We start from the raw sequence: 61,038 nt of genomic DNA on the forward strand, positions 1-61,038 counted from the left end.
GTGGCATGTGCAAAAGAGACAAATATGTCATGCAGACATCTTCCTCAGCGGCCGTCTTATCTATTTGGCACATATTTGATCAATTCCCTGCAGATGGATATGTTTCGTCTATTCAGTGCTGTTACTATGTTGCTATAAATTCTTGAAGTTTGAATTATGAACAAACTCACCACAGAAGACCATCGATTTGGAACCATAAGTCCTGACATTTAACATAGTGGAAAAAAAATGTAATATATCATCCATAGTATATAAATAAACAAAGGTTCAATGTGGAGGAAAAAGGTGCTCAGGTGGATGAAATTCCAGTATTTTAATGTTCATACAACAGCATTTTTCCTGATATGACCAGCAGAAATGATGGCAATGAAAAAAAAGAGTCACTCTATGCTTCTGATTTTTGTAGTGTTGTGAAGTTCAGCATATAGCTTCACTATAGCCATGAAAAGAAGTTTCAACAAGCTTATACCACATTTGTCCCATATTCAGGTGTGTAATTATAGCTGTATAAATATTGCAACTTATATGCTTCACAACTCTGGGACTATTTGCTTTATTTTTACAGAGACAGTGGAGACTAAAATTAAAATCATTTTCTGTATGCATGACCTGGTCATCTTTGTTTGTATGGGTAGGCTTTGCTAGTTTTAAAGCCTTGTATTTAGAGCTATTACATTTTTGTCAAAAACACAGTCAAGCATAAAGTCTTTTCAAATATAGAGAAAAGCGACTATATCATGATACCAGTTTTTACTAATTAAGTTGTGTGTAAGCTCATCCTCTTAGTCACATTAAAGATTAATCAAGGACACAGCAGCCAAACTAGCATTTCCGCATGTCTGCAGACTTAATTGCAATGAAGTAAGATTTTAAAATTACTTTGACTCATAGAATATACTAATAACATATGAGCAGAGTGATAAATGAGACCAGTTGTGGCAAAGCTGCATTTTAATTAAGCTGCGATCTTAAGTGAGGAGGCGTCATTGTTAACGTCAACTCCATTGCAATTATGTTGCTCTATTCATGTGTAACATAATGGCTTGCTGACAGTTTTTTGTTGGCTTCCAGTAGAGTAATTGTGTCCTTTCACACATCAAGCTCGCACATCTCAACACCATATTTTGATTTAAGTAGCATCCATTCAGTAATAAGATAACATGTCTCACCTTTTATTTCATTACTACAAATTCCATCAGTTTATTACACTCTTGTGTCAGCAATCTTAACTAGTTGGTATGTTAAGACTTGTTTTTAACAATCAAGTTTTTTGTGAGTTTTCTGGATAACTAGACTCAAAACTAAAGGGAAAAAACATTCTTCTTAGAATATTTATAAATCCCTTAATGATGTAAATTGTGTTATAGGTCATCTATGTCCACTCTGAACAACCATCTTGAACAGCCAACTACAATGTAGGGGTTAACATTCCTTCTCTGGCGTATCAAGCTCCATTCACACCTTGCATCAGGTTACTTCAAATTCATATGATGGGTTCGGTCAAGATCTCAGTGGTTTCATTCTTAATCCCAGATTATGATAATGACAATGACTTGTGCTATTTTTTCACACCTTGGGTCATGTGATGACCCATATGGTCAATAGTGGATCACTGACCCTCAGGACCACTTCCAAAGAATAACCCCCACTAGGGGTTAAATATCTTGGACTATACAACATATTTTACAACAGAAGAAGCAGACCCTTGGATAAAAAAATGAAACATCTAGTACCAGGTACTAATATGTGACATCATCAGACTGCATGCCACCAATTGGTTGGTCAGTAGCATTAATCGATGAGTCATGAAAGAGTCTCATTCACGAAAATCAAAACCACCATTTTTGAACCCAGCAATGAGGGAAATGGCTACAAAAAAACAATGCTGTTGTCCCAGGGGCTGTCAAAAAGGCAGAGACTGAGCAGCAGGTATATTCTTGCCTCCACGTCCACCTTTTTTGTAGCATTCGTGTCACATTAATTATGTCACAGGGCACTCTGAAACGTTGCTATGACAATGACCACGCACATTAGGAGGTACTAAATTGCAATGGAAAACCAGTCGTTTCAAGTCGAGTCAATCCGAGTAGGTACTAATGGAAAAGGGGCTTAAATGATGCTGCAGGAATAGTGTTGATTTATTTACAATGTTTTTCTCTCTCGAGGCTGCTTGTACAGCTTTTCAGTTGCCTTGTTCCTGGCACTGTTCTCTCTTTCTCTGATTAGTCTCAGCTGTCCTGCCTGCCTATCTGGCACTGCCCACTAAATCCACTACACCCCGCCTCCCCTGCAGCAGAGCCGCAGACCACACCCCGCCACATACCTCCCTCTCAGTTTCTTGCCAATAAACACAACTGGGCAGTTGACCCTCCCATACCTGCTGGGCCAAAACAGCCCCGAGCATTCATCTGCAGAATGACAAGGAGGGAAAAGTTAAGGGCATGGACCAGGGGTTCCCCACAGAGAGCCTTTTTAAGTCCGATTAAACCATAAAATGGACCAGATCTGGAGCACCCTGTGCAGCTTCATGAAGCCGGACACAAACCAGTGGTAGTAGCCAGCCAGCCAGCCTCATAATCCACCTCACCTCCTGTTTGTTCCCAAGACACAGGCAGGCTGCAATGGCTGCTCTTTTCTCCAATTGTGGATGCAGCTACCTGCCTTTAAGTGGTACTACAAATACAGTATCTCCCTCCATCCAACCGCACACCTCTTCAGGTGCGACGTGACCCCAACCTGCCTCAGGAATTCCAGGACCATGGCCACCTACTGCACATGCTCCACCCAGGTGTCGCTATGGATGACAACATAATTCAAGTAAGCTGCCTACAGATATAGCACTCAGTCCATGAAGAGGTGGAAGGTGGCTGGGGCCCCAAATGAGCCAAATGGAAGTCTGACAAATTGGTAAAAACCTTACAGAGTAGAGACGGTCATTCTTTTTTCCTTTTTGGAAACAACAGACAACAGAATCTGCCAGTAACCCTTGATTAAATCCAGTGTTGTGAAAAAAACACGAGCAGTGCCTAACCAGTCCAGGACACGTGGATCCGGGATGAGATATGCATCAAAGTGCAAGACCTCATTCACCTTGTGATAGTTTGTAGAACCATATAGGCCCATCTGTTTTCACCACAAAAACTAACAGGTTATACCAAGCACATGTGAGTCTTGTATTACTTACATTTTTGACATCTAAACCAATTCCTTCTGAACAATTTGTATTATATACAGTATTTATGTAACCTGTAAGGCCCTGAACGCATGACATGAACAATGTGTCCTGGTTACTCACTATCTCTTTCCAGATGCCGATCTGAAACAGCACACGTGCCACAGTCTTTGGTGCACAGTAGCACTGCTTCAGGACATCATGTTGCATAATCCACCAATACAAACTGATATCACCCGTGCACTGCAGTAAAATAACCCGATGAGGACCATGCCAATGTCCCAGACGCAGGTGTCCCAGCCGTCCGAACCTCCAGCACTCCTGCCTCAGCTTTTGCGTGGCTTGCTCTCCACTGCTGGCAGGGGCCGCTCCGACAAGTGTCCCTTTTATTCAGGTGATTTGAGCTTAGTACATGAGTGAGGAAAATGCTAGAGGGATCTACAACTTTTGAGAAGAGGAGATATAAACACTACTTTTATTTATCTATTTGTTTTGCTGAGAGGCTTACATGCTAGGCTTATCTCTAGCATGTAACTGAAGGAGTTGTAAGTAGGGGTGGGTTTTGATTATCGATTTATCAATTAAAATCAATTCTGGCTTGGATAACATGATATTGATTCATTAAAATCCTGAATTGATTTTTAAATATAAATTTATTTTACCTGAAGCGCCAGAATCTCAGGTTAAACCTCACAAAATTTCTACAACCACCAAACAGCTAAAACAGTAAATGAGAGCAGGTACATGGATTCTGCACAAAGACGTAAACACAAAACGTGGACCCAACACATCCGAATCAGTGAGATGTCGCCTTTCTCAACCGACGGCACATGGATCCCTCCAAGACTGTTGGAACAACAAAAGTGATGGTTTGGTGTGGTATATTGGGTACAACGATAGTGGGTCCATTCTTCATCAATGGAAACCTCAAGGCCACTGGATATTTGAAATTGCTACATGATGATGTGTTTTCCTCTTTATGCACTGAAGCTGGCACGTTCCCTGAGTTTTTCCAGCAAGATGGTGCACCACCACATTTTGGCTGCCAGGTCCGAGCATTCCTAGATGAAAAGTTTCCTGGAAAGTGGATTGGTCGTCGTGGGCCAGTTGAATGGCCCCCAAGGTCTCCCAATCTGACCCCCTTACACTTTTATCTTTGGGGTCATCTGAAGGCAATTCTCTATGGTGTGAAGATACGAGATGTTCAGCACCTGAAACTACGGATACTGGATGCCTGTGCTGGCATTTCTCCTACGGTGTTGCTATCAGTGTGTGAAGAGTGGGAGAAGAGGGTTGCATTGACAATCCAACACAATTGGCAGCACATTGAACACATTTTATAAGTGGTCAGAAACTTGTGTCACATGGCCCTCTTCCTATTGAAAAAACAAAAGTTGTATCCAAGATGGCCGACTTCTAAATGGCCACCATGGTCACCACCCATCTTGAAGAGTTTGCCCCCTCACATATACTAATGTGCCACAAACAGGACTTTAATATCACCAACCATTCCCATTTTATTACGGTGTATCCATATAAATGGCCCACCCTGTATAGCTTCTTTTTTTTTTTGGTCAATGGGCCTATCCAGTAACCTGATCACAGCTTTTGCTGTTCACATTAATGCCTACACCATGGAGAGCATTATTGATTTTGGAGACTGTTCTCTTAGCAATACTATTAGACTGTAACCTTTGGCTTATCCACATGGCAAAATGCTCACTGTGAATGTAGCAGTTTATTTGGCATTGGTAAAGATCTCTACTTTGTGGAGTGTTTTTTTTTCTATCCTCTGTGCACTTAGTGTGAGAGACTAAAAAGAGCTCTTAGACCTCTACGGCTGAGAGCAATAAATGCAGACTGTCCAATTGTGGGAATTTGTGTGCCTGTGTGTATTTTTTCTTATTATATTCAATTTCATAGAATATCTCATTATTTTAGTTTAAATGGCCATATACAATATATTTATTTCTATTTTCTATGAAGAGTACTAAATGGTGAACTGTAAGTCAAAGCAACATGTGAGATGATGTAACAAAGGGTTTTGATCACAAACTGTGATCAAAAGAAAATGGGTAAAATATAAATAAAATAAAGCTATGTATTTTTAAGTTTAAGTTTTAAGCTGCTGTATTTAGGTCATTCCTGAAAGTCCATCACTTGCATCGCAATGCTGTCTGGATCTCTCTCACTGTGTGACCTTTCTGGTTGAATTTAATTTCTTGGAGATATGATGAAATCATAGGACATCCAATCAGGAGAGCAGGACAGGTTGAAAGTGAAAAAAGTCTTGGTACAGATTCCTGCTTTTTCATCTCTCTGTTATCAGTTGTCAGTTAAAAACATAAACCATGTTGCAAAAGGCAAAACTGCAGTGCTTTTTGCTTTATATTTTCCACCATTCTACCACCCGTTTTGATCACTTCCAGTTTTGATCACTGTGTGCCCACATAGTGACAGTGGTATGCAGCACAGTTCAGGTGGTTTCCACCAAATGTTGTCCATCTTCAAGGCTTCCTGTTCCCATCTACCATGTTTAAGTTTGTTTATCTGTAATTGAATCTGCTTTTTTTTTTCATAACAATAGGACAATCAGTGCACAATTCCTACAGTGATGTACCAGTGTTCCCGCTATGATTGTGGGCACAGAGTTTTAAGGTGCAGTTTGCAAGTGGACAGTCAGTACTGATTGGACACAAAGACGTTCTGCATTTTACACCACTATATCAAAAGAAGAGGTGATAATTGCATGTAGAGAAACTCTCAAAAAAGGTTGTTTGGAGAAAAGGGTATAAATCATGGTATTGTGCTGAAACTGTATTCACTGTTACCTTTCATGGTGCAAATGTGACTTTTTGTTTTAAAGAAATAAAGAACTTCTGAATAAAGAAATGAACCACTGAACTGCCCTTTATAGTAAATCAGTTCACTCTGAGTGGCTACATCTTTAAGTATGCATTTATGTAAGTTTTAATACAATTCCTCTGATGACTGGGAATTGCAGTTACTGGCATTTCAGCACTGGCTTCACTTTCAGCCCCTGAGGTTGCTGCTTGGTGCTGACCTCTTCTTAGATTTTTTTTTTCCCTCATGTTAGACCCACACCAAAGGAGAGCCTTTGGGATCCTCCCACAAAAGATCCCAGTCTTAACCCTTCACCCTCTCAAATCACAAGGGCTGAACATGCGTAACAGAGGAAAGGTCAGAAGACTGAAGGCCCGGTGGAAGAAATCAGGGGAATGTAAGGTTACTGGAGCAGGTTATTAGACCAGAACTTCTGCTACTGTTAATCTACAAGCTCTTTGTCTGCCAGAGATTTTTCATGAAGATGTTTACACTCAGAAAAAGATCAAGAGTGAAATTTAAATACAGTAAAATGCTAGGAAGACACTTTAAACATTCTAATTTGAATGAGTCTTTGGGGTTGTATTGTCAGCTTGAATTCAGTGCTGACTGAATACAGTTTTGCTAAATGGATTTGCATTACTGTAGCGTTACAAATGGCATTACTTAATTTTTTGATCACACAACCAAAGCTGCCTTTTAAAATAATTTCTCAGGGTTTCCATTTTTTCCCCACGTACAAATTTTCCTTGGTTGTGTGCCGTCACTGTTTCTGTTAAAGCAGCTTCATATGATTTTGTTCTAAAAGCGTTACACAAATAAATCAACATGATTCTGATCTCGAAACAAGACTGTTTTTCATGTCCTGTCCCCATGTGATTTAGCTGACATATCCCACTTTGAAAATCACAGGGAAGCACAAAAAAATGCTCATATTACAGTCACATGGAATAGAGAGAAGGTGCCTCATTGGCACAAAGCAATTACAAAACTCATGCATACACCAGCACACACACACACACACACACACACACACACACACACACACACACACACAGACAATGCCATAGTCCACAGGCAGCCAAAGAGAGACAAATTACCTCCCTGTCAGATAAAATCAAACTTGACATCATTTAATTAATTTCAGTGCATATTAGCATTTCTTATTGTGGTATTTTTCCCTTTTTTTCTTGCTTTGTCTCTCTGTCCTCCTCCCAGACTTGTCCTGAGGAAAACATCAGCTTGAAAAATGATAAGCCTTCTTTTCTGTCTGTTCTTTTAGGCATTTTCCTTCAATTCTCTCTCGTGTCTTTTAATCTGAACAGGGCAGTGGCATACCAGGTGTTGCCAAACTAAGGCTGTTTGTATCTAAGAAGAGATACTACGGTGGCCCCTAGAGACAAAGCACGTACAAACTCCAAAACACTTGCAAACTCCAAAACACTTGCAAACTCCAAAACACATGCAAACCCCAAAGCACATGCAAATTCCAAAACACAACGGAAGTGCTCCAGGATGCTAGGGGCAGTGTTGAGCTCGATTTGCAAAATAAACGGCAAGTTTGTCTGTATGGGACGGTCTAGTCTTTGTCGCGCTTCCCAGGTTGCCTAGCAACCATGATACTAACCACTGGAAACGTGTCATACAACTTAGTTTGACAGAAATGAAGGAAAACATATTTTGTTTGTTTGTTTCTACAAGAGCTTTGTGTGATTTGATAAGTATCTGAGGTTGAGACCACAGGACAGTAAAACATGATTTTTGGGCTTCATTTCTGTACTGAACAGTCATTTAAGATTAGTTAGTAAATAACAATTAGCTAATGTTGTTCATGAGACTAAAGTCATATCACTTTGGTAATGTAAATATAATATGGCCAATATTATAGTTATTATATTAATCATTATTAGCTATTACAGCAGTGAACATGAACTCTGTGTCAAATACTGAGCCTCAGTACAGATTCAAGTTGCAGTTATTTATAGGTCTTATCACCTTAAATCTTCACTCAAAGACAAGTATCTTTGACAGTGCATATATAGGTGTATCATATATAAGAGAGAAATGTTGTTCCTTCAGTATGTTGGCATTACTAAATTTGGCTCATTGCTTACATACGTGTGTAAAAAGAAATTATATGAGCTGTGATAACTGTTTCTGATAAAAATGAAGAGTAGACTGATATATTGAATATTCCTTTATTGGGTGAGAAAATCAGACCATGTCATAACTGCTTTAAGTCATACAGAATAGATATCAGAGCCTTAAACAGGCTGACTTCTGCTAAATGGGTCAAACTGGGCAGAAAGTATACAAACACATAGCATCATTATAGAATATGATGTAACACTATAGATCAACTTAGCTCAGAATATATAAAGCATATAAACAATTACAGCAATATGATGCAACAAACACAGCACTGCTACTAATCCAAAATACTCAAAGCTTCATAGAACTGAAACAAACATTTATTTTTAGGTCCATTCAGCTGCTGATACATACTTTAGGTTTCTGAATATTAAACTTGTTTCTTCCTTTCATAGTGTGTAACTTGAAGGCCCTGAGTACTTTCTCCCACACTGCAAACACTGGAATGATAAAATTATTTGAACATTACCTAATAAGACTGATTCAGGACAGACAATTAGTTATTTAAACTTTCCTAGCAGTCCTTCACAAACAGGGAACAGTCTGTCTATTCTCTCCATCTGTCAGCTGCTGCTGGCTCTTCCTCCTCCTCTTCCTCACACACTGCTGAGTCCTGGTGGATCATCAGGGGTGCAAAGCCTCACAGATGATGTGCAGCAGTGAGTCCCTCAGTCTGTCCTCACTCTGGACACTTGCAGTTGTCACACATGGAAATCAAATGCGTGATAAGCTGCAGGATTCAAACACAAGTGTAACTTATAAATACATGTTCATACTTTTATTACACAATCAGAGAGAGAGAAAAAGAGAGAGAGTGCAGGACAGACAGACAGGTGACAGTCTCAGGTGTATACACTGCTACAAAACAGCACAAAAGAAGGAGGACTGTGTTATTACGAAACAAGAAGAGTTCCCAGATGGTACAGTGGACACATGTGTGACTCCTGTGATTAAAGCATCTTTCTTTCAGCTTAACGAGTGAACCGTCAGCTCGTTCAAACACACGTTAAACTCCATTTGGCTCGACACCACCGAACAGAGGCAGCAATATAACATAGCTAACATTAACAGTGCAGTGAATCCTGCTTGTGCCGTGATATTCAGGACTGCAAACCGAGCATCATCACTGACTTTCAGCCTGTTGTGTTTGTGGATATATGACTGACTTTAATTATCCATAAAATCATCACATTCTCTGTAAGATTAAAGTCAACTATTGAACGGCATATATTTTGGAGTAAAGGCTTTAAAACCAAGTTAGTACAAACATCACTAATGTCACATAACTTTCCCGACATGTGGCCAACAGTAATGTTTTAATGTTCTTCATTATAAAAAACATTTGTGCATAAATAAGTGACATAATATTCAGTACTTACTTCTGAAAGTTTACTCTTCGGCGGCTCCGCTTCCGCCGTTTTTTTGGGCAAAATTATCCACACCACAGCCACGCTATGAAATCTGGGATATGTTGGGCCATGAAGGTGTTGAGAATAGATTCCTTAATGTAGATCAGAGTTAAAGAGAATATAGTTGTGATTGTTTGCAACATTATAATATTGTGGTAATGGGTGTAAGGATACAAAATAGAAAATAGGCCTGGGATGGGAACAAAGAACTGAGGTGCAGGGCAGAAGGACAATCAACCCCCACCCCCAGGGCATGAAACAAGAGTTACTGAGGGTGAGGGGCAGACAAAGGGCAAACGGACACTACCTTAAAAGGAGGTGGGGGTCAGGGTGTCAGCACCCTTGGCCACTGTACTAGTGTATTTCCATTGTGGGGGTGTTTACTGTAGGGGGAGGAGACCAGAGGTTATAACTGTAACTGTTGTGTGGAGTTCTTTAGATCAGCCTTTAGCATAGGACTGCATAGGAATGCAGTGTGCTGATCTCCAGATGCATCTGTAAGAATCATGGGTAATAAAAGGATTGTGTAAAACATGGAAACATCTCAGAGTGATCTCTACCAGGACCAAAAGAATCGCAGAGACCGGCGTTGTCTCGACAATTTGGTGCCGTGACCCGGATCTTGGTAGTTGATCTCCATTTGGACCTTGGCTGAAGTGGAATGGACACTGAGGGTATTGCCGGCAAAAAACAAGGTAAGCAGAACCTGTTTAATCGAATCTGCATATTGGAATTAAGCTAAATTTCACCCAAAAGTGTCCTGAACGCAGAAGCCCGTAAATTTTGATAAGAGATGTGTGTAGAACAGAGCTGGTTTCTCTAAAAGTGAGGGTTTGAGGCCCAGAAAGCAGGACTTTCTAAATTCTATTGTCCTTGGATGTGGCTGCCCCTCCTATGAGTTGACGAATTCATAAGCCCAGACGGCGTTTCTGGAGCTAGGTTTGAGGCCTGGGAAGTTCAGGACCCCCGAATTCTACTAAAACGGTTTGAAATTTATTATACATTGTTTGTTTCTGATATGTTTATTGATTAGCATTCAAATATCTCAGTGAAGACAGAACAAAGATTTACCACAAAGCAAGAAAGCATGAGACAAGGCTAATCAAAAGGTATTGGCTGAAGCATTTGCTTATTACGCCAACCCTTTTAACAAAAGATCTTTTAGCATGCAGCTCCTGTACACAGGGCTCGAAGCAAATAATAAAATTCAATTCAATTCAATTTCATTTATATAGCGCCAAATCACAACAAATGTCGCCTCAAGGCGCTTCATAGATACAGAGAGAAAAGCCCAACAATCATATGACCCCCTATGAGCAAGCACTTTGGCGACAGTGGGAAGGAAAAACTCCCTTTTAACAGGAAGAAACCTCCGGCAGAACCCGGCTCAGGGAGGGGCGGCCATCTGCTGCGACCGGTTGGGGTGAGAGAAGGCAAACAAAGCAAAAACAAAACAAACAAACAAACAAACAAGAAAAAACACCACCACCTTAGTAAGTAACTACATCAAAGCAAAAGAATCAAGAGGTTTTCTGTTTTTTGTTTTTGTTTTTTTTTTGCTCTTTTCATTCTTGATATATATATTTTTCTAATACTCTATTTTTAAACATATTTTTAAACAAGGAAAATGAACTACACCTTTTTAAATCACTGTCATAACTATTCCACAGGTTAACTCCTCTAACAGAAACACATCTCTGCTTTATATTTGTCCTTATCTTGTTTTTTTTAAAGAAATCTGTTCCCCTTAAGTCATATTGACTCTCTCTGACTTTGAACAGCTTCTGAGTACTGGGGCAAAGCAAGCTATTTTGTGCTTTATACATTATCTGTGCCATTTTATATTCAACTAAATCATAAAATTTCAGGGTATTCAGATTAATAAACAAAATGTTAGTTGGTTCTATATAGTTTGATTGGTTTATAATTCTTATAGCTCTTTTTTGCAACTTGAAAATAGGAAGAGTGTTCGTTTTATATGCATTACCCCATATCTCCAGACAGTAAGTCATATATGGAAGCAACAGAGTACAATAGAGTGTGTATAATGATTTTTTGTTCAGGACATGCTTTGTTTTATAGAGAATAGCAATGGTTTTTGACATTTTTGTTTTCACATGGTTTATATGAGACTTCCAACTCAGATTATCATCAATTATCACTCCAAGAAATTTATTTTCGTACACTCTTTCAATTTCAATTCCATTAACCCTGATTTTAGATACATTTTTCATTTGTCTAGTGCCAAAAATAATCAATTTTGTTTTCTTTATATTTAATGATAACTTATTTACATCAAACCAGTTTTTTAATATATTTAACTCCTTTTCCGCTGTAGTCAGAAGCTGTTCTAGGTTTTTACCTGAGCAATACAGAGTGGTATCATCAGCAAACAATACACATTTTAACAGTTTGGAAATGCTACATATGTCATTTATGTATAATATAAATAATTTAGGGCCCAGCACAGAGCCCTGAGGAACACCACAAGTTACCTTCAACTGCTTAGATTTTACATTATTGAATTCGACATATTGATATCTGTCATCCAGGTAACTTTTCATCCACTTGTATGCTAACCCTCTTATGCCATATCTCTCTAGTTTATTCATTAATATAGAATGATCAATCGTATCAAACGCCTTTTTTAAGTCTATAAAAACACCAACAGTATATTCCTTATTATCTATAGCATTAGATATCCCTTCTACAAGTTCCATCACTGCCATCGAAGTGGACCTTTTCACTCTAAAGCCATATTGGTTATCACTTAGGAGATTATGCTTCTCAATATATTTATCAAGTCTATTAACAAATAACTTTTCTAAAATTTTTGAGAACTGTGGGAGCAGTGATATTGGCCTATAATTGGTAAACTGACTTCTCTCTCCGTTTTTATGGATTGGAATAACTTTTGCTATTTTCATTTGTGAGGGAAATACACCAGTTTGAAAGGACAGATTACAAATGTAAGCGAAAGGTTGCACTATATATTCTATAATACTTTTAACTAATATCATGTCAATACCAAAACAGTCAGTGGACTTTTTATTTTTAAATGTCTTCACAATGTTAATTATTTCTCTATGAGTTACAGCACCAATAAACATGGAGGACACATTCTGAGTAATATGTTTATTTAGGTCGTTATTATTTCTTGTCTCTGGAATTTCTTTTGCTAAATTAAAGCCAACATTTACAAAGAAATCATTAAATTCATTTGCAATGTCTTTAGTTTTATCAAGCACAATATCTTTATCTTTTTTTAAATAATCTGGATAATTCTTATTTTTTGAGCCCTTTTTGATTATACTATTTAATATCCTCCATGTTTCTTGTGTGTTACTTCTACTTTGCTCCAATAATTTGTGGTAATATTCTTTCTTACTTGTTCTTATAATATTTACTAATCTATTTTTATATAACTTGTACTTTATTTCAGCATCTTTTGTCCTCTGTTTTATGAATCTCTTATATAGATTATTTTTCTTTTTACATGCATCTTCTATCCCCTTTGTGATCCATGGCTTATTTGATCTGTGATGCTTTCTAGTGATTTTCATTAAAGGACAATGTTTTTCATATAGTGAAATTACAGTTGATAAGAATGCATCATATGCACTATTTGAATCTTCATTTGCAAAAACCTCATTCCAATTGTGTTCCTTTAAGTCCACCTGGAGGGCAGCAATGGCTCTTGTTGTTCTAAGTCGTATCATATCAAATATTTGATTCTTTTGTTTAGTTTTAATCCCAAAATAATTTTGAAAAATTGCAAAAACAGGAAGATGATCGCTTATATCAGTTATAAGAAGTCCACCTACTATTTCATGGTCAATTTTATTTGTGAATATATTATCTATCAATGTAGCTGTATCAATTGTTATTCTACTTGGTTTTATAATTACAGGGAAAAGGGAGTTACTATACATTGTATTTATGAAATCTGTTGTTTTCTGATGTCCATTTGGGTTTAGCAAATCTATATTAAAATCACCACAAATTATTTGCACTTTTTTATCATTTAGGTTGCTAAACATAGCAGCAAGTTTTTCATTGAATGTCTCAAGGCATGAACCTGGTGTCCTATAGATGCAACTTATAATTATATTGTTAGCTTTTTCAACATGGATTTCAATAGTGACACATTCCAATACGTTATCTATGGTGCTTGACATACATTCAATCAGACTACATTTCAAAACTTTATCTACATATAAGGCAACACCGCCTCCTTTTTTATTCACCCTGTTCATTGTAAATAATTCGTATCCTTCCAGTCCCATTTCACTAATTTTCTCATTATCGAGCCATGTTTCTGATATTGCAATTATATTAAACTTTTTTAACTTACTTAAACATTCTGTAATTTTAGAAAAATTTTTATACAGGCTTCTACTATTGAAATGTATGACCGACAATGCATTTGCCATTTTAATATTCATATTGAATTGGTCATCCGTATAGTACTCACAAGTATTATTGGTGTTATTGTAGAAGTGGGTATCTGGGTCAATGTTACTTTCAGGGTCATGCATGTTGTGCTCTGCATAGTTAAACGTTTTGAAGTTCGTTTTCTCAGCGTGTGTGGCAAAATAACCACCTTGACAGTCCTTTTCATAATCAAATTCTTCCTCTTCAATATCTCTGAATGGAAACCTATAATCTGTGTCCAAACTTGTCATTTATGTGTTTTTGTTTTTGTTGTTGTTTTTTGAGCCGTAAGGCCAGAAACACTTTCCATACCCATTGTTCATTATCCAATCGTCACTTTTCCAATAGATTCCAGAGCAGATTCCTGATTATTTATATTGCTCTAAGTCTTTGAGTTCTCTTATCATCACAACTTTCGCTTCTTCGGGATTGCCATTTAGTCTTATCATTACTTTGCAGTTCCTCGTCCATGTCGCTTGTATCTTATTTTGTTTTCTCAGGCTGCGTGCCTGTCTTGCAATTTCAGCAGTCTTTTTCGTTAAATGTTCATTTAAATACACACCAGTCCCTTTAAGCTTCTTACCCTGTTTCAGTAACTCAATCTTTGTTTTGCGACTCACAAACCAAAGAATAATTGATGGCTTTGTTTTACTGTCTTTCCTGGGGAGCGTGTGGCATGCTGCAATATGATGGCTCTGAATACTTACATTCTTCGTTTGAAGGAATTTTATCACTTGCTGTTCAAGCGTTTGCAGCTCCTCTACCGGGGCATCTTCACCATCTTTACCTCCCCCAGCTGTTACTCCGGCGTAGGTTCGGTGTTGCGTCTCCAGTCCACTTATGACTAAATCATCCATTCTTGTGTATTGTTCAAGGTCCTCAATTCGCCGTTCCAAGTCGTCTATTTTCTTGTCCTTGTCCTTTATGAGGTTTTTTAGTTGTTTTATTTCATCCATTAGGTCATGTAGCATACCTTGTTGTTTAGCCACTTTGCTCAGTTCATCAGACATGAAATTAAGCGATTTCTTAATCTCCTCCAACTCCTCTTCAACTCCTGGGTTTGCTCTTTTAGGCGGCATTTTGAAAATGATGAGATTTGTATTTCCTTGTGATGGCCCGTTGAAGTCACTGTTGATTAACTTGTTGGTTGAGCCTTGGCCTAGTGGTTGCTGCAGGAGCCTGGGCCTAGTGGCTGCTGGAGGATCCTGGGCCTAGTGGCTGCTGGAAGAGCCTGGGCCTAGTGGCTGCTGGAAGAGCCTGGGCCTGGTGGCTGCTGGAGGATCCTGGGCCTGGTGGCTGCTGGAGGATCCTGGGCCTGGTGGCTGCTGCAGGAGCCTGGGCCTGGTGGCTGCTGGAAGAGCCTGGGCCTGGTGGCTGCTGGAGGATCCTGGGCCTGGTGGAGCAGGAGGGTCCTGGGCCTGGTGGCTGCTGGAGGGTCCTGGGCCTGGTGGCTGCTGGAGGGTCCTGGGCCTGGTGGAGCAGGAGGGTCCTGGGCCTGGTGGCTGCTGGAGGGTCCTGGGCCTGGTGGCTGCTGGAGGGTCCTGGGCCTGGTGGAGCAGGAGGGTCCTGGGCCTGGTGGCTGCTGGAGGATCCTGGGCCTGGTGGCTGCTGGAGGATCCTGGGCCTGGTGGCTGCTGCAGGAGCCTGGGCCTGGTGGCTGCTGGAAGAGCCTGGGCCTGGTGGCTGCTGGAAGAGCCTTGGCCTAGTGGCTTATTTTTCAGTTTTTGTGCAACAAGCTACCAATTGTCTGGTGTTCGTTTCTTTTTCCGTAGATATGTGTGCTTCCTTCTTGTGTCGTTTGTTGTCTTCAGTTTTGTCAAAAAAATTTTTTTTTTTTTGTCTTCAGTTTTGTCAAATTAGTAGAATACCTTGTCTTGGGCTGCTACTCCCTGGAGTCTGCTACTCAAGCTGCTGCTGCTCTCTGTGCACACTGCTGCTGAGCATTATTTGAGGCCGAGGGAGAAGATTGGCTAAATATTCCTCCCTAAATTCTACTAAAACGGTTTGAGGCCGAGGGAGAAGATTGGTTAAAATTCCTCCCTAAATTCTACTAAAATGGTTTGAGGCCGAGGGAGCAGATTGGTTAAATATTCCTCCCTAAATTCTACTTTGTTGTGAGCTTGTGTTTTAAGAAAACTTAGGTTTGAAGTGTGATTGTGCAGAGAGTAGCATGTGGCTGAATCTGAAGAACAAAAGGTGTGTGTGTGGGGGTGCTCCTTTGAGGACAAAGGAAAGTTGTGTAGGTGTGTGTTTAAACTACCTGATGACCAAAATGGAGGAGGTGGGTGTAAGTGCCCTGAGGGGCAAAATGGAGATGAGGAGCAAAATGGAGGTGTGTGTGTGTGTGTGTTCCTTTGAGGGACAAAAGGGGAGACAGAGCGGATTACAGGGGATTATTGACAAAACAATAATAGTAATAATATGGAGAATTTGATCAAGAGCTAGATGAGAGCAGTTGGGGAGAAAGGAAAAGAGAGGTTGGAGAAGTGGATTAAGAGGTTGATGTGCAGGTGTAAAACAATGGGGTAAAAAAAAAAAAAAGGGTAAAAATTAAAAAGAAAAAACAACAAAACCAAAAAAGTGTGGAATTGTGAGAGGGGAACTGTCTCCAACTGGGGGGTGCGGGTGATACTGCAGGTCACCAGCTGCCCTTAGTGGACACAAAAGAAAAACAGAATAGGAGTGTGGTTGATGAAAAAAAAGTAATAATAATATAAAGAGGGTTTTGTTTTTCTCAGTCAAGAACAACTAAAATCTTACTTTCTGGGTTTTTAAGACAGGAGAGAGACACGGCTGGAATTAATTGGACATTACAACACAAGGGGAAGTGAAACTAGAAACACTGAAAAGACCTTCAAAATAAAACAGGAAACACACCAACTGAACTCTAACACAGATGCAAATTTAACACAGACTGGGGAGACAGAACATAGGAATGTGGAACAGGAGGGCACAGAGGACACAAAACACTAGGGATAATTAGAAACAACCCAAAATAAACAAAACCACAGAATGTTAATAAACTTAAACATAAACACGGAGTCCACAGACTCCGGACCAGGACAGTGAATGATCAAGTTGTCTCAGTGTGTCACTTGCAGGTGGGGAGATGGACCTTGATCAATTCTCCACAAGCAGCAGTCGGAAGACAATTATAGACACGGAGTGCAGTTCCAGAAGCACATACATGAGCATCAACAGTGGACAGCAGTCCAAGAGACAACAGCAGAGTCCTGAGCATAGAGGTCCAGCAGCGCTATGGGCGAACGACATCAGAGAAAGAAAGAGAAGATCCATCATCACGACTGGATGGATGGAGAGATGCAGTTCCAGCAAGCTGCAACTTCACTGTGGGTGAAGGACTTTTGAGGAGACTTTCTGAGTTTGACATTTGCCATGTTTGGAGCAAAATGGCAATGAAAGAGACAGTGGGAGAATACACAGGACAAAGCTGAAGCGAACTGACTGCCATTGGACTGCAAAGTGGAAGAAGAGACCACAGTGAAAGAAGGAGCAAGTGAGGACACAGGAATGCTGTTTTAGTCTGGGGAATCAAATTGGGTTAAGGAATCCAGGGAGACAAACGGCTGCCTTGAAGTGAAGAATTGAAAAAGTGTCCAGACCACCACAAAAGGGGGAGGAAGACAAGCACTGAGGTATGCAAGTGCACTGCTGGACAAAAAGGAAAGGCAACACCTCACATGCACACAACATGTACTGGGGGTAGCACAAAATCATACAGGAAGTGCACACATCACAAAAGGGTACCTGTAGAAGGGGTTAACAACACACAGCGTGGTTGCCTATGGTAACGTGCAAGCATTAGGATTTAGCTGTGCCTAACTATGATTGAGATTTTTTTATTTTATTTAGGTGTTTCTGAAACAAAAAGGTGGAGCAAAATAAGTTTTGTTTCAGAAAAAAGGGGGATGGTAAATAAAATGACATACATAAGTACAAAATGCATGAACAGGAAAAGTTGGGGGGATTTAATTGGCTGATGCATTTTTCTTTTGTTACCAAGTTGAACCTGCCAATTAGATTTGGTGTGTTTTATTTTTTAGAGAAGGAATATTCTGGGACAAGTCCTAAGACTACGATTTTATATATTTGGTTATTCTGGTATTTTGATTTTTTAACAGTGCACTGAAAGTTGTGTTTGACAATTTTCTCTCTTTCAAGCAGGCCTGCACGATTGGATCTGAAAGCGCTATACTAAATTTTTGCTTGAAAATTATCGCAAACTGAGCTTCTCTACATTACAATGGGCTCTGGAGAAAGTCACTTATTTGGGACGCAATCAGATAATGAGTCCCTGTCTAAAAGAATTTCACGAGGTAATCCATTCTAAAATTCTTTTTTTGTTCTTTTTGAAATGTCGTCATATTGCTGGCAGTAGAAACTTAATGCGACACAAGAGGTTCTGCTATCAGCAATAAACACGGGGACTGACTGGACTGACAAAAACTTGACTGACTTGACACCAATATGCAAGATTGCACCTCCACCCAGAGAGACAAATGGGTGGATGTATGTATGTATGTTTCTTTTTACAGGAGCAGAAAGGTGACAGCAACATCCTGGGTTGCATGGGCTTTTGGGCCGTGCTGACTTAACCTTTTAATTGCCACTTTCTGTGTCTGTGAATTTAACAGCGGTGTGTTATTCATGACCTTGTATTGTTTACAGTGCAGAGGTCACTGTGAGAAAGTGTGCATACAAGATGCACTGGGCTAACATCTACACCACTTTTCTACAGCAGAGGGTTAATCATATGATTTAATCACATGATTTGCAACAGGAAACACCACTGGCCAATTTTTTAAACACAGGTTTACAGGCCTGGAGCAGAGCTACTCCATGGGAGAAGCCCTGGAATTTTTAAGAGAGAATGGGCAACTTTATTGTGCATCTCTAATTGTTTTGAATTGACACATGGCAAGGACCATGTGGCAAAAGGGGTTTGCTGGGGTAGTTTTAATTTTTAATTACAGGTTCAGTGACCAAACTGACAGAAGGAGATCACCCATAAGATGCAGACTGAGACCTGGAGAGAAGGCTTCAAGAGCGAGCAAGAGAGAGAGCACAGCTTGCTGCAGGAAGCACACTGTCGGAAGCCTGGTGGGTACGTCGAAAAGTGATTAAAAGAAAGTGGTTGGAGCCGAGGTGGACAGGACCAGTCGAGTTGGTGGACAGGACATTGCACGCTGTTCGACTGAAGGGCAAAGGCGAAGCCGGGTACCACTGGAGCCAGTGTGCAGTAGCTGAGGAGCCAGGAAGGTCGGTGAAGGAGCAAGGAGCAACTTGAGCACCAAAGGAGGAATCGAGCCCTGACTCAGACGAGTCAGAGAACACCCAGACCTCAACCACAGGGGCAGAATAATCCCCTGGTCTGTGGCAAGGTCTCAGGGTAGTCTACCCCTGAGACTGAAGAAAGAAGAGACGGAAGAACGCAGAGACTCACCCCACACTGGAAAAAGAAGACTGAGGGAATAGATGTTGAAGGCTATCTACTTCACAGCACCCTTCTCAAGCAGTTAAACAGAGCTTATCTCAGGAAGTGAGGAAAGCATTCACACCAGGTCTGGTCAGGTTTAGTTATGCCCTAGGATGAAGGAGAGGTGTGATGTGATCTCTCATTGGAGAGATCAAAAGGGGGATTGTTGAGAATAGATTCCTTAATGTAGATCAGAGTTAAAGAGAATATAGTTGTGATTGTTTGCAACATTATAATATTGTGGTAATGGGTGTAAGGATACAAAATAGAAAATAGGCCTGGGATGGGAACAAAGAACTGAGGTGCAGGGCAGAAGGACAATCAACCCCCACCCCCAGGGCATGAAACAAGAGTTACTGAGGGTGAGGGGCAGACAAAGGGCAAACGGACACTACCTTAAAAGGAGGTGGGGGTCAGGGTGTCAGCACCCTTGGCCACTGTACTAGTGTATTTCCATTGTGGGGGTGTTTACTGTAGGGGGAGGAGACCAGAGGTTATAACTGTAACTGTTGTGTGGAGTTCTTTAGATCAGCCTTTAGCATAGGACTGCATAGGAATGCAGTGTGCTGATCTCCAGATGCATCTGTAAGAATCATGGGTAATAAAAGGATTGTGTAAAACATGGAAACATCTCAGAGTGATCTCTACCAGGACCAAAAGAATCGCAGAGACCGGCGTTGTCTCAACAATGGCTACAGCGACCCATCCTTAAAATTCAGGGAAATTAAGGACGCATTTGAGGGCCGCATTTCGAGCAGCCTTTGAATTGGGACAGGCTTCGTCGTGTCGCTGTGACGTAATCGGCCTTAAAACGCGGCCTTTAAGGCTGCAGACCCCAAACCCGGTCATTGGTACATCCTGGCTTGTGTAGTTACTAGGTAACAAAAGCTCAACACTGCCCCTAGCATCCTGGAGCACTTCTGTTGTGTTTTGGAGTTTGCAAGTGTTTTGGAGTTTGCAAGTGTTTTGGAGTTTGCAAGTGTTTTGGAGTTTGCATGTGTTTTGGAGTTTGTACGTGCTTTATCTCTAGGGGCCACCGTAAGATACAAAACCATACTCCCTTCACAGTATTAGGGATTTTTTTTAAATAAATTTGCATTTTACTATACCCTTGCCTGATCATCACACAGAGACTGACTAAATAAAGAGACCCAAACTAGTTCTGGAAAAGTAGAATATCAAAAACATAAAAATCAAAGACTTAAATTGCTATTTAGAATTTTCAGACAAACCACAAACAGACTTGAAAACGAAGGAAAAACAGGACAGCAAGACAGTGGTCAGATGCGCACGAAGAGTTACAATTGGGTTCAAGGTTGGGGTGGGGTTAGAGTATCAGGAATGAGCTCTGAGCCCCTTCTTATTTGCAGGGATGATGGACAGGGTGACATGTGACACATGTTTGCAGATGACATGGTGGCTTGCAGTGAGAGTAGAGGGCATGTGGAAGAGAACTTTGAGAAGTGGAGGTATGCTCTGGATAAATAAGAAACCAAAGTCAGTAAAAGCAGGAGAGAAAATGTGTGTGAACGAGAGACAAGCGCATAGAAAGGTCAGCATGCAAGCAGTAGAGATAGTGAAGGTAGATGAGTTTAAGTACCTGAGGTCAACCACTCGATGCAACAGACAGTCCACACAACAGGTGAAGAGGAAAGTGGAAGCACGGTGGACTGGGAGGAGATGATCGTCAGGGGTGATTTGTGTCCAAGTCCAGTCCTCGAGAGCTAATGTCGTGCAGCATTTAGATGCTTTCCTACTCCAGCACATGGTTAGTTTACCTCTTCAGCATGCCATCAAGTTTGGCAAAGGCCTGATAACAAGCCATTTATTTGATTTAGGTGTGTCGGAACGAGAATGCGTCTATAACCTGCAGGACGCTAGCTCTTGAGGACTGGAGTTGGACACCCCTGCTATAGAGCTAGGTGAGATAGAGGCAGATGATTTACTGTGGTGATGCCTAAACTGCGAAGCCCAATTTTTTTTTTTGCAAAACTCTCTTCAACCACCTATCAGCAGTAAAGTAGCTCAAAAAAAAAGACTAAAACAAGCAACTTACCCAAGTCCAAAATCAACCTATTTGGTTGCCATATAGCCGTTTGCTGACAGTTTCCCCACAGTGGAATATACGAGATACATCCATGATGCCAACAGAAGACATTTGACTGTGCCTAACTGTGCAGTGAAATGTACTACTTTCAAACAAATTGTTATAATTTCCAGAACCAAGCAAACATTGTAATCATACAATATGCACACTTGATGTATAAATTCTGTTTTTGATTTGAGCATTACCATGCCCTTAGACTCTAAATGTAATAGTTGATTTTTATGCTGCCTCATGAGAGCCGCTAAAAAAAAAAAAAACAAACACAACCAACCTGTTCTGTCATTTAGACAGCAGAAGTTGTTTTCAGTGAGTGTCGTTTGTCTTTCTTTTTTAACTGTAATTATGCAGTTACACCTTATAACTGCAGAAAAAAATTATTTCACTTTTGTCTTGCATATTCTGCAATTACAATAATGTCATCATGAATCTCTTGTTTAAATATACGCACAGGCATCTTTCTACCTGTATTATAATTTCTATGTATCTCTACTTTCCTCTTCCTCTCAGTATTGTTCTCAGCTAATCCCCTCCTGTGCACACGAAGTCACGACCAGACACTCTCCTAGCCACTCAACACCACCCAGGGATGACACTATCTGATATCTCCCTAGCAGATTAAGACCTTAGATTGCAGCACTATAAACAAGTGCCTGATCAAAGCTCTGTGTCGCGGATTACCTCCTTCAGAAACAATGTACGGTAAAATTGACACAGGTAAAGCTGCAAAATGTCAAGGAAGCTTGGTGCTTTATTGGTTTTCAGCTCAATTGCAGTATAAAAGTGTAAGAGATATTGTCTGGTATTTCAAAGAAGCATTCAGCACCTGTGATAGAAAAACGTGTGAAGATTTTGAAAAAGCTTAGAGGATGGTGTTATTTGCTGTTACAAGCAAGTTGCCAAATATGGAGCAACAGAGCTTTTCGCTATTCACAATGTCAAAAGGCTGCTGAACTGTCACTCTCTGTGGAACATGTTTTATTGTGCAGACCTTTACCAGTTTCATATAGTATATGATTGTCAAAGAGTACATACAGTACTTGGGATACTAGACTAGACGATGACTGCAGACAATTGTAGATTTCATTTTTGTTTTACTTCCCGAATCCCAACATCATACAAAACAGCAAAACAAAATACAGATATAATACACTCTTATACAAAAAAAAGACCTTAAATACACTTTAGGGACTAACAGATAACTTTCATGCATTATCTGCAACACTGTGGACTTAGTATTATACTAGTGTCAACTTACTAGCTTTTTATACTCGCTTACTTGAAAAATCTAGATATTGTTACATGTTTTGCACACACATACATCTCTTGACCTTTGCTAAGTGTACATAGGGATTGGCCTGTCCTTGTTTACTACTACCAGACATGCTCAATTTAGGGGATACTGCCTTCTCTTACAGTATAATGTGTTATGACAGACTGGAGCACAGTATATTGTAAAGAAAATGGTAGACTTTAAAACCTGAAGATTGTGGCTCAAAAGTTGGGAGTTCGCCTTGTAATCGGAAGGTTGCCGGTTCGAGCCCCGGCTCGGACAGTCTCGGTCGTTGTGTCCTTGGGCAAGACACTTCACCTACCGCCTACTGGTGTTGGCCAGAAGGGCCGATGCTGGCAGCCTCGCTTCTGTCAGTCTACCCCAGGGCAGCTGTGGCTACAACTGTAGCTTGCCTTCACCAGTGTGTGTGTGTGTGTGTGTGTGTGTGTGTGTGTGTGTGTGTGTGTGTGTGTGTGTGTGTGTGAATGGGTGGATGACTGGGTGTGTAAAAAGAAATTTCCTCTTGTGGGACTAATAAAGGTATATCAATCAATCAATCAATATACAAATACAGCATTTACCATTAAAATGAAATAAACTATTATCATGAAAAAAAAATATTATGAGAGCACTTCTTACCCTTACATAAAATAGAGCAATGCAGCAAATCTAAAAAAAAAAACAACAGATTATCAATAATGCCTGCAGTGTTAATTTGGATTAATCGTAGTTGCTGTCACTTTCATCATCCCAGTTCAGCTTGCATGTCTGGATACTAGCAAAACATTATACCCATCTTTGGAGATGTTTAAAAATCAGACCAAGAAATTACAGGTAGCCTTACACTCTTTGAAGTTTATACATTAAAACAAAAACCAACAGCCGAAGTCAAAAATGCTCAGCTTCCACCTTCTTAAATATTCTGTTATAGGGAAATTATCAGGAGAGAGTTACCCTTCCCCCATCAAATTAAAAGTAGCCAGTAAAGTAAAGAAACTATGAGTTACCTTCCTTTTTTTTTCTCTCTTTGCAAGAGGGGTGTTTCTGGAACTAATTGATGAATAGCTGCCATAACAGGGAGCTGCGTCCTTCAATTGAACTTTAATTCCTTTGTGCATCAATCATTTTCCCCCTTTTTTATAACATAATGGATACTCACAGCTCTTATTATGGTGCATTTTGTCCTTGTGATGTGACTGTGGTTTTGTACACATGGCTGTGCCTGTTAGTGTGTGTGAAAGAGAGAGCGAGAGAAGAGGGGGTTTTCAGTGGGAATAGTAAACGGAGCAGGGAAATCTCTTAAATCATGAAAGCAAGTCTGTCTGTCTCTCTCTCGCTCCCCCCCCTCCCTCTGTGGCCCAACACCCTAACATTGATTTTTTTTTTGTCCTTCAAACAGACAACCTAAAACAATGTGAAATATTCTGAAAAAGGGTTGCTCATTGAAGTCCATGCTTCAACAGATGTCTCCCAATTACACTTAAATCGTTATTATATAGTAATAAAATAATCAAGTTACCACTCCCAATTCAAATGTTTTATCCTAGCTCCAGTGGGCTCTGGCTGCCATTCATCTGTAGGGAATACAGACTGTCAGTCTGCTGTTGACCTCAGTTGTTGTCCACGTCCGTATATTGTGGAGGCTGTGAAGCACTGGGAAAGGAGGCTGATGTGAATCAGTGAGTCAGTGAAGCTCACACCAGTAACAGCGATACTGAGCTGAGCTGTCGAGGACACACTGAACCTTTTTGTCAATAAAGTTGTTGTTGTTGTTTTTGCTGTTAGCCTCTGTTAACTTTTGTTAGTGAAACTTTCTTTAAAGTGGATCTAACATTATTAGAATGTTTTGTTCTCCCAACTTTTGGCTTTAATATTTAATGCTTATAGTTTGAACCTATTAAAATTAAAATTTTTCAAAGTTTGGTCTAAAAATGTTTTAAACTGGCAGTTGCATCAAATGACAGTGGAAGCATCAATGCTAGAATTTACCAAAAATCAGCGGTATGGGTATAAAGCCTTAATTCTAACTAAAACTGTAAAAATCATTTTAATTTAAATGTTTATTTAAATTCATTAAAGCTAATAATGCTATCAGATAGACTGTACTTTGGGTTTGTTAGGAGATCATGTTTTTTGTCCTTCCCCCCCCCCCCCCCGTCCAATATTTTTAATGGGTAACATATTGGACGGCTTCTTAGTCACCCTGAAGAGCATCTGTCTGCCTGTCTCCTGATACCCATCTGGTATCTGATTGCTATGTTTTCCAACCTTCTGGCCATCTTCTATCATGCCTGGAAGTCCTGTATCCAGCTATTCCACCTCAGAGGTCCAACCTGTGCAGTTAGCTGCCTGCCCGATCCCCAGAGGGCTTCTGATTTCATTACTAGTCTCTTGCCTGGCCACTGGAAACCGCTACACCAGTGGTAAGACATGCCCACCCTGTCTTGAAACCACCCTGCTCCCTGTCTTGCCAATTTGATTTTCCATCAGATACGAGTAACCTGTCTGATGGAAAGTACTGTCTGACCGTCGAATCCTTGTTTTCACTGACCTGGCGTACTTTGCTCATCAACTTTAAAGGCTATATGTCATCACCCTTTTACACTTCACATCCAAGATCTTCTACCACATTATTTTGCTCTATTCATTCAAACATATTTGCACATAGATGTGGAAATTGTGTATTTAGCCCACACTTACAAGGCATATTTCTTTTTCTGCTTAGGGCTTTTTCTGTTTTGTTTGTCTAGTAACTATTCTTTTATTGGTAATATACAGGCAGCATTATACTACAAATGTCTTGTATCCTTCTGTCCTTCTCTTTTAACTTAATGAATAGGAGTTCATCCATAATGGATACATCCATTTTTTTAGGTATGTAGAGCTGACCTGTAATTTCTCAAGTTGGGTTTACCAGTATAGTAGGTTTAATAATGTTGTCTCAGTCTTGCATTATAAAGGTTAGGATGAAAGTTGTGGATGATGAACCATTTTCTTATTATGATCTAACGATGCTTTCATTTTTTTGAGATCAGATATGTGACAAATTGATTTCATTTCTATGTCTTGTGTAAAACCTTCAAAGATGAGCAACAAAGCAGCTTCCAAGTGACACACCTTCCTGTTCCAGTAACATCCTCATCAGTACTGAAACTAAAGAAGGCACATGTTCTTCAGATGAGATCACATATAACCTAGTTGCTTGCTAATGAGCTACCTAATTTCATTCATTATTGTGCAATATAAGGATGTGACTAATGAGAGTGACCCTTTGCTGAATACAAAACCTTCATCTTATAGTAGTTGTGGCGCATAACCAGATGAGATGTCTCTCTGTTCTTAACACACAAAATCTTTTTAGATCTTTGTTGTATTCACTGAGTAATTAAGATTCATATACTTTTTAAATAATAGGTGCACTCAAAGTGATTGTCATTCTTCTGTAGATTTGAGTGGCAAACAGCATGACACAGATTTTATCAAAGCAGTAAACTGAGACGAAAATACTGAATACACACTGTAAAAAAGTGTATGAGTAAGTTAAAGACAAACAAAAGTATAATATAACCCATTAAGTCATATACAAACACAAGAGGCAGACCCTGAACTACTGTATAACAGTCAGTCAGTTTACGCCAGACAATGCATGAGCATTATGAGTAGACACATACCAAACACAGGGTGAGTAGCCAAGAGGACAAGTTAGTCTGACCAGAGACATAGTGACACAGGGGAAAATGGAGGAAAAAAAAATCAAACCCAAACTGTTCTGTTTTTAACAGAAAAAAAAAACCAAATGAAAAAAGGAACTAAAGAGTAGAAATTAAAGAGCAACAGCGAAAGTTGCTTTGGTCAAAAGTGTGCTGGAAAAGACCAGAGAAAAAGTGTATTTCTGAATGCCTAAATAGATCAGACTTGATAAAAATATGTGTAATATGATTGGAGTTGATCGTGATTTAACTGTGTCTCAGTTTGCCAATATGGCAAGGAATGAGTTCCAGTCACGAAACACGTGGTACTGCTTCAAATTATGACTGTCCATAGAAAGACCCCAGGAAAATGCCTCATTTATCCCCTTTTTTCCCCCTTTTTTCTCTCTCCAAGACCAAATATAGAAAGGAAGCCCTTTCATTATTGAAAGGCACTTTCTTTTTAGCCTGTTGGAGATGGAGAACACATTCATCCACAGCCTCATATTCCCTTTTACATCTCCCTAGTCTATCTCTCTCTGCAAGCACAGGGGCCTGCAAAAAGTCCATTAAGGCCTATCTTAATGAAGAGAGACGGGACACAAAGGCACCTCAGAGAGGTGAGTGGTGATCAGAAAGGTTGATGAGGAGTCCAGCTCGTCTAGTCATTCCCCGTGGACGAGACAAGGCTTTGGGCTTCAGTGTGTGCCGATACAGCAGCACGGGGTAATGAATGGAAAGGCTGTACTGCTGGAACCATCAACTAACCAATCTCTCATCACCAAAGCTCCCACCGGTGTTTTGTTAATATACTCCCCCATCTCTTCCCATGGCTCTGTCAAAGGTGTCTCTCCATGCCACAATGGCTTTCACTCACTCTCGTAGAGAGATGGAGCTTCTTGAAGCCAGAAATGATGAGTAATTGTATCATTCTACTGAGCTCCACTGAAAGAAATGTTTCCAAGCCTGATACCAAGCCTATTAGTTAGATAAAAAGGTTTGTACTCCAACATGTTTTTGGTTTATTCATATACGCATTTTATATATGGGATATCTAATGCTATAGATAATAAGGAATATACTGTTGGTGTTTTTATAGACTTAAAAAAGGCGTTTGATACGATTGATCATTCTATATTAATGAATAAACTAGAGAGATATGGCATAAGAGGGTTAGCATACAAGTGGATGAAAAGTTACCTGGATGACAGATATCAATATGTCGAATTCAATAATGTAAAATCTAAGCAGTTGAAGGTAACTTGTGGTGTTCCTCAGGGCTCTGTGCTGGGCCCTAAATTATTTATATTATACATAAATGACATATGTAGCATTTCCAAACAGTTAAAATGTGTATTGTTTGCTGATGATACCACTCTGTATTGCTCAGGTAAAAACCTGGAACAGCTTCTGACTACAGCGGAAAAGGAGTTAAATATATTAAAAAACTGGTTTGATGTAAATAAGTTATCATTAAATATAAAGAAAACAAAATTGATTATTTTTGGCACTAGACAAATGAAAAATGTATCTAAAATCAGGGTTAATGGAATTGAAATTGAAAGAGTGTACGAAAATAAATTTCTTGGAGTGATAATTGATGATAAGCTGAGTTGGAAGTCTCATATAAACCATGTGAAAACAAAAATGTCAAAAACCATTGCTATTCTCTATAAAACAAAGCATGTCCTGAACAAAAAATCATTATACACACTCTATTGTACTCTGTTGCTTCCATATATGACTTACTGTCTGGAGATATGGGGTAATGCATATAAAACGAACACTCTTCCTATTTTCAAGTTGCAAAAAAGAGCTATAAGAATTATAAACCAATCAAACTATATAGAACCAACTAACATTTTGTTTATTAATCTGAATACCCTGAAATTTTATGATTTAGTTGAATATAAAATGGCACAGATAATGTATAAAGCACAAAATAGCTTGCTTTGCCCCAGTACTCAGAAGCTGTTCAAAGTCAGAGAGAGTCAATATGACTTAAGGGGAACAGATTTCTTTAAAAAAAACAAGATAAGGACAAATATAAAGCAGAGATGTGTTTCTGTTAGAGGAGTTAACCTGTGGAATAGTTATGACAGTGATTTAAAAAGGTGTAGTTCATTTTCCTTGTTTAAAAATATGTTTAAAAATAGAGTATTAGAAAAATATATATATCAAGAATGAAAAGAGCAAAAAAAAAAACAAAAACAAAAAACAGAAAACCTCTTGATTCTTTTGCTTTGATGTAGTTACTTACTAAGGTGGTGGTGTTTTTTCTTGTTTGTTTGTTTGTTTGTTTTGTTTTTGCTTTGTTTGCCTTCTCTCACCCCAACCGGTCGCAGCAGATGGCCGCCCCTCCCTGAGCCGGGTTCTGCCGGAGGTTTCTTCCTGTTAAAAGGGAGTTTTTCCTTCCCACTGTCGCCAAAGTGCTTGCTCATAGGGGGTCATATGATTGTTGGGCTTTTCTCTCTGTATCTATGAAGCGCCTTGAGGCGACATTTGTTGTGATTTGGCGCTATATAAATGAAATTGAATTGAATTGAATTTTATTATTTGCTTCGAGCCCTGTGTACAGGAGCTGCATGCTAAAAGATCTTTTGTTAAAAGGGTTGGCGTAATAAGCAAATGCTTCAGCCAATACCTTTTGATTAGCCTTGTCTCATGCTTTCTTGCTTTGTGGTAAATCTTTGTTCTGTCTTCACTGAGATATTTGAATGCTAATCAATAAACATATCAATCCTATATATGTATGTACTTTTGTGAGATGAATTTGGATATAAAACATATGCAAACTATTTTAAAGAATCTGTAGGTTTGACTATTTTTAACTTTTTGTGATTACAATCCACATTCACTACAATGCAAATCTGAGGTCCAGGCAAGTTATGGCGCAAATGAATGTGGCTGCAAAAAAGCTGTTAAATTGATTAATTCAATATAGAGTGATGGCTTGAAATTTGACACTTTTAAGTTTCCTTATTTTTTCCAGCACTTTTTATGCTTTGAGCATTGAGATCATTGAGTATATCACAGTTTCAGCAGCAACAATCTACAAATTTAATGTTTATAACATATAGTAATGGAAACATTGTTACATTTTATTTTTAATATCGTTATTTTTAACACTCATTAAATGTTGAATTTGACAGTGTGTTTACTCATAGATTTAAACCTTGATAATGTCGAGTGAATACTTATGCATGCATACAACATGGACACAAGTGTGGTTTGCAAGTTTAACTTGGATCTTTGGTGATGTTGTTCGCAACAGGACAAGTCTTGATAATCACAATATCAGAAAAATAGAGGTTTTCCAACTAGTCGTCATAAACATGTGACGCTCAGCAGATGTCATAAAATCAGTGCTGATGAGAATATTATTTTGAGACATTGTGGCAAAACATCATGGATCAAGAAACCTCTAAAATCTGTGTTTTCACGGAGGATAAATGCCAAAAGAAAAGCTACTCTTGAAATTAACCATGGCTAAAAGGTATGCGATTGAACTGGTGGTTCAATTAAACGCCTTGTAGCCAGAGCAAATTTGCAACAAGCAGCAAACAAACGGTGAGCATATGCTGACTTCACAGCAACTATTTGAGCACATCTCAGAAATTACTCAGTTCTCCATTTCAGCCACTGGTGTTGATGCCAAGAGTGCAAGGTTGAAGGAACCTTTTGAATAAAGAAAGATATTTCAAGAAAACCTGCAGCCATCGCACTTTGTTCCAGTCACTCAGACTAAGCAGAAAACCTGCAGGTTGCTTGGCAAAGAAAGTACAACCATCGTCCAGAAGGTCAGTAGCACTGCAACAACGTCAGCAGTGGTACAAGTTAATACTAGCATAGATGTGGATGCTGTGTACAAAAATGCATGGTACCTTGGAATAGTTACAAATGCTGCAAATTAAGACATCTATCTAGGTTTCATGAAATCAAAAGGTCATGCAAAACAATTTTCCTGGCACTACAGAAAAGGCTGGTGTTAAACACTAACATTTACATATAAGTAGGACAAAAAAAAACAGAAGAAAAAGAGCATTTTGGCTCACGATTGTAACACTTGGAGCTGGTTTATAATTTAATTTGTTGCAGTATTTTCTGAGCCAAGATAGTTCAGATCAGGGGCGATTCTAGGATCAGAGCTTTGGGGGTGCTGAGTACCCAGAGAGCTGCCCATGCAGGCAAGGTAAACTTTACTCGTCACAATGAGACTTCTTCCCTGTCTCTGTCAGTCCCTGCATCCTTAAATGTCTCCAGTTGTCCTGAGTTCCCTCTGACTGTCTCCTTGGTGCATTTAAACCCCTGTTCCTCCCTGTCCTCATCGTCTGTTGTCTTCAACAGTCTCCGTTATCAGTCATCATAATTTTACCCTCTGTGCAAATCTGCAAATTTCTTTATTAAATCATAAGATTCTTAAATTCATCAAGACTCTCTGTGCCTGGGTCCTCATCACAAAACATGACATCACTGTTTTGTACATTTTAGCACAATTTAATTCCCACATTTGTGAAAGTAACAAAACCATCAAATCTGATAAAGGTTATTTAAATGCTGCTAAAGACTACTACCGCCAAAGAATGGATTGGAATTTAAAAAAAATATATACATATCCTAACCTTAATTACTGCGGGAGAATAATGAATGATGCTCATAGTGAGTAAAAAGTAAACTGAGTGCATTTTTGGACAGAGATTCACTTTTAAAGTGTATGTATAATATAATACAGATAAATAAAAAATACACTCCAAAAAAAGAAGAGTCCTTGAAATGTACAAAATATTATTAAAAAATTAGAAAAATTGAGACACCTTGGCCTATGGTACATTGTATACAATGTATGAAAAGATGTTTACTGCAGATACTACTATGGCTCTGCAGATTTTTTTCTTTTCTTTTAACCTATGTGGCCTCACCTTGAGGTTGGTAAATCTGTCCATCACATTTTGGTGGTCAAGTCTCTCAAGCATCTCTTTCTCAACTGACATCACAGCCAGGTGCTGGAGTCTGCTTTGACCCATGGTCCTTCTCAGCCAGGTATGGAGCTGACTCAAGACACTAAAAGACCTTTCACGGCTCCAGCTGCTAACTGGGTTTGTTAGGACAACCCAAATAACAGTTTTCAGTGTGGGGAAGATCTGATTATCCAGAAGATTGTACAATGTTAACATATCTGGGATGGCACCAGCCTCACTCTTGAGCTTCAAAAAGGTTTTGGCAACCGTGACTGCCTCTGACTGAAGCTCAATATGGTAATGCAGTGCCAGAGTTGACAACCCAGTTTGTTTTGCAGATTCTGTATAGCAGCTTTAATATAGGGAGAACACAACCTCATGATTGTACGAGTAAAATTAGTTGTTTTTTTTCTTTGCCAGTTTAACAGTTTCTGTTTTGCCTGTTAGTACGCCCTGTCTGTTTTCTTACCTGGTTCTTCCTGACCTTGTACTTTCTCCTCATGTTCTCCTCTTTACTCTCTCCCTCGTTGGACTGACAATCATACACAAATAGATTGTATTCAATTAGATTAAAAAAAATAATATTAAGATCACTAATAAAAAAAGTCCTCTCTCAGTGTACTTTCAACCAAAAGGCAAATAACCAAACCACATGTACATATAATAAAGGATATAAATATTGAAACACTGATCCAACATTATCCTTTATTGATGGATCATTTGATCTTACACTTTTACCTAAATGTGGCTCCTTTTTTGAAAAAAACTTCCTTATATCCATTATGAACCTGACTGTCTCTCTGTACACACACACACACAACAGAAGTTACAGTGGGGCAAAAAAGTATTTAGTCAGCCACCGATTGTGCAAGTTCCCCCACTTAAAATGATGACAGAGGTCAGTAATTTGCACCAGAGGTACACTTCAACTGTGAGAGACAGAATGTGAAAAAAAAATCCATGAATTCACATGGTAGGATTTGTAAAGAATTTATTCGTAAATCAGGGTGGAAAATAAGTATTTGGTCAATAACAAAAATACAACTCAATACTTTGTAACATAACCTTTGTTGGCAATAACAGAGGTCAAACGTTTACTATAGGTCTTTACCAGGTTTGCACACACAGTAGCTGGTATTTTGGCCCATTCCTCCATGCAGATCTTCTCAAGAGCAGTGATGTTTTGGGGCTGTCGCCGAGCAACACGGACTTTCAACTCCCGCTACAGATTTTCTATGAGGTTGAGGTCTGGAGACTGGCTAGGCCACTCCAGGACTTTCAAATGCTTCTTACGGAGCCACTCCTTTGTTGCCCGGGCGGTGTGTTTTGGATCATTGTCATGTTGGAAGACCCAGCCTCGTTTCATCTTCAAAGTTCTCACTGATGGAAGGAGGTTTTGGCTCAAAATCTCACGATACTTGGCCCCATTCATTCTGTCCTTAACACGGATCAGTCGTCCTGTCCCCTTGGCAGAAAAACAGCCCCATAGCATGATGTTTCCACCCCCATGCTTCACAGTAGGTATGGTGTTCTTGGGATGCAACTCAGTATTCTTCTTCCTCCAAACACGACGAGTTGAGTTTATACCAAAAAGTTCTACTTTGGTTTCATCTGACCACATGACATTCTCCCAATCCTCTGCTGTATCATCCATGTGCTCTCTGGCAAACTTCAGACGGGCCTGGACATGCACTGGCTTCAGCAGCGGAACACGTCTGGCACTGCGGGATTTGATTCCCTGCCGTTGTAGTGTGTTACTGATGGTGACCTTTGTTACTTTGGTCCCAGCTCTCTGCAGGTCATTCACCAGGTCCCCCCGTGTGGTTCTGGGATCTTTGCTCACCGTTCTCATGATCATTTTGACCCCACGGGATGAGATCTTGCATGGAGCCCCAGATCGAGGGAGATTATCAGTGGTCTTGTATGTCTTCCATTTTCTGATGATTGCTCCCACAGTTGATTTTTTCACACCAAGCTGCTTGCCTATTGTAGATTCACTCTTCCCAGTCTGGTGCAGGTCTACAATTCTTTTCCTGGTGTCCTTCGAAAGCTCTTTGGTCTTGGCCATGGCGGAGTTTGGAGTCTGACTGGTTGAGGCTGTGGACAGGTGTCTTTTATACAGATGATGAGGTCAAACAGGTGCCATTCATACAGGTAACGAGTGGGGGACAGAAAAGCTTCTTACAGAAGACGTTACAGGTCTGTGAGAGCCAGGGATTTTCCTTGTTTGAGGTGACCAAATACTTATTTTCCACCCTGATTTACGAATAAATTCTTTACAAATCCTACCATGTGAATTCATGGATTTTTTTTTCACATTCTGTCTCTCACAGTTGAAGTGTACCTCTGGTGCAAATTACTGACCTCTGTCATCATTTTAAGTGGGGGAACTTGCACAATCGGTGGCTGACTAAATACTTTTTTGCCCCACTGTGTATATATATATATATATATATATATATATATATATACATATATATATATATATGTGTGTTAGTGCTTAAATGATTCCATTTTATTATTTGTGTCACCCTAAAGGAGAAATGTTAAGCTCTTTTCTGATGTATAGTAAATGTAAATGTCAAGTGGGGGAACTTGCACAATCGGTGGCTGACTAAATACTTTTTTGCCCCACTGTATAAGGTTAATGGGCATCCAGCCAGTTAGCTAGTTAGTACCTTGGGTTCAATATCGGCACATACACATAGGACAAAATAACCAGTTTCTCTCATTACATTTCAAACAGGACGGTGGTAACAACAGTAGGCTACGGACAATGATAAGTTTTAGATTTTAAATAGGCTGTATACACTTAAATGGGAGCAACAGGACGGTCAAATGTTGCTGATGTTACTACAGAGCAGGACGGATTGTAGGGTAGCAAACATAGTCGGGAAACACGTTTTCAACACAGCAGGTTACCTGGGTGTAATGTTTTTCAGCTAAAAAGAAACATGGCCTGACTCCTACCTAACTATATAAAGAGTAACTGAAGGTTAAATGCAGCTAATATGTCCTGTTTTAAGCCAGGCACTTACACCTCCGCTCCACTGCGTCTCAGCCACCATCGCTCTGGCAGCAACGGCGCTAGAGCCAGAGCAGGGGAGAGCCGAGCTGGAACAAACCACTTTGGGAGAGGGGGTTATCTATACTTTTGTTGTTAAAATGTTCCATCTCAATTACGTACTGTATGCTTTTTATATTTTTAGTAGTGTGTCCCACAAACAGCAAATATTGTCAAAAAAAAGTAAGAAATCTTTGGGGGCGCTTTGATTTGAAGCACCCCCAAAAATGGGCTAAAATCGCCCCTGGTTCAGATGAGACTGGTGAGCTGCTATCTGACTCTGCTTCTTCATCTGTATGTCTCTTTGCAACCACCAAAGATGCTGCTTTTTAAGCTGTATCTGACTTAATCAGTGTCATCACTGTTGTCATTGATGCCTACTTTGCCCTCTACCTTTGCTGCTGTTCTTCTCGCCTCAGGCTTTCCATGTGAAGGGCAGAAAGGTCCCAGCACAGATCCATACTAGCAAATATTATTCCATCCACAGTAATTAATAATTTACTCAGACTAAAGTGGCCCTGACTGAACTGAACTGAAAGTACATTTTTCATCTAGTGGCTTTCCAAAAGATTGCTGTTTGTGGGAAGTAGATCAAAAATTCCTTCACATAGCATATTCAGCATTTGGAGAGCAAATCCTCTATACTTCATTTGGAATTATTATATTTTTATACTTTTTTTGTTAATATTTGCTCATGATGCTCCCCAGTGCATTGTAGGCCATGAATGGCCTTTTGATAAGAAATGTTGACAGATTAGACAACTTGCCCGCTATGGCATCATGGTTAGGAGGAGTATCACCTCCCTCTCATGATGCCTTGCCGGAATTAGACGCCTTATTCAGAGAAAAGAGAAGTTATTTAGTGGAGGGGGATGTTCCCATTAGTGTGATGAATAGCCTAATTACTGGAAGTAAACAGTCCCCTGGAGATAAAAGACGAACTGGGGCCTACAAGGAGGGATGAGTCGCTGTATTGCAGGCTCCATCCAGCCTGGATTAGGACAGGGTGCACTGCTTGATTCTTCTGTCTGTGTTTTGGTGTCCTTTGCAAGCACATTTTTCTTGACATTTTTTCTGGCAATCACTGCGTTGTTTTAGGAGGCCTAAATCCTTTGTTTAACATTTTCTCACATATTTGAACTTAGGCCTCTTGTCTAGGTTTACAACCTTTGCTTACATGGTTCGTCCCCAGTTTCTCCCACCATAGAGGCATTTTCACAAAAGAGATTTGAAAAACTCAAAGTTGTAATATGTTGTAATATGAATCTTATCTGTTCATATTTCTTTTTAAATTCAAAACTTGGTTTATTTTAAATGCAATGTGAAATTCATTTGGAAATAGGCGATAGGAACCAGCGGACAAGAAAAGACATAATCCCTCAAATATCTTGATGCATGCTCCATATCCAGGTAAGGAAAGTTAAATTTACCCTTCATTCTAATTTGTGTTGTACAGTTATTTCATTTTTAACTTTAATTTTTAGATTTTATTTTATTCCTTCCTAGTTAAATTTACTCTTTTTAATTTTCAAATTTATTTCCTATCTTATTCATAGCCTTTTTCTTTAGGTCACGAGCAGTTGTCTAAGCATTTCACTGCATATCGTACTGTGTATGACTGTGTATGTGACAAATAAAATTTGAATTTGAATTTGAATTTTGAATTTGAAATCCCCAAAAATTTATTCTGTTCATCTGGGCATCCCTTGAATACTTAATTACTTTAACATAGCTTGAATGCTTTTGGTTAAATTCTCACCTATAATCTAAACAACATTATATCAGTAGCCCTAACTGAACACAGCATTTTTTTAAAAGAATCTTTTAAATTAACTCTCTGATTTTTCATTGTTTTCCGCTGTGGTTTCGCTTGTGGATATATGCAACCCAACTGGGCCCAACTAAACTGAAGGTGACTTTTAATGACTTCCAAGAATGTCTAGTACTTCATCATTTTGTTGGAGACTGTTTGGATTAAGCATTATTATACCGTGACTATATTTCACACTTCCAACAGTCTTAAACTGTTTGAGTATAAAGGGTGTTGCATCTTGTGCATAATGTGCAGCTGCTTGTGGCAAATTCATAGTTTCTAATATTGGGCTGTAAAAGTAACACCGTCGACTAGACTTGATGGTTCAGAAAACAAGATCTTTGTTGTGCATGCAAGAGATGCAACTGTTGGCTTCATCTTGAGCAACGCTAATGAATGAATAATCCTAAGGTATTCCTTTGAGCTTCAAAAATTCATGCTTATGTGGTTCAGGGTCTGCATGCAATCACATAATGAAAGCAAGGCACAAATCAATAGCTCTGATATCTAAATTGGCCACTGAGTAAAAAAGGATGGATATGGTTCAACAAAAGTATAATTTATTTTAACCCAATACAAATTAGAATTTTATCCAATAAACTAGCCCAGTGTGACTGAGTTCATACATTGATCATAAAATAGCCTGTGCACTGGCCATCACATAAACCATCATTAACTCAGTCAATGTCCCTTGTACACGACTGCCTTCTTGTCTCTTGTCCACACTGAGCTAATCAGCAGTTTTTATGATCGATTACACAGTTATTCAGGGGAAGCCACTGGGCCTTTGGGGACCGGCACAGACACACACACACACACACCAACGCCTATGCTGCAGAACATGTTTAAAATCCTCCTTTAACCTTGATCATGAACGATGAAGAACATGACACCTAATAAGTGTTTTTCATTGTTCACTGTCCCTGTAAATACATAAATCACTCCCACCTTGTACAGTCAAGGGTACAGTGGACAGTGCAGAACCATGTGCAAATGTGTGTGCGCTGAGGGGAAACAGTCCAGTCCAGCTGGCATCGACACAAATGGAAAAAGAAAACAAAGGAAAAAAAATCGATGCAAAATATTTTTTAAAAATGTAATTACTTTTATGTTTTTAGCAGACAATGTGGGACAGAGAAAACATATCTGTAAATATTTAAGCAGATATAAATACATACGTGTGAATGTGTATGTTAGGATAACATACCCCCTGGTGAGAACAACAGTAAGGTTACGGGTAACAGGAGAGTCAAACCAGGGGGTGGAAGGAGCTAGTCTCTGACACTGGATGGGATGAGACAGAGCAATCGTTGCCATGGTATGTGGAATGGAAGTACAAGGAGAATGGACACCAGCTGCCATGGGAGAGAGTGCCAGGGCATACGGGAAATCAGCATGCGGCATTCTGGGATACTGTTGATAAAGTACAAACACAGTATGGTGGGTAAGACTCAGTATCCCCTCCCCCTCCTACTGTTTCAGCCCAGTTTCCTCACCTTCCCAGTCTCACCCACCTCCTCACAGTATGGACTGTTTTATCCCAGAGGAGGGGCTACATCTTTCTTTGTCTCACTCCATCTTTGTCGGTTTTTCTTATCTGTTTTCTTTTACTAGAGAGTCATTTTTACTGTAGTTTTTGTTCCTCAAATACATAGTAGGCAGAAATGAACACACCTCTTGGGAATAAAATGATGACAACTGAGTGACTGTGACGAGCAATGAGTCCATTTCTCATTGCACATTCCTTGTGACAGAACTCCCTTTGGGTGGGAAATTAGCTCTACTCAGTGAGACAAAAGTGTTGAGATGTTCCGACGACACAAGCCTGAGGTGACAGTACACATGAGTATAAAACACAATGCTGACACAGACGGCACACACTCCGTTTGCCCTGGCAACATTTGCTTGGCTTCACTTTCCGTTAGTGTTCTCTCATTGCGAAGAGGAGGCTATCCTTCCTTGTTTCTTCCAATGAGGAATCTGTTTATTTCAACAAGCTCACTACACACAAACACACACCTCTTCACTCCAACTCTGAAGTGTGGATCATAGGAGATGAAAAGGCTAAGGCAAGTAAAGCTCTCCTCTTCCCCTCACCGCACATTTGTGGTAGTTATTCATTCATGACTAAACTCATTCATGCTCTGACAGCCTATGTCCTCACTGATGTATGGTGTCGTCTCCTGCCATGATCCCTGCAATGTGCAACTGGGTCCTTGCTGCCTTGCACCCACCCTACCTCCGCATATCACTTTAGCTCAGCCTGGATATAAAGCTGGGTTTCGGGGTTTATTCATATACACGACAGCTTTGATACATGACAGTGAAAATGCGCTGATGGGGGTGAGCGCCAAAAAATCTGTTTAAGATCACACGTCTGAGAGCGATGGCCCCACCATGTGAATATGAATGAAGGTGGGAAATTAATGCTTTTGCCTGTTCTTCCTCTCTCTCTCTCGCTGTTATTTATTCACATTTCATTCAGTGAGCACACAACCCCTGCAGTTTCTGTCAGACCAGGCAAATGCAGAGGGAGGGTGGCTACAGATGAATATGATTGCCCTCTCTGTCTTCCCAGATTCCTGTGTAGAAGGAAATCAGAGCTGTTTGTAATGCCGTTTGAGATGGTAAGGGTCAATTTGTAAATCAACCTGTTTTTTGCCCTTAGAATTCATTAGCATATGTAGCAGGGAAACACAAGGTTTGCCTCCAAGGAACAGACTGCTTCCTGTAGTAGCAGCATGCAAAACTCCTGCATTCGCTGTATTAATCAAGCGTGCAGCTCCCCAAAGCTTTAAAGACTGTTTTTAATATCCATCAGCTCATTGTTATGTTGTTATGAGCCTCAAAGTTACTGTCTAGTTAGTCTCACGGACTAACTGAAAGTAAGCTACCTAGCAACCAAGCCGTCCAGAGAAATCCGTGCAGCATTTAGCAGCTATGAAGCCCTTATAAGCTGGTGGACATGAAAACTGTTAGATCATCACAGGATTGTCTTGATGCATGCTCAATCATCCAGGTAAGTAAATCCCAAAAGTTGATTCTGTTCATCTGGACGTAGCGTTTTCAGTGGTCATAGCCCACTGATCAAAGACCATTAATCAATTGCCATGAGTACCATTCAGAGAGAGTTGGAGAATGGCTGCAATCACAGCATTGTAAGATGGTGAAAGATGTACCCTTAGGCCCACTCCTCGATTCAGAGATGTTTTTTCCCTTTTCACGTAAATGGCCTCCTTGACTCCCCGCTCAAACCAGCGTTCCTCTCTGTCCAGAATGTGTACATCCTCATCACTGTACTACAAAGTCCTGGTCTGATGAGTTAGCTCTTCTGTGTTGTGCCATCTGCTTCGCCAAAAGTTGTTTGGTTTCCCCGATGTATAAATCATGGGAATCCTCCTGGCACTTAACAGCATACACGACATTACTCTGTTTGTGTTGGGGGACCCAATCCTTGCGGTGGAACAGTTTTTGGAGCAGCGTGTTTTGGGGTTTAAAAGTCACAGAGACGCAGTGTTTGGAGAAAAATGTGTCTCAACTGTTCCGATACTCCTGACACGTGTGGGATCACTAAGAGTTTTCACCATGCAGCAGTTGCCCTTCTTTCCTGGATCAGCTGGAGCTTTTTTTAGGTGCCTTCCCAGCTTTGACAACCATCCAGCTGGGATAACCACATTTACTCAGGACCTTGTTGACGTGATGTTCTTCTGCTTCCCTGGCCGCTGTGTCTGTGGGAATGGTTTTTCGCTCTATGTTGTAGCGTCTGATGACACCCAGTTTGTGCTCCATGGATGATGATAGTCAAACCTTCACTCATCATCCACTGGAGCACAAACTGAGTGTCATCAGGAAAAGGAAACTGACCTCACAGCCCATTGTTCATTCAATGGGCTGGTTTCAGTTATTGTGCAAATGCACTGTTTGTAAGTTTGGGGAAACCTGCAGTCAGCTGAGACAGAAGAAGTCACTTGGATGAGTGACAAAACATGTCTCCCACTGAAAACGCTACGTCCAGATGAACAGACTCAACAGGATTGACAGAGAAAAAAAAAAAAAACATGCAAATTTATGTTTTCAAAGTTGATCAGTTTAAACATGAGAGTTTGCATCTACTTTAAAGTGATAATCACAGGATGAGTGCCTAGTGTTTTTAAGTGGTATTATAATTGGCCCGGTAGTTGCAAAGATTGGTGTACTGCTACTTTCTATCAGTTTCAGTCTTCCTTGTAAATCTAGCAACCACTATCATGTGAAATGTGAAGTAAAATTGTCAGTAGATATAAATATTAGAATTTCATTCCCTTCAATGGCGCCCCATAACTACAGCATTATGGTGGAGTACTGTAAATACTGCATCAATTATCTAATATCTTATGACAAAAGGAAAACAGGTGTTTTTTGAGAAAACTGTAGTTGTGAAAGTCACAAAAGAAAATAAAGCTATACTTGCTATTAGCATTTTTTTTCTGAATGACTGTGTTACTACAATGTAATGTACTCCAAATGTGTTAACTAAGGATAATTCAAATAAACCTAGAAGCTGATATTGCTGTTGATTTGTCATAGCAGTGACAAATCAACAGCAATATCAGCTTCTAGGTTTATTTGAGCAGTTGCTGATATAACACTTTGACATAAATCTGACTTAGTGCTGGAAATGTTTCTTTTACTGCTGCCTGGAGCAGAATGTTTGTGACAATAAAATTATCATTTAGAGCCAATTGAGCCCAAAACACTGATGAGAATAAGCAGATTTAAACTTTTCACTCATTAACTTATCAATATAAACTAAATGTTTGTCTGGAGTCTGGAGTCAGACTACCTTTTAAGTCCATTTGTGCAAGGTGTAGCATCCCCAGGGTATAAGTTTGTGGTTGTGACTATATCATAAACTGCTGCGTAGGCCAATAAGACCAATAGGTGTCTATATCTACACAAATCCCTCATTATTTGAATTAATGTTAATTTCAGTGGTGACTGACACATAAAATCTGCATTTGCATTTTTTAAAGAGTTTGAGTTTTCTCTACATGGCATCCTTTTCTTCTGTTTCCTCTTTTTCTAAAAAACTAAACGAACACAAAACAACATAGATCATTATTTTCTCATTCACTGAGCATGCATACATTTCAAAGTAGCCTAGATCAAACTTAACACTGAGTGAAGTAACATTATTCCTCAGAACAAGTTAGAATACACATGCTAAAATATACTTGCTAGCAGTAAACATACAAATGATTCACAGCCACACAGCTTATCAAACGAACTAGCAACTTAATGTACTCATGTTATACATGCATCACAAATCAAATAAAGTAAATTAGAATATTAGGCAGCATGCAAACTTACAGGAATAAACCCGCTACTGCGCCTCTGCTGAGCACTGAACTAGCTAGGTATAACAAAGGTACCAGTATACCAACTGTGGCCAACAGAGGTCACCATACCACAAAACAAAAGAATATTAATAACGTTCAAGCTACCAACAGGGTTTCTGCTTATAGATAAGTAAACAAACAAGTACTACAATAATAAAAATGACTTATTATTTAAAACTAGCAAAGTGTTTTCGTTTCTTGTTTTGTTTGTTTGTTTGTGTTCAATTAAACAAGAACAGACAAACAGCAAGTGAAACCATTAAGTAAGCACCAAATGTGGACTTTATCACTCTGTCAAAGAGCAAGCACTACAATTTGGCAGTTCGTGTCCATGAACACAAACTAGAGGATCAAATTTCATGCACTGCCCTCCAACTGTGCAGCAGCTGCTTTAACACCAACAAAAGGACAATTTTTGTCAGTGAGCAAGAATCAGTGAAACCAATTTTGTGACTATTTCACAAACTGGCAGAACTGTCATCACTTATTTGTAACTGTATATTCCTCATGTATTCATGTCAACGTAATGTTTATGCCGTTTATGGCTAGCATAGATTACTTACGATTGAGGTCACGTGAGCCCATTTTACCAATTTTTTCTAAGACCATCCTGTCGTCATGTGTTAATTATCATTATAGTTTGTAAAACTCACACCCGTGTAAAGCCATCTTGTGTGTAGAAAAGAAAGTCAGTTGGCAAACAAACAGCGTCTGCACGTCAGTCTATTCTAAGCTTTGCGTCTCAGATTTAAATTGGCTTGTGCCCCACTCTGTTATACTCCCACTGATTCTATCTATTGTGAAGCGTCTGTTTTTCTATTGCAATACCCCACTGGTTTGGTTGAAATGGATTACACATCATTAGTTCTGTATTTTATTGCATTCTCAAACTAACATGTAAAAAAAAAATACAATTCTAGTTTTTAACAAGTAGCAGCCAATAAATTGTGAGAAGAAATCTGAAAAAAAAAAATTAAAAATATCACAGTTTTAGAACTGAACAGTTTTAGAACTGAATCTTTACGTCAAAATAAATTAATAGAATCTTTCAAATAAAATAAACCTACATTAGTGACCGTTTGGTATTATCTAGATCAAAATCAATTGCCTTGGGGTGTTTAAAAGCAAAAGCGACAAAATATTTCTCAAGTGGAATACAAGAAATTGAAAATACTGATTTATTTTTCGTTGTGTCATTTGTATCATTGTATCCATTATAAACACCATGCAGAAAAGCAATCTCATTTCCTTTGCTAAGTGACATATTTTTCTGCTTTAAAACTGAATATAAAAGTCTAGGTTTGCACAACAGTAAAATCTTAAATGAAAACAAGCTTTCTGAAGGACCTGATGGAGAAAAGGACAATCTCAGTTTTCTCACTTTTCCTCCTTCATTCATCCATGGTTAATACCACTCTCAACTGGAGTCGCTTTCAGTCTGGCACTTAACAAAACCACAGTTCTTCATCCATATTAGTGCCAGCAAGGCAATCGCTCACTGAACCCTAACAAAATAGTTTGGCTAAGAGGATTTGGCTAATATCTCATTAGCTTAAAGGCAACAGCTCATTCTGCCCTTGCTTTTATTTGGACAGCACTGCTGTGGATTAACACTCTCTAAATAACAAATGCCACCAAGCCAATTTATCTGGCTTTGTTCAATTTAATTTAATTTCCATTACTCCTCAAAACATCTTCAGACCGGTTTTATTAGGACTGTGAAAACTTGTCAGGTTCAGGATGAGAGTAGAGGTTGACAGCAGTTTGGTTGAACAATCAACATGCAAAGTGGAGGAGACAAGAGTTGCCAACATCCCAGTATCAGTATAGCACCAGCTCCAGGTACAATAATGTGTTACATGCCACGCTGACACAAGCTAGCAATTTCTGTCATACTTATTTGTTAAGCTTTACCAAAGAAGGCTACACCATGCTTGTGTATGTTTCCATAAATCTTCACAATATGACATAACATAAAAGGAGGGAAAATTCTTTCAGCTCCTTTTCAGTAGCTGTAACACTGTATGTGTCAGAGCTGTTTCTGCTCATGGACATTACCCTGCTGATTTGTGTGGGGAGTTACTGTCTGCTCTGCTTTGCTAGGCTGATTTTTCAGCTTCTCAGCTCAAGCGGCTGTCTTGTCCTCATTTCCCATCTTTTCCTATATCTTAGACTATGATAGGTTTATGCTAATGAAGCTCCTTTGGAACATATAAGGACACAAACTTGATGTTTTAGACATCTTTTTCATCCACTCTGAGCACAAGCTCACATATTGGAGTGTCTGCATATAAATTCTAAATCTATATTTGTAGTTTCAACAAGACTCTGTAAAGAAAATAAGCAGATCCTTACTGCATCCATAGGAAATGAACTTGAATAACTGATCCTCAGCAAGTGTTACCATCTGTTTAAAAACAGAGCTTTTGGCAGTTTGCTGGTCTGGAGCATTACAGTGTGTGTTCGCAGGAGTGGTGGACGTCCCTAATTTACTAATTCATCCCAAGGTCAGATGATACAATGTCAGAGGCCTCAGTTAACCAGTTAAATGTTAAAGTAGATGACAGTACAATTCGAAAAAAGACCAAACTAATATAGCTAGTTTGGAAATGTTGCCAGAAGAAAGCCTCTTCTCCCTAAAAGAACATGGCTGTTTTGGACCGTGGCCACCAAAGTGTGGGCCATTTATATGGATACTGGATAATAATAAAGTTACGTTGAAACCAAGCACACCATTGTTTTTCTTGTGACATTACCAATAAGTTTGATATGTCACATGGCCATCTTCATATTGAAAAAACAAAAGTTGTATCCAAATGGCCACCATGGTCACCACCCATCTTGAGGAGTTTGCCCCCTCACATATACTAATGTGCCACAAACAGGACTTTAATATCACCAACCATCCCCATTTTATTACGATGTATCCATATAAATGGCCCGCCTTGTACAGTGGAGGACTCAAGTGCAGATAAAACCCAAATGATGATAGCGGTTTTAAAGTCTTTATTTAACTCGAAAGGAAGACCAGGCAGGATTTGTTCACTAGAGTGATGGGGACTGTTTAAGCTGTGGTCTTTAGATAGGTCCACTAGGAGAGAGGAAAGTGGTGCAAGTGTAAGGAAGACTGTCAGAGAAAATGTTCTGACTTACTTGGGAAAGTGGGAGAGGCGGCTGGTGAAAGGCTGGCAGGTTCCAGGGGGGCAGGCAAATAGGCAGGTAGTGAGAGCTGTTGATCCTGGGATGCTTTCTGTGCACGTGGGACTGGATTCATGGAAGGAAGGAAGTGGCACAGGTGAATAATCCATCCTTTTTCTCAGAATGCAGTCGCTGGGAACAGGAAGGCAGAAGTGTTAGAAAAAGGGACTAAGAAATTCTCAGAAGAAACATTAGTTCCTTAAATACAGGAAAACAGGTGAGCCACAGGACCTGTAGAGTCATCTTTCCAACAGCCCTTACTATTTACACCTCTAAGAAATATTTCAAATGAATTAGCAAAATAATAAACTGAGGAAGAAAGATGTTTTTGTATTATAAGAACTGAGAATGGTCCAAATTGTACTGTCAAATCTGATTTTTTTTCCATGTTCAATAAAAGTAATGTTACATTTTTTGAGTGATCTGAGCGTTCTGGTGCCCTAGATAACTGCTTACCTTCATCCACTGTGCACACACACATGTATGCAGGGCTTACTTGTTTATCTCCCAGGAATTTCTCCAATATGTACCTATATGTCACCTTTGAGTTAAGTGTTCAACATGGTTGCCTGTCTGTATCACCGTTTCAGAAAGGCAAAGTGGGCCAGCACTAACATTTCAGAGCATTTCAGCATACAGTACCTACACCCTGAGGGAATGGAGAGCTCACGCCAGCACATTGTCATCTCCCTTAGTCTTTCTCTAGTTTGAGACATTTGCTATGCTGCCACTTCATTCCTCTCGCTGCTTTTTGCCTGACACATCTGTGTTGCTCATTTCTTATACATGCCATCTTCCCCCAGCTTACTGTAGCTCTTTCCAACCAGCCGAGCCAATTAAATTGGCATTTACCAGCAGCAGAGATTATGTCCCAGTCTGAAGCAGGACCACCAAAAAACACTCCTTCTACATGAATAAAGGATGTATGCAAGATCACATGCACAGCACTCCCGGGACCCAAAAAAAAAAAAACAGGGAGGTTTATGTGGGAGGTGGTATTGTTGAGGTGGTGATGGAAGTGAGTGAATGTTTAGCGAGATAACTTTTATAAGTGCGTTGACTCAGCCAACTGGAGTCATATACCAAAAATAGATAGATGCATCCTTTGTGAAATACAGTTCAAGAGTTCAAACAAAGAAGGAAGCAATGATTTTATCCAAGAAATACCTTTAGTATAATGATTACTAAGTGGAAAGTTACTAGTTCTTCTGGGAATAAGATAAACAACACTTAGAAAAGCCCATCACTGAATTTGCACCTTATGGTGGATTGGTGATCCCATGAGCTATGTTTTTGAGCATTATGTTGTTCTGCCTCATGGTAACCTCCCAGTTCGCTTGGAAAATCATTTCAGCTGCCCGTGTTTGCCATCATAGTTGAAGATGGGATTATAGATCAATTGATAGAAATAAGAATTTTGCTTTGAGACTCTTCCCCCCCACACCCTTTTTTCTTCATCACAACACACTAGTCATAATCACTGCACACATACGGCCACTCCAGCCAGCCTGACAGGCATGACAGTCAAGTCGAACTGTAGATGACACAGGAACTAAATCACAGGTTATCATGGCTTCAAGTTTCGTTTTGAAAGTAGTTTGTTAATAGTATCAGTCGTTTTATACTATATTCTGTAAAATTATCTGAAACAACATTTAGGTAATTAATTCTGAAATTATATGATACAATATATGTGTTTAATATTGGTACTTTTTTCTCTCTTCTATACTATGCCAACAATATTACAACACTTGTTACGGATTCAAATATTGGGGATGGATACAAGAGGAAAACCAAAAATAACCACACTGGTCCAGCCGGGTCAAGTCAAACGATGATTTAATGAACACACGCGTGGGAGATGGACACCATACAGCAGACAGCATCAGATCTCAAAATGGTGGAGCCTTGATCAAACTCTTATAGACTCTAGTGGCCCCCACCTCATCATAAAAGCCTAAACATTCACATTCTTTCTCTCACACAGTGCCTAAGCTACGACCTTGGCTCCCTGTTTATCTGCTCCTGCTGAGATGGGGCAGTATGCTCTGTTCTCTTCTAGTCAGACAAATAAGGCGATGACTTTCTGCAAACAGTATTTCTTATAACTCAGCAGTATAATGCATCATAAAACAATATCATTCATTCACAATAAATCAGCAGTCTAATGTAATGCAAATCAGTTTACCAAATGTAATAGTTATCACCTTCTTCTAATTCAGGAGAATAATGCAAACTAAAACTACATAATAATTCACAATCTTTAATTAGGGGTCTAACATGGCATAAAATATATTATAATCCGACACACTGCAATGCCAAATTAATGGGAAAGAGTACTCTTTCAGTTTTCCCCTACGTTCAACACAGATCAACTGACGTAAACAGTTTTTAACAGATGAATTAAAATCATGCTGCATTATAGTTAAAGTAATAAGACTTACAATACTCATATTACATTTGGGTTTTTTCCTGTACTTTTCTCTACTGCACTGTATTGCTTTTTTGTGCATGGAAAATGTTTGCCATGCTACACCAAACTGAATTACTCCTTCCCACTGCGGCTGAACTGCTCGGATCGCCTCGTTTGTAGTCAAGGCTTTCCTTCCGTGACTTATCTAAGTCGCTACATAACACATTTGCATAATAAAGACCTAAAATGGTGAGTTTCAGACAGACGTGAAAAGAGGTTCTGCAGCTCGGTCAAAATGAGGTTGTCAGTGAGCATGATATTAGCTCCCATAGTTTCTTCCCTTAGTATTATTTTGTAAGTACTGATGGCATTTAAGAATTTTGCCATGTCCTTCTAAAAATGTAAAAAATAATAATAATAAAAAAATAAAAATAATAATTTGATAAAATTGTTTGTTTTGCTGTGCGGATATGATATTTTTCACCTGATGGTGCTCTGGACCTCTGAAAAAGTTGCACAGCACCTAAATTAGTCAGTTGTGACTCTTCTGTAATGGGTTTTTTACTAACAGTGACAAGATTTTCTAAGCACTTTGCCTAATATGCATCTGTGGCACCAGGTAAATAATAGCAAAGGGTCTTGTCAGTGAGGAATTGAAGCGGGGACATAGTGATTGGTGCATTTGCACGCAAAGAACCTAACTATAGGGTCAGCTTCATGCTTTTTCCCAGCTGGTATTTTATAACCTGCATTTTTCAAGGAAAGCATTTTGAAATAGGAAAGGCTGATATGCATATTTTTCAACCTCTGCGGGTACTTGAAATCTGAGCATCTGTTTAGACCAGCATCAGAAAAATCCTATCAGAGAATTTTCTCTCTTGCTCTTACAGATAGCATACACTTTATTTCGTTACAGCAAAAAAGCACATTTTTTTTCCATGTGTACCCTAACCCTACACACCCTGCACCAAAAATGCTTGCACATCCAATTTACTGACATACCTTGCTTCCACGCACTAGTTCCTCTCCAAAAGTACATGTATCTCTGATATCTATACCCTAGTGTCAACCACCTAAATGAGTTTTGCACTTCCACAATAAAAAATTGTCAGAAGGCTGAGACTTTTTTTCTTTTTTCAAGTTAGAGTGAGTAGAGCTATAATGTGCCTGCAAATGAGCTCACAAATCTCTTAGGCCACAATCCTGTATCTGTGAGATTGCATAGGAATAGTTTCTTTGCAGAATATGTCTGTGTGTGCCAGTATCAGATATAAAGAGTGGGTTTCTGGCGTGTAGAGATGTAAAATGTGACTAACTGTGTGATGCATTATAAGTAGAATCCTTTGAGCTTTTGCTCAATTACAGCCAACAACCAGCACCATTTGTGACCACATTTCAAGCCTGATATTGTTTGATTTGACTTTTTCATCACAGTCTCTGATAAAATGAGCTTCTGCAGGCTTGCTTTTAACTCACTTGAACCTCTGTCATAGTGAAGGACAACAAGGGAAATTAAGTAATAGGCTTGGCAGAGGCAAAGTGAAGGGGTAATGACACAGGCACAAGCAGATGTACCTTCCTCTACTTTTCTTCCTCTTTTGGGTCTTTTTAACCACTTCACATCTATGCTCTCCTACCTATGCTCAGTACTGACAAAATGCTGCGGAGCTCTTTATGTGTGTGAGAGAGCTCCATTCTGAGCCATTATTTCACTCTGTTGTTCATCTCCATCCTTTTTTGTCATAGCCTCCAATCTCGGTCCTTCTTTCCTCTAGCAGATGACTGAAAAAGGCTGCTCATTTCTTCAAAGTCACATGCATAGCTAACATGTTAAAATATTAATAACGGTTCATTTCAAACAGAGGATGAGGCATTTTTGCTTTTCTTGCAATGGCTCTTGTTGTCGCCTTTCTACCTATGCCCCTTCAACGAAAATATCTTCTGTCTTACGACTAGATCGTGTGCGTTTTCCACATTTTTCCAATCATTTTCCCATCTTTGAGATAACCGTCAACAGAAATGTCCTATCTGCCAATAAATCACTTTGATTTCTCTTTTAAGAAAGCAAAAAAGGAGAAGCAGGGTGTACAACCGCGCTATCCACACTTGTTTTGCAGTACGCCCTCCATTTTTCATCTTCTTAGCAGTGACAGGTGGTTAAGAGTGAAATAGAGATTCTACTATAGCATTCAGAGAACAAGTGCAGCAAAAAGTGGCTAATTACCATAAATATCCACTTCAGAAAAGAAGACTGAAGAAGAAAAGAAGCACCTGAAGCTCAGATGTGTATGTGACTTTGTGTTTACCAACAAAAACTCTTGTTCCAATGATGAGAACACACTTTATCATCTTGTCCCTCATCTTCATCACCACAGCTACCTTATGTCAATTTGAATTTTTTTGTTGCTTTTTTTTTTTTTAAGGACATCCACAGTAATGAGTAAGCACTGTATCTCTTTAATAAACAACTTTCAGCTGCAGATTTTTTTAGACCGAATGTCCTTCCTAACACAATCCCATAGGGATTTGTCACCACACCAGGGATCTTTCACTTCTCAGGCGATTATGTAAACCACTACACTACGGAGCCACTCTCCTTAATACAAGCCTTTATTGACTAGAACCAAGTTAGAAATCCACTATTATAACTGCATGCACAGCACAACTCATGTGTTATCTAATTACCTTTTAAAGGGCATCATAACCCCATAGTTTCAAATAAGTCATTGATGAGTTCCCAGCTTTGTGCAAATGTACCACTAACATTGTCAGAGCTTCTTCATTGCTATTTCAGTTATTAATTCAATTCAGATTTTATTAACATAGCTTTATACAAAAACAGGTTTTATTTCTGTCTTCTGTTGGCTGCTTGCATGTCAAAAGAGCTTTGTGAAAAGATTTTCCTCTAAGCTTACTAATGTGCCAATATTTTCAAAGTGGTCATTGTTTTCCAAATTTCCCATGGAATATATTCCCAGCTTTTCCCAGTTTTTTTTAATCAGACATCTTAAAGTGCTATTGCTTTTTGATGCAGTGCCTCTGACAATGGATTAATTAGTTGTATGCTGAATCCTAAAATCTGAAGAGTTACCAATGCTGATTTATTAAGACCTCAGCTTTGACAAAGTCACAAACTGTGGTTTGGTGTGGTTAGTGATTTGTCAATTCCCCCTAAACTTTTCAGAACCATACATAAAAAAAATTGTGAGTCAATTCTCACCAAAAGTATGCTACATGTGAACTCAAGGCCAAACATGGCCCTTTATAAAGCTGAATACAACAAGATTCGTGTTATACATTATGGTTGTTCGAGTAATTAAATGGGCATTTTGCTGCTGATTTGGAAAACTGTGCATACAAAATATTGGAAATGAAAACAAATTAAAAACATGCCCACATAAAAAGTTATCATACTTGTAAAGTTGAAGTAGAGGTTGTGTCATATGTGGCTGAGACTCACTGAACATGCATATATAATCAAAATATTTCCAACCTTTTGGGACCGCTTATTCATCTCTATGGAGATACTGATAGTAAATAAAATCATGATCAAAAAGCAGTATTTGAATAAATTAAGTAATGAAGCATGCTTGCATAAATATCTATACAAATTCAGCCGATGTTGGATGTAATGAGTTACAAAGACACTATAATCATATTGCATTTTTAAGTAACGCAGTAATAACACATTACTGTACTAAACTGAGTGACTGCATTAGGCTTACAATTATTTTCTTACTTTCATTACAAAGGCTTTTCAGTTATCTGCATGCAGGGCAGATCTAAAGACAAAAAAAATAACAGACATGTTTTTTGGTTTTTTTTTGGGGGGGTGCACTTCCATGACAATCCTCTGATTTAGGTTCTTGTGCAAGAAGAGGAAAATGCTGGAGCAATACAGTGGTAAAACTCTGAGGAGTAAACATGTGGACATATTTTCATTGCACAAAAGGACAAGAGCATGGTGGTGAAATGCTAACCACGTCCAGGATAGAAACAGCTGCATCATACTGCTAACACAACTTCATTTATGTTGCAGGCATCTGCACAGACATAATGCTAACACAAGAACCCAGAGCGACTTTAAAGCTGAGTGAATGCTGACCCCAGCCCAGCAGCCGGACCCTGATATCCAAAAGGTAAACTGATGAGCTGTCACTCTGCAGCCTCCATTTCTACCTGTCCATGTTTCTCAAGTAGAATCAGTGTGTCCATCACTTCAAAGCCACTTTGTTCTGGTTTTCATCTTTGCTTTGTGTTGTTGGATTTGTGTTCAAACGTAAAAACGAAAACACAGATTCTCATTAGGGTAGTCATTTGTGTTGGTGTGTGTGACTGTAGCCTATTGGTTCAAATTGTTAACTGGTAATTGAGTGACAATGAGTTACGAAAAAGTAACAAATAGTGTAACTAATTACTTACTTTGGTGAGTAATTAAGCAACATACTGCATTGCTTTTAAGAAAAGAAACAAGTAATGTGCAACAGATTACTTTTTTTGACTAACAACCTTAACGCTGGATTCAGGTTACCTTAAAATAATAGCCATGTAGCTAAGCTTGTTGAATTTATTTCCAGGACAGTATGCATACACACACCTACAGCAAATACTGGACCAGACAGGGTTCGGCTGCTGTCAGTTGTCATAGCTGACAGCTTTGTAGAAGAGAACAGCCAGACTATGGAGCCTGATTGACAAGCAACGTCCATACAGCTCTTTTTATCCCATCAAGTTGTGAAATGTTATTATTGATTGACTCTGAAGTAGGTTTTCTCCTCTCTTTTGTCAACTTATAATGCATGCATCTGTATGAGGACAGACTTGTCAAACAAAGCCCGGAGCTATTATTTGTGAAATTGGATTCCAAGTGTGGACACAGAAAATAGTAAAATTAATTTTTGTTCCTCTTATAAAGTCTTACTGCAACATGGAAAAGCAAATTTCAAACAAGCAAGCTGGGGGGGGGGGGGGGGGGGCGCAAAAATGGGAGGGGGTCTGTCTGCTGGGCTCTTTTCTTTGACTTAGTCTACAAATTTACTTGCTGCTCTGTTTCTAGAAAAGAGAATTTTAAATATTAACATTTCTGAAGTTACCAAGTTCTCTAAACTGCATTCTCAAATAACTGGGTTGTTATTGTCAAAATGATATGCATGAGTGCTTCCTGAGCTGTTGCGCTTAAGACAAGATGACATTTTTGGTCTGCGCCACCAAACCAAACTTTGACTGTAAAGCCCGATTTAGACCTCTGTGGGAAATCTACACCGTGACCGGTAACATAAAGCATAATTCAGGTATCAGAAGTTTTTGGGACACTCTACATGTAATTACTTCACTCTAACTTCTGTTGAATTTAGTTATAAATGCAAAAAAAAATCTTTATTTAACACAACGTGATGGTTGGCATGCAATTTTTACAGCTATGATTTGGCAAAATGATTTAAATACAGTTTTAGTTTCTTTGGTCTATTTATTAATGTGATTGAGTGCAGGCTTTGGGCTTTAAATTTGTTTAGGAGTTATAGCTTCTTTTTTTTATACAGTGTCCCTCATTTTTCAGAGGTTCTAAAGTAACTGGACATCTACAGTATGCTTTGGCTCACTATCCAGCTACACTGTCCAATCAGTTTTGCAGAATTTGGCTGACATAATCAGTCACATCATCAATAAACACTAGCGGGCGGTTTTCACTGGTAGCCATATATGTCCATGCCATAACATTGCCTCCACCAAGTTTGCCAGCTCATGTGGTGTGTTTCAGATGTTAGGCGTTTCCCTCCTTCTCCATACTTTTCCCTCTTCCCATCATTCTGCCAGAAGTTAATATTTACTTTTTTCTGTTCAAATATTTTTTTCCAGAACTATACAGCCTCTTTTAGATGTTTTCTAACAAGGTTTAATCTGGCCTTGCTGTTCCTGAGTGTAACCCGTGGTTTGGTCAAGCCTGTATATTTACTTTCATGACAATGTCTCTTAAACCTAAAAGTGTGCATTTCAATCAAATTTTGACTGTTTTAAATTTTTAAATCCAGTGAAGTGGTGTTCAGAGGCAACATTACATTTTTCCATGTGCTCAATGACATAACAAAAAAAATGTCTCCTGGCCAATAGAAAGGAATCAGTAAGCAAAGAATATATTATGTTCCTGTATGAAGCAATGACTGATCGTCCCCGATGAGAGAATATGGCTATTAATTGCTTTAATACAGGTGTGAGGATTAGGATACAAACAAGCAGAGATCACATTATAACAGTTTGCCTCCCATTAAGCATTTATCATATGTTTACTAAATATGACGATGGGAAGTAGCACTATCCCCTGGCTCATCATTGTCACAGCAGGTAGGTAGATGATGAGGAGCACTCATAATTGTGAATTCATTTAATCATCTGTGGTGGATACCCGGAGTTGACTCTTGGAACGAGGCACAACAGAGACCGATGTTTTCAGACTGCTCATCATCCTTGTTCTCTTTTAAATACTATTTTTTTCTGGACACCGTTGATACATGTCTTATATGATTTGGTTACTGTTGACTGTGATATATACTATATATAATTATGCGACACCAGATGGTTCCATAGACAAAGCTCCATCCTTTGAAATCCTTCATCTATCTATGCTTCTCTGAAGCCGTTTACTCAACTATACATGTATGTATGAAGGGGTGGGTGTGTTCAGACTTTTGACTGGTACTGTGTGTGCCTGGATGTTCCAGATTGATGGAATATACACAGATAATAAAATAAAGTTCTCAGTCTTTAACATGCAATGCATAAATTAAGATAGTTCACATAATGTTTTTAAAGTGGGGTGTTACGAGACTAAATTTGGTACCATCCACTGCATCTACCTTTGTTTGTTTGTTTATTATCATTATTATTAAAATGCTTTCTTGTACCCAGGTGTGTCACTAGTGAATCTTACACAACTGTTACTCAACTCCTGTACCAGGGGGTAAACATTGACTCTGGTTAAGCTGCAATACCTCCCCCTGCTGGATGTAAGGAAAATGAAACATTTTTTTCTCTTCGAGAGGGTGCTTTCAAGCCTTTGGTGTTTTGGCGTGGTGGGTCAGTTTATTTTTTAGTTTATTTCTCAGATGTGAGAAATAAACTACATAAAACTTTAAATGTCACGAAGTGAAAGGAAAAAGGAAAAATAGAGAGTTTATGTCTTAAATTCATTTTAAGTATATATACTCGGGAGGCAATTTATGAAAATAACATTTTCCTATTATATACTAAAACTAGGAAAACTCAAACTGATATGTTAGACAGCTGATATTCACGTACTGTATATACACGTGTGTTTAGTATTTTGTTAGTTGTTTTTGGCTTTGATTTTGTAAGTAGTCTCATCTATTAATTTGTATAGCTAACAACACCTTGACATGTAAATATGTATTTAGAGAACCAAAAGTTTTCAGTTTAAAGGCTGTTACACAATGGATGTGTTGCTCAAATTGTGAAAAAAGAATAAATAAAGTTGACATGAAGTGATGATGAGCTGGTCCTGATAGTCCTAAATAAAAAAGGAAGAAAAGAGATGTTGGGTCCATCCAGTTTTCAGAGGAGGCAGCAGGGAGAATATTATGATTTGATCCAGGAGTTGATGCTGAATCACAACTGCTTTTGTGCATATTTCAGGATGTCAGTGGGGCAGTTTTAACTCTTGTTAGGACAAATGGGACCACACTCGACGAGGCAGAGAAATCATTTCAGAGAGCCAAGTGAGCCAGAGCAGTGTTTAGCTGAGTATCTGAGGTAAAATAGTATCATTTTACTATTTCCATATCTTTGTACATTCGGTAGAGTTGTGTGATTTGAGCTATGAGTGTGCTTGTTGCACAGTGATGTGATTGGTCAGATCTGTTTATTCGATTCTGAAAAATCAGAAAAAATAAAATCAAGTTCGGTCTGAAAAAAATAAATGCCACAAATTTGTCCAGTGAAATTATGCAGTCAGTATGAACGGCTGCATTAAGTGCAATAGGTGAGTCGGAATAATATTTTTAACGCACAGAATATTCACACAGTATGAAAGGGCCTTAAGAGTATATACAAATCAGTAGAATGTTCAAGTGATTATGAAGAGATCAGCATTTGTCCTCTCACTCTCCTCTAGAGAACAGAACGACTTGCCTGACTGCTACCACTGGACGTCTTCCTGCCAGTTGAGGTTAGAATAGCAGGTATACTGGGAGTTTTGTGATCACACTCAACACTGATCAGCTCCATTGGGCATACCATTGAGCATCTGGCGGTCCGTCATTATGCACTGCATCTGAAGTGCCACTTCCTCGGTTGTGACTCACACAAGGGATAGCAGACGAGTTTTATGATTATAAAAATCATAGACATGCATCGTTTGGTTAAGCTCCCAATACCATAGCGCACAATCTTCCTGCTGTTATTTGTGTGATTGTGACTGCATTTATATGTATGTGTGTGGGCAAATCCTTGTTTGTATATGTGGATACCTGCACGACAACATCTGTTGATGCACATACGGTGGTTTTTAGGTGACCTGCTCTGCTTGGATGTTTCTGGGATTGTGTCTGGGTGGGTTTCCTTGTGTGTAGGTGTGGACATAATGCTGGCGAGTTGCAGGCGTGTAGTACGTTTTGTGCATGTATGAATGGAAGGGTAGGGACACAGGTAGACAGAGGGATGCTCTGCTGCGTTCACATAAGTACGGCAGGGGTGCGGAAATATGGTTCTTGGCAACACACATGTAACATGTGTGCCTGGCAGGTGGTTCGTGACACACCAATAGTGTGTGCCAGTTAGTAGCACCAGGCACTAGAGGGGAGCTGTGCCAATCTCATGCCAACACTATGGGGCACTTTCAGGGCAGAGAAACAGCTACTAATAGGTAGAAGTGAATGTCCTTCACTTATCCCGACAGACTTTTTTGAAGCATATTTAATCAAACCAAACCAAAACATAATGACGTTTCGTTTTTCTGAAAGTCTGTGTGCCTTAACATATCAGGTCAGTGTGTTTGCTTTTTTCAGTTGGCTACTAAGGTTTAGTGAAGTACAACTCGACAGTGTTATAACACAACACTGAAGGCTTGTCCTTGTGTCAGGATATGCAAGTCTCTCTATTTTGACGATGTGTGTGTATGTGTGTTTTGTAGTTTCCTGTGGTGCATTGGGAGGCGAAGCAGTGTCTAGTTTGGTGCACGTACCGTGTTCTCATTACTGCTAACAGCCTTGAGCCGGCCTCGTCATTAGAGGGAATTATTCTCAATCCAATCACCTATCAGTTACGCTACGCTACAGAGGCCCACAATCTGTCCTCATCCGATGGCTGAGATTTCTACGTGATGTCTCCTGAATTGCAAAGGACGAACAGTGAGACACAAGAGGAACAAGGGGAGCAGAGAGTGCGAGAATGGCACATAATAGCTGCTTGTGCTATTGGTCAGGGAGCAAATTTTATCATTAAGGATCTAAAATCAAACCCATCAAATTCTGTTTGTGGAATACTAAAAAAATCATTTGTAACACCGCTGCAGGGCGTTGGTATTGGTCACTGGTCAGAAAAACAAACAAACAAACAAAAACAATCCCACTGTGTTTCTTGAAGCAATAATGTATATAACATATAACATATATGTAACATGTACCATATTAAGGCTTTCATTAATGTAGAAACCCATATCACCCTAATTGTTTAGAGATATAAACAAGACTTAAAAATAGTCCTTATAAGGATGATACCAAAATGAACAGTAACATAATTTTTTTGGCAGCGGAAAATCACAGATTGCCTATAATAAGAAATGTGACTGTGATGATTTTTTTGTTGTTGACTTATTGGAGGAATTTAGAGGATATATTGCACCCACTGGCCAGACGCCTGTCTCACAAAAGGCAATTTGCAAAAGTTGTACCAAAATAATACACTGCCAGTCTACTCAGTCGTCTAAGAGGAAAATGGTGCTTACGCTGACTGACTTTAAAAAAATAATGTCTTAGAAAGTTATTCTGCTGGGCAGTTTTTCAGTAATTCGAAAAACAAAACAAACAAAGTTAACTGGTGGTGTTGCTGTTGGTGCAGATGCTATTTTACCCTTGGTTCTCATTACTTTAACCAGCCATAGTAATTGAAAGTTGATTTAAGCACCAAATTGCAGCAAAGTTGTGTTTGCAGCAACATTATGCATTATATAATATAGGGCTCAATACGGTATACTTGGGTATCAGAAAAAAAAACTTCTGCTAGACATTCAGGAAATGTTGCATAAATGCAAGGGTGTATCCTGGAGTTAGGGGACAGAATACCCTCGAGGTCAGACTTCTGCAATACCCGCGGAGTACAAAAGATATAACAGGTAGTAAGAATGGGATGAGTCATATATGATTTTCTGTGTTTTTAATATGTGTTGTTCTACAGTCCTTCAGGGAATTGGAAGGAAGGAGTTGTGGATAATTTGTTGACAATGGTGGTGAGGTTTGGCACAGAGAAAACAGTGAGCAGATTGGCAATGCAAGGATGAAATAAAAAAAAAAAGCCATCACTATTGTTATTTTCTCACTCATATTACCCTCTTATACGAAAATATTGCTTCTGACCATTGATTTCCATCTGTGTTTTAGTAAATCTCCAAATCTCTCTATTCTTCGTACCTCCCAGTGCTTTTCTATTCTCCCACCATCCCATCTCTGCATGTCAGTTTCCTTGTGTCAGTGGTGGTGGTGGCTGTGCAGGTAGGGAATATGAATTACCTTGCAGGCAGGCGGTGTTCTGCTTGGAAGACTGCTGTCAGCATGGTGAGAATGGATGAGGAGAGACAGGAGAGAGATGAGACTGACAGCTCCAGCCAACCTTCATCCACCCATCCACTCCCCCTCCTTCCCCGCTTCCTCTTTTGCATGCTCCTTCCACGCCTCCCTTAAACTCCACCACTTTTCTGGTTAAAAATAGAATACAAAAACCAAAGCCTAAAGTGCCACATGGGAAAACTGATCAGACATGTCAAATTCCAACTACAGTATAATATCTCATCTTAAAGCACCTAATCAAATATGAACCAAATATGGGTCTCTAGAGAACTTGAAAGTGGTGCTCAATCTTCTTAACCTATGTTAAAAAAAAGAAAAAAGAAATTGTTGGCGTTTTACACTAAATGGTCATACGTGTTGTTATCTGGGTCTTTCCTTACTGTGAGGTTTTTGGTACTGTTGACTACCCACAATACATCCTGAACTATATTTTTTCTTTAAAACTGGGGAGATATTAAAAAAAATCTTTTGACATTTTAATAAAGAATATGAGTGCAAACTTGACAGTATATTTTCTGGACCGTTAATCAACTTAATGATGCAAAGATTCACCCGTATTAGTTGTTGATGCAACACAGCATACATCAGTTTGCAATAGGAGTGCATTTGCCAGATTTTACAAAGATTTTCTTTGTGCCTGTTCTAGCTGGCCTTTATCACTTTCTGCAGACAAAAAAAAGAAATGACTGAGAAGGTTTTACATCCCCCAATCCAGTCACATAGTGAAGGGATTTGGAGGAAATTGCTGGGGAAAACAACAATTGCCACCACAGACACGACATGAAGTTGAACACATTAAAAGAATGAAAGTTTTTTGTTTTTTTTGTTTTTTTAAAGAGGCCAAGATCCAGACAGTAATGCACACTGATTTACCGTATCTGTAGAGTGACTTTAACAATGCTGAAATCCTTACAGTATATGCCTTATCGAATGACTCTGAGTTTTATAGAAGATGGTGCTGGTTCATCCAGAGATTTGTGCCATTCTTGTCTCACATAATATGGCATGACTTCCAGTGTTATCCTGCACTGTGCAACCTCAGTCTCATTAACCATCTGACTAATCTGCAGGATTGTGTAAAAGAGAAGAATGTAGAATGTAGTGGAGGTTGTTGAAGTTAAAATAAAGTGGCTTATTGATTTATACTCAGATTGGGGTTAAGCATTAATATTACACAGTCCATAAATCCACTGAAAGAATGAAAGCATTTCATGTTAACCATTAAAGGCTAGGCTGAAACTAGTCCAAGTTCTTTACAAAAATTACAAAATTTTTAAAACTTTTTATGTCTTGGTCCATTTTCATTTGTCCCTCTTCCAGTTTGTTTCTGTGTCCTCAATGTGACTCTGGTGCCAATAAGCTGAAGCTGAGGTATCAGACGGAGCACCCATGCAGGGATCCATTAGGCAAAAACCAATTTCACACAGAGCCAATTTCATAAATATGGAGTATGGGCCCACCTTTAGCTGTGCTTGACTAGCTTTCAGTGGAATACACAAAACCATAAACAACAAGCCTGCGCCTGAGCACTCCTTTTAAATGATAGCTGGAGTGTGGCGTAGACCTAAGCACATTATGTTGTAATTTTAACAGTTTAATGAGGAACACAATGAATAACTCTTTCATTCAAAACCCAAACAACCCTAATGGAGGACTTGTGATTAGTTAGAGCAATTTACAACTGTCCAATAATTATATTAATCCAATGTGTTTGGTGTAAATTTTGATAAAAGCACCAATTTAATCACATCCCTTTTAAGTCTGGTTACGATTTAAAACATTTACATCAGCGCTGGCTGTTTTTTGTTTTGTTTTTATTCTTCTGTACAGCTCTTGTTGATTATATCTTAAAGCACAATACTCATAAGAGTCACAAATGTCATACTGTACATACCGTACTACCTGTAAATAAGCTTTGCCTCCTAACCAACCTGGCTAGCCGTTATCTCTCCAGACTCTTGCATATCTATCAATAAAATATACTTTATGGACTGCATTCACCTGGCCATGCACTCATTAATACATTTATATACCAGAGGTGGCAGAGGTGCTGTGCAAAACTTTATCACTTTACTCATTGTTGAATATATACATCTTTCTCTATACTTGGTCAACTTCCTAGTAAATCACAGAGAGAAGCATGCTTGCACTTCCCATTTTTTGTTAATATATACTTCCCATAATGACAAAACTCATTTTAAAATTGCCATTCACTAAAAAGGTGACAATCCAAAAGTTATAGATTATGTTTTAAGTGAGCCAGAAATTAGAGTGGGGTGATGAGGTAAATAGAAGAGCTCATCAAGGGGGGACATGGATCTCACGCTCTCTTTTATGGAAGGACCTTCAGCACAGAAAGGGCAATTTAGAGGATTAACAGAGATAATTGGGAGAAAAAAGCTATAGCCATGGACAGCCAGATTTAAGACTTAGACTGGCAATCAGCCAGCGCATTGAGGAACGTGAAGAAATTCTATAAAATGCATATAATGTGGCTGTTGCAACTTTTGGGTAACAGTTTAATCTGAGCAATGAACTATAAGCCACAATGTACAGTACGTAAAATTGACTGCAAGCTAACAGAGAATCATGAGTGCTTAAGTAGTAATACACTCACCAGCTACTGCACCTTCATAACCAATTAGCCATTCACATGGCAGCAACATTTAGGCTTGTAGACATGGTCAAGATAACCTGATGACGTTAAAATTAAGCATTTCTGAATACACACTGCATCAAACCTTAAAGCAGGTGTGTTACAGCAACAGAAGACCACACTGCATGTCACTTCTGTCGACTAAAAACAGGAAACTGAGGCGACAATTTGCGAAGGCTTGCCAAACATGGA

At 39.2% G+C, this 61,038-nt stretch overlaps 1 protein-coding gene across 1 annotated transcript; it reads right to left on the minus strand.

The window, feature by feature from the left end:
* Positions 1 to 34,484: 34,484 nt before the first annotated feature.
* On the minus strand, positions 34,485 to 59,877 carry LOC146500847 (uncharacterized). The gene is made up of 3 exons (XM_085136573.1): positions 58,134 to 59,877; positions 44,940 to 45,116; positions 34,485 to 37,821 (listed from the first exon to the last, which is right to left on the minus strand). The coding sequence occupies exons 1-3, from the start codon at positions 58,280 to 58,282 to the stop codon at positions 37,680 to 37,682; spliced, it is 468 nt and encodes a 155-aa protein (XP_084992699.1). The 5' UTR covers positions 58,283 to 59,877; the 3' UTR covers positions 34,485 to 37,679.
* Between the last annotated feature and the right edge of the window lie 1,161 nt (positions 59,878 to 61,038).

This window comes from Neolamprologus multifasciatus, chromosome 16 (assembly GCF_963576455.1).
Source record: "Neolamprologus multifasciatus chromosome 16, fNeoMul1.2, whole genome shotgun sequence".
In the NCBI taxonomy this organism is placed as follows: Eukaryota; Metazoa; Chordata; class Actinopteri; order Cichliformes; family Cichlidae; genus Neolamprologus; species Neolamprologus multifasciatus.

Bases quoted from the DNA above. Each gene is read 5' to 3' on its own strand.
- LOC146500847 (XM_085136573.1), bottom strand. From the start codon at position 58,282: ATGCAAAAGAGGAAGCGGGGAAGGAGGGGGAGTGGATGGGTGGATGAA. The intron at 45,117-58,133 runs GTAATTCATATT...TCCTGTTCCCAG, and splicing joins GAACACCGCCTGCCTGCAAG to CGACTGCATTCTGAGAAAAA. The intron at 37,822-44,939 runs GTAAGTCAGAAC...CTTTATCAACAG, and splicing joins CGCCTCTCCCACTTTCCCAA to TATCCCAGAATGCCGCATGC.